The following is a 72,089-nucleotide window of genomic DNA, read 5'->3' as shown; positions in this document are numbered from 1 at the left end:
CCTGAAGAAGACCTATTACAGATAATATTTTCCGAATATGGTGAGCTTTTCACAGATGTGCTGGGGAAGCTGCTGGTGACGTACTCCATGCGGCTCGACCTGGAGATAAGACTGGTGATTCATCTAGGGGACTGCATACTGATGGCGATGAAGGTCAAGGTCAAGGCTGAACTGGATAGAATGCAGGACTTAGGCATAATCATTCCAGTTTCGGAGCTGACCAAATGAGTGTCCTTCATAGTGACCATCAAGAAGAAAGGCGGACAGGAGATCCGGATCTGCATAAACCCGTGAGACTTCAAAGCAGCCCTGAAGAGGCCATATCACCTCATGCGCACCGTAGAAGTTGCCGCACAGATGGCTGGCCCAACAGTATTCTCGGTCCTAGATGTGAAAAACTTGTTCTGACAAGTCACACTCGACTATAACTAGTTACAACTGACCACACTCAATACTGTGTTTGGTCGGTACAGGTTGGTGCGGATGCCATTTGGAATCAATTTGGCCAGTGAAGTATTCCAAAGATCCATGGAGCAAATTTTCACAAGGTACCCTGTGCCATCATAGCTGATGATATACTGGTAGGCGGCTAAACTCAAGAGGAACATGACACCATCTGAAAAAAGGTGCTCGACTGAGCACAGAAGGTAAATGTGAGGCTCAACCCCTAGGAGTGTAGGTTCCTCCTAAACCAAGTGCAGGCTCCACCTAAACCAAGTCAGCTACATAGGCCACATGTTCACCAGCAAAGGGCTGAAGGCAGACTCCTCCAAAACAAGGGCCATTAGCGAAATGCTGCTGGGCAGCCCTGCAAAGATTCCTTGGAATGGTAAACTACCTGAGCAAATTTATCCCCAACCCAAGCGAGCTGACAGCCCATCTGAGGCAGCTGACGCGCAGAGATGTAGAATGTACCTGGCACGAATAGCAGCAGAATGCTTTCGATGCTTTAAAGAGGCACATTTCGTGCCCACCAGTTCTCTCCTACTACGACATACAAAGACTAGTGATGGTCACCTGCGATGTCTCACAGTATGGCCTAGATACATCATGCCTGCAAGATAGAAAACCATTGGCAGATGCTTCAAGATCACTCACTGACACAGATACCAGGTGCGCATAAATTGAAAAAGAACTATTAACAGTTGTTTTTGTCTCCTTTAAGTTCAATCACTATGCCTATGGTAAGTTGATTACCATAGAAACTGACCACCTACCCCAGTGATAATTCTGAACAAATCAATAGATGCAGTGCCAGCAAGACTACAGAGAATGGTGGTCAAACTCCAGAAGTACAACATCACATCTCGGAAATAGGCTTCATGATATGAGCTGCTCAGGGAAGAAACCGATGGTAAAAATTGATCATTCCCAAGAATTTCTTCATGCTTTTCACCATAGCAGGTCTTGAGTACTTGGTTATGGCCTCAACCTTGGATGTCAGCAGAGTCGTGCCTTCCTGAGTAATCCTATGCCCCAAGAAATCAATCATTTCTTGTCTAAAAACACACTTATCCGGGTTGATGGTCAGACCAAACTCTTGAAGATGAATAAAAAGTGTACGTAGATGTTCCAAATGTTCCTCCTTACTTCCACTGGTCACTAAAATGTCGTCGAGGTAAATGAAGACATTGGTCATTCTGTGAGAGATGAGTAAAACTGATATAAAAATATGAAGATGAGGAAACTAATATAGATATATGGGTAAATGAATAAAGCCAGTATGAACAGGATAAGAAATGGATATTAGAATGTAGGAAGCATAGTCAGTCTGAGTAAGATAAGAATCTTCTAGCAAGTTCAGCAAGTTCACTGTGTGAATGAGATAAGGATAGACAATAGATAATAGAATGTAGGAAGTAGAGTTAGTCGGCTGAATAAGATAAGGGTCTTCTAGCCCTAGACAGACCAAGTTCTGCATATGAAATTAGTAAGCCCTAGACAGTATTAGCAAGTTCTGCATATGAAGAGGCTGTAGCCCAGAGTTGGGAAGGTGTAAATTAGAACAAAGACAGGTTTGTGAATAAGGACAATGAGGATAATGACATGATGAGACACCGACAGGATACCCCCTGGTCCTCCAAGTTCACAGAAACAGCACGTAGGCAGGTAGGATTGCCTAATGCCAAACCTATCCAGGAGGCAGAAGAATGTAAAGGGGAGGGTATTCCTATACTGAAATAAACTGTATAAAAGTTGGGTGAGCCCCAGTGTATGTGTGTATTCCCAGGGTAAGGGAAAGCACCCAACTTTGCATTGTTGTATAATAAATGTTCTTTGTTTTCAATTTTTGTCTCGAGCAATTTCTGTGAAGGTACTTCTGTTTCTAACAATTCCACATCCTAAAGCATCCCTCGCCCATTGGAATGATTGAGCAGCATTCTTTAATCTGAAAGGCATTCATAAAAATCCAAACAACTCAAACGGTAATTATTGCTCTTTTTGGAATGTCTTCTGGCTCTACTGTTACTTGGTGATAGCCATGCACCAAGTCTATTTTGGAGAAAACCTTCACTCCATGAAAATTAACCAATAAATCCTGAATATGAGGTATCGCAAAACGATCCGGGATGGAGGTGCTGTTAAGCTGCCTGTAATCTCACCAAGCTCCATTATGTTTCGGAACCATACGTAATGGAGATGCCCAAGAACTGTTGGACCTACGAATTATACCTAGTTCCTCCATCTTGGCAAACTCTTCCCTAGCTAAGCACAGCTTCTCAGGAGGCAAGCAACATGGTTTAGCATCGATAGGAGGGCCCTTGTATAAATGCAATGAGTAAAGAATGAGCATGAAAAAAATCTACACCAAACAAAGGCCGGGATACGATACTGCTGCTATAATAAATGGCCAATGTAGAGACGATTCTCAAACTTGACATTCATCTTCCTGGTGCCAAAGGTCAGAATGTTGGAACTGTTAACTGCTCATAGTTGCGGGTCCAGGGAACGATGGCATGTGTGAAAACCGGTAGGTGGAAATACACTAACTTTTGAACCCGTGTCCATCAGAAATTTTTGCTGGGATAACTGGTCCCATGCATACAGTGGGCTTGCAGGTTTCTTGCCAACCACTGCAGCCCTTATTGGCAGTTGGCCTGGGCATTTCCCACAAACAGACAGGGTGGAAGACACTTGTGAATATTTACTTCCCAATGCAACTAATGGCAGCCATGTAATTAGGGAACGGAGATTTGAGGCATTAGTATCAGGTGAATCTTAAAACAACTTGACATGATCTTTTTAAAATCATGGCATGGAAGCATCAGTAATAAAAATAAACAATTGTATGCTATATTGTACAAATCAATTTACACATGATACAGAATATAAAAGGTTAAATCATTCTCTGACCATCAGTCCCAACTCTCTCCTTGACAAATGATGCAGCCTGTTTGCAATTTGGGAATATATTTGACACTAGTTGAGCCTCTAGTCAGTACTATTATTAATATCACCAATTTCCACCTCTGTAACATTGACCAATGCCTCATATTTCAATTTTCATGCTAATGAAGTTCATTAAATTCTCATCTTTAAAAAAAATTATTTTGCAAACTCACTGTCTACTTTTGTAACCCCCTCTTTCACTACAGTTTACTGGGCACTCTTTAATTCTGCTCTGTTAAATATCACCAAATTCCTTAAACTTCTTTTTAAGTCAGACATTCAAACCAGAAGTTCATGGTAATTTATCCTATCACAGCATTGTGCATCAACTTGGGACATTTCCTTAAGATAAAGGCAGTGGCAGTGGAAATATTAAAGGACTCTCGACAATGTTAAAAACAAGGATACAAAATTGTTCATAAAACTAATGCCATCAAGATAAATATAACATTAAGATAGCTGCCTTCAGGAGAGTGAATCTGAGGAAAACATCCAATGCAGTTGGAGTTCCTGGCTGAACACTAAAGATCTGTGCTGATCAATTTACAGAGATATTCACGGATATCTTCAATATCTCACTCCAGCAGGGCGTGGTACCCACCTGTTTCAAACAGGCGTCAATCATCCTGGTGCCCAAAAAGAATGTAATAATCTGCCTTCACGACTATCGAACAGTAGCACTTATATCAACGGTGATGAAGTGTTTTGAAAGGCTGGTGATGAAGGATATCAGCTCCTGTCTGAGCGGTGACATGGATCCATTCCAGTTAGCCTATCACGGCAACAGGTCTACCTACGGCAGATGCCATCTCACTGGCCCTACACAAAGCCCTGGGACACCTGGACAGCAAAGATCCATACATCAGGATGCTCCTTATCGACCTCAGTTCAGCATTTAACCCCACCATCCCAAGTTTTGGGAGCTAACACCCCACTGTGTAATTGGATCATGGATTTCCTCACCTCCACACCACAGTCAGTGAAGATTGATAAGAACTCCTCCTCCATAATCTCCATCAGTACTGAAGCACCACAGGGCTATGTTCTTAGTCCCCTTCCCTACTCACTTTACACTGACAACTGTGTAGCTCAATATGACAATAACACCATCTACAAATTCGCCGATGATACCACAGTAGTGGGTTGCATAAAGGATGGTGTTATGAGCCCAAAGGACCCCAAAACCCAGCAGCAATAGACATTTACCAAGACAAGTAGTTACTTAAACAAAAGTTGTTTTTAATTAATCCCCTTCTAATTTTAAGCACACATGTATGTAATGTGTGTGTAAATTTAAGAAACGTTCCTTGGTTCATAGTTCAATCTCACTTCTCATTCTTCCAAATTCACTGGTTGCAGGCAATTCTTATACTGTGCACAGAATTTAACATATATAAAGTTCACCATGCTTTGGTGCTCGAAAGGTAAATGTTTACTACTCAGGAAGGTTTTTGTAGGGTTTGCAGAGAGAGATTTGTTGTTCCAGGATTTTCACAACTGAGGTACCACCATTAGTCACCTCAATGTCTTACTGATGAAACTTGCCCCATCAGGATTCTCCAGATGATAACCTCTTTCTTTCAGGCTATCACAGAGTTCCTTTTTGTTCCCCTTATTCCGAGAGAAACGTCAGACAGATTGCAATTCCAGCCATCTGCCACTCTGGAGTTTTCTGTTTCAGTTCCAACAAGCTTCCTGGCTTTCACTGTTCAGCTGCTTTCAGTGTTACACACACTGGCTGAGAGAACTTGTTTCACATCTCTCTCTCTCTCTTCTGAGATACCAACTGCCAGAAAGCCCTTGTGACTGTCTCACTTGCAAAACCTTTGAACTTCTCCAGCAAACGATAGGAGTTAGTCTTCTTGGTCAAACTGTTGTCTTTAGGTAAACAAAAACCCAAGAGTGACCTTTCTGTGCACTCTGTCAAAACCCCTGCAAAGAGCTTTCAACAGCCAGAGTGTCTCCTGCTTGTTGCTTTAATGACATAATTTCAATTAGCACCTACTTGTGAAATGTGCATAGCATTCTCCATAGTTTCTGTAAAATCACTGAATAGGAATTCTTCAGTATTTCATTTAAGATCTGTTTTAAAGTGTATGTATGTATGTAACCTAATTTTTACCAATTTATCTCCCAAATACATCTATCACATATTCTATCACAATGGGGATGAGTCTTCATACAGGATGGCAATTGAAAACTTGGCTGAATGGTGCACCAATAACAACCTTGCACTCAATTTCACCAAAACTAAAGAGCTGGTTGTTGACTTCAGGAAAGGAAAGCCAGAGGTATATAATCTATTGATCATTGGGGCATTAGAGATGGAGAGGGTGAGCACATTAAGGATCTTGGGAGTTACTATCTCAGAGGATCTTTCCTGGACCCACACACCAATGGTATTATGAAGAAAGCACATCAGCGCCTCTATTTTCTCAGGAGTTTGCAGAGGTTTGGTATGGCATCAGACACTCTGGCAAAAAATTGGAAAATTGGTGAAAAGTGTGCTGACTGGCTGCATCACGGTCTGGTATGGAAACACCAATACCCTTGAGTGCAAAGCCCTCCAAATGGTGGTGGATACAGCCCAGGACATCATAGGCAAAACCCTCCTCACTTTTGAGTACATCTATAGGGAACACTGGTGGCAGAGTGTAGCGGCAATGATCAAAGACCCACACCACCCAGCATATGCTCTGTTCTCACTGCTGCCATCAGGATAGAGGTATAGGTGCCACAAGACTCACACCAGCAGGTTCAGGAACAGCTGCTGCCCATCAAGCTTCTCAACACAAACTCAATCAAGGACTAATTTAAGGAATCTTACTTGTGCAATTTATTGATTTTCTTTGCTCTCCCTGTATTGCACAGTCAGTTTATTTGCATTCTTTATCTCTTTACAATTCTGTGTGCAGTTAATTTTTACACTACCAATTAGTGGTAATTCTGCCACACCCTCAGGAAAAAGGAATCTCAGAGTTGTATGTGGTGTATATACTCTGTGATGGAATATTTGGGAATGTTTTTGGGAGATAAATTGGTAAAATTAGAGAAGGTTACATACATGCACACACTTTAAAACAGATCTTATTTGAAATACTGGAGATTTCATATTCACAGAAGTTATGAAGAGTGCAATGGAGATTTCATAAGTGGCTGTTAATTGAAATGAATGAATGGACTATTGTCTTTAAAGGCAGCCACAGCAAGAGACAGATGTCTCCTAATACCTCTTCACAGAAAGGTAATTGAGAGGTTATTGTTTACCTAAAACAACAGTTTGACCAAAAGAAAATCTCCTTTTGTTTGCAGAAGAAGGTCAGGGGTTTTGCAAGTGAGAGAAGGACATGCTGCCTGGCAGTTTGAGTCTCAGAGAGAGAGAGACATACACACAGAAGGACTTGGACTGTGTGTGACATAAAAAGCTGTAACAAGCCAGGAGAAGCTTGTTGGAACTGAAACAGAAGCTCCAGAGCTGCAGATGGCTGGAATTGCAATCTGTCTGATGTTTCTCTTGGAATAAGGGGAACAGAAAGGAACAGGTTATCATCTGGAGAACCTTGATGGGGCAAGTTTCATCAACAAGACATTGAGGTGACTAATGGTGGTACTTCAGTTGTGGAAATCCTGGAACAACACATCTCTCTCTGCAAACCTACAAGAACCTTCCTGAATGGTAACATTTTACCATTCGAGCACCAAAACCTGGTGAACTTTATACATGTTAAATTCTGTGCACAGTATAAGAATTGCCTGCAACCAACGAACTTGGATGAATGAGAAGTGAGATTGATCTGTGAACCAAAGAACTTTTCTTGAATTTATACACACATCACATACATGTGCACTTAGAATTAGAAGGGGGTTAAGTTGGGTTAGTTAAGTTAATAGTGATAAGTTAAAGTTTGATTCTGTTTTCATGTTTAAAGATAATTAAAAACAACTTTTGTTTAAATAGCCATTAGTTGTGGATATCTATTGCTGCTGGGTTTTGGGGTTCTTTGGGCCTGAAACAACTCTGACAATAAATCTGAATTCTAAATGATAGTTGCAAACTATTGTATATGGAACAGCAGACATTTGGGTTGTTGGGGGCAGGAGCCCAGAATTTCCTGAAGTCTGTTATAACAACTCTGTGAAGGGAGATGGCAGTAGCTGTATGTGCTACTTCCCCTTGTAATTTTACACAGTGCAAAAGGAAATTCCAGACTAGATTGTTTCTCTAGCATCAGTGTGTATTGTTGACTGTGCAGTCTGTGAGAGATGAGAAAACTGATCTAAAATTATGAACATGAAGGAAACTAAAATTCATACATTAGTAAATTAATGTAACCAGTACAAACAGGATGAGCTTGGGAATTAGGATGCAGGAAAGCAGAGTCAGCACATTTAAGATAAGAATCTTCTAGTCTTTGTGACAAGATCAATGAGCCCACCATATGAATAAGATAAGGAGCGGTAAGGAACAATAGAGTGTAGGAAGTTGAGGTAGTCTGGATGAGATAAGGGTCTCCTAGCCCTAGACAGAAGTACCAAGTTCTACATATCTAATTAGTTAACCTTACATAGATTTACAAAAGTTATACATATTAAATTAGTTAACCCTAGACAGGATTAGCGAACTCTGCATATCAAGAGACTGCAGCTCCGAGAATCAGGAAGGTGTGAATAAGGACAATAACATGAAGGGACACCGACAGGATACCCCCTGGTCCACCAAGTGCACAGAAACAGCACGTAGGCAGGATTGCCTAATGCCAAACCTCTCCAGCAGGAGGCAGAAGAATGTAAGGGGGGGGTTATTCCTATACTGAGATAAACTGTATAAAAGTTGGGTGAGCCCCAGTGTATGTGTGTATTCCCAGGGTAAGGGGAAGCACCCAACTTTGCATTGTTGTATAATAAATGTTCTTTGTTCTCAATTTTTGTCTCGAGCAATTTCTTTAAAGGTACTTCTATTTCTAACAAGTCCATCACCTTCATAGGAATAAAATGTAGGGTCCGAACATGCTAAGCCAGTGTCCAATCTGGGAGCCATTGCCCAGGGTCCCCACTTGCCTGCACTCAGCTGGGCTGGATCTGGAGGCCATTCTATGGCCCAAATGTGTAGTCCCAGCAGTGACTGGACTAAAGTTGATGGGGGTTCTGTCCTGACAGTCCTGATCAAAAATTTAAAAAAGGAGAAAATACTTGAATCACTCAGGCAGTCAGAGACCAACCATGGAAAAAGAAACAAGTCAAGGGTCTTTCATCAGAACCCACAAAGTGAGAAAATTGTGTGTTTTAAACTTCAGAGAGGTGGAGAGAATAGAAAGAATGTATTTTGGTTAAATAATCCATGGAAAAATGTACTAGGATCAAATATAATGCATGTATCAAAGTCGTAAAATAAATAATTACTTTAAAAATGAACTGTTGGTGACAGAAGAGAAAAAAGCAAAGGGAAAATATTTGAAAGAAATACGTAGAGCCATGTCTGTGGTGCAAATTGAAAAATTACAGCACAGAACAGGCCCTTCAGTCCACGATGTTGTGCCAACTTATAGATATCTATAAAAAACAAACCGACCCTACCTCATAACCCTCTTATTTTTCTTTCATTCGTGTGCCTAACAGTCTCTTAAATACCGCTATTGTACCTATTGTTAAAACAAAATGTTGTTTTATATTTACTATAGTCCATGGACATTTTAGATTTAACCTAATATTTAATTCCTTTTATTTTGTATTTAGTGGAAGCAAAGCTACTGAATGTCTACTTTTGCACAATCCTTCTTTTTGAATATTGAATATAGTTTCCAAAACCCTGATACCACCATAGTTTTTACTAAGTCTCGGTGATGCTTACAAGTGCTCCATGAATCTTTTTCCTAGCCTCTGTTGTTTAATGTGATTGGTTCCAACACTGATATGTGTCAGTATTGCCCAATGGAAAACAGCAGATAGAATCCAATTCAATAATAAATGGCATCAAATGTTTTTTTAAAATCTGGTTCACAGAGAGTATCAACCTCAGAGAAAGATCTTCTGGATGTAATGCAATCAGCACAGAGATAGCCAGGCAATTCAGGGAAGATTAAAAAAAAAAGCAGTGGATATTATCAATTTGCTCGTTAACTGTTGCGATTTGCACTGGTAATGAAGTTATGGCTAGCAGATAAATCTGAGCGGGTGGATGTAGACCTGCAGCAAATAAAATGATTGCAGGAGAAAGGAGCCATATCAAAGGACATAGGGTGGGTAGGACGGGGGTTTTAGTGATGAACTTGACTTTGCCCAATAGTGTGAAATGAACAGTAACAAAGGTTTAGAGTTAGGTTGTTATGTTTTCATGTGAACACTGCAGTCCTGGAATGCCTATAATTTTACACTTGTTTCATTTTGTGTGTCTTTTTCACAGTGAAAATAACTTAGTAATTTCTCTTTACAACATAGCATGACTCATCTTATGAATGAATGAACAGCATTATGATTTATCTCGCACTGCCCTCCCTTGGGGCCTGCAATTAACCCAAACATATAATAGGAGCTTAAATACTATGGTAATAAAAATACAAGATAAACAACTTGTGCATATTAGAAACTCAGGAGACTGCAGACGTTGGAATCTGAAACTGAACACAATCTGCTAGACTCCAGAGGAACTCAGCAGGTCGAGCATCGTCACTGGGAGAAAAAAAATCCTCGATGTTTCAGGCCAGAGCCCTTCATCAAGAGCTGGGAACACAGAAAAAAGAAGCCACTGTAAAGAGGACAGGGTAGGAAGTGCAGGACTAGGGCCCATGTGGGTCCATCAATCCCACCTGCATTTGTTGGTGCAGGTCCTCTTTGCATCTACTTTGCTATATTGGAAATTAGTTTAGTTCAGTTAACTAATGTGGCAGCCCCACCATAACATTCTACGGCAGCTGTATTGCTGTAGAGAGGTTGCAGCATGAATAAAAGCTCTCATGCTGGAGGGAGAACAAATGCTTTTATTAGCTTATAATTAAGGGTAGGGTGTTACAGTAGTCTTCAGAAGGGTTCTGGGTTTAGGCGGAAAACCAAGGTTATTTGTGAGCAGATAGGGGTGGAGCTGGGAGGCGGGGCCAACCTTCAGCACAACACCCTACCAGTGAATCTCAGTTCACTGCATTCACCCCTTCCTGTAGAATTTTTGGGTCTGTGGATGAAGTCAAAGAATATGGGTTCAGAAAAAAAAGATTGAAAAATATACAGTTATTTACAAATTTAGAGATTTAAGTGGTCTGGGGGTCTGGAGATCCTGGTGGAGCTCCTTAGTACTGAGGGGGGGTTTGGACCCCTTGGGTCTTCTGGTCCTTTTGTGAGGGAGGGGAGGTGGCCTGGGTCTCTGGCTCGATGATGGAGGGGGATGCACTTTCCTCCTGAACCGGATCCCCTGAGGCCCTGACTGTGGGTGGCGAGAATGAGCTTCATGGCTCGCAGGGCACCTAAGGCAATGGGCCCTCTGTTCCGATGGGTGCTAGGTCCCTGATGGAGACAGTGTCCTGTCTGTCATCCGGGTACTCCATATAGGCGTTGGCCTGGAGCAGTTTCACCCTTTCCACCAAGGGGTTGGTCCTCACGTGCTTCCTGAGAAGGACTGGACCAGGAGTGGTGAGCCAGTTTGGGAGTCTAGTTCCCGATACTGACCTTCTTTCAAAAGTGAATAGGAGCTCGTGAGGAGTAGCATTGGTCGTGGTACATAGTAGTGACCAGATGGAATGGAGCACCATAGGGAGGACTTTCTGGCAGCAAGAGTCTGGAAGGCCTTTTGACTTCAGGGCCAGTTTGACAGCCTTCCAGACCATGGCATTCAAACTGCTTATTCTCCTGGGGGTTGTAACTAGTAGTCCTGCTGGATGCGATGCCCCTCACCAGCAGGTACTGACGTAGATTGTCACTCATAACGGATGAGCCCCGGTCGCTATGAATATAGCTGGGAAACCCAAACAGGGCAAAAATGGAGTCTAGGTCTGATAAAGTGGACTTGTCTGGACATGGGATGGTGAACGAGAAGCAGAAGTACTCATTAATGATAGAGAGGAAGAAAGTGTTCCTGTTCATGGAGGGGAGAGGTCCCTTAAAATTTACACTGGTTGACAATCAGGTGCACCTTTGCAGAGTGGTAGAAGTGTGGCTTGCTCTCCATGCAGAATTTGCAAGTCCTGGCCATTTCCCTGACGTCCTTCATGGAGTAGGGCAGATTGCATGCCTTTACAAAATGAGTCATGTGGGTGACCCCTGGATGGCAGAGCTCATTATGCATAGACTGTGGTTGGCCAGTGTGTGTAGCTTCCACCGGATAAGGCATCTGGAAGGTCATTAAAGGCTCCTGGCCAATAGGCAATGTCATATTTGTAGGTGAAGAGCTCGATCCTCCGCCTAGCAATCTTGTCAATTTTAATTTTTCCACTCTTGACATTATTGAACATGAATGTGACCGAGTGCTGATCAGTGAGGAGAGTAAATCTTCAACCAACCAGGTAGAATCTCCAGTGCCTTATAGCTTTTACAATGGCTTGAGCCTCCTTTTTCACTGATGGGTTCCAGAACACGTGGCCTTGTAATGTCCATGACAAAAATGCAACCAGCCTGCCCACCTGGTTTGAGGGTAGCGGCCAGATCTATGCCCAAAGCATCGCTTTCCATTTGGAAAGGTATATTCTCGTCCACTGTGTGCATGGTGGCTTTCACAATGTGGTTCCAGAGGTAGCTAAAAGTAATTTGGGCTTCAGCTGAGAGGGGGAAATTAGTGGATTTTAAGAGAGGGCAAACCTTATCAGCGTATTGTGGGATCCACTGGGCGTAATATGAGAAAAAACCCAGGCATCTCCTCAAAGCCTTTGTGGTCCTGGGGATGGGGAGCTCTAACAGGGGGAACATCCTATATGAATTGGGGCCAATTATGCCATTCTCCACCACGCAGACAAGGATAACCAGACATTTAGCCCTGAACAACACTTGTCAATTATAAGTGAGATTCAGGGCTTTCATCGCGTGGAGAAAGCTCTGGAGGTTGATGCCATGGTCTTCCAAGGTGTGGCCACAGATAGTGATATTATCGAGGTAGGGGAAGGTAAGCCTTCAACTCATACTCATCCACTATTCTGTCCATCTGCCTCTGGAATATAGAAAACCCATTAGTGATGCCGAAAGGGACCCTCCGGAATTGATAGAGACGGCCGTTAGCCTCAAATGCCATAAATGGACAGTCCTTGGAACAGATTGGCAGCTGGTGATAGGCAGCTTTCAGGTTGACAGTCAAATAGACCCGATGCTGCACAATATCATTCACCATGTCCGAAATTCGATGGAGGGGGTATGTGCCCAGGAGTGTGTACCGATCAATAGTATGACTATAGTCAATTACTAGCCTGGACTTACTTTCCCCTTTTACCACTACCACTTGCACTCTCCAGAGGCTGGTGCTAGATTTGATTATACCTTCATCGAGCAGACGTTGTGTCTCAGACTTAATAAAATCTTGATCTGCTGTACTGTACCTCCTGCTCTTGTTAGCAATGGGTTTGCAGTCTGAAGACAGGTTCTGGAAGAGAGGAGGAGGGGTCGATATTCAGTGTGGAGAGGCTGCATATGGGTTCTGATTTTAGGGGCCCTGCATTCCGAACCATTATGGGGTGAGGAGACCAGAATATTCCAAGGTCGTGCTTTTAAGGTGACATTGGAAGTCCAGACCCAACAACACTGGAGCACACAATTCATCAAGTATATACAAGTGAAATTTACAGAATTCCCCCCTTCAAACGACAGATGTACTATGCAATGTTGTTGAACATGCATAGAATGTGAATGAGACACAAGAAATATGTGGTAATTAGAAGGATACATCATCAGATTGTACTTTTGCACAGTCCGTGAGTCTATGAAGCTTTCAGTAGAGCCTGTGTTGATTAGACATTTCATTGAATGTCCTTTTACTTTCACAATCGCTATGGAGTTGCTGAGCTGGTGAGGTCTGTCCTGATTTAGGACCTTTGAGGCTAGGTCCCCAGAGACTCCATGCTCCTCACTCGAGTAGCCCCCACCGTCCTGGGCTGCCCTGCATTGGTAAGATGGCGTCAACCTCGTGGGGCGGCAAGAGGGACCCTCTCCTTCCTGCTCCAACGATGATGGCATTGTGTTTGAATTCAGGTCGTGCAAGATGGTTGCTGAGCCTTTTTGTGCTATTTGCTTACTGCCACCAAGAGGGTTCAGATGAAATCGGGGCAGAGAGCTTGGGGCTGGAATTGGATCCTGGAGCGGTGCAGGCCGCAGATTTCCCCAGGCTTCCCCCTCGCATGGCAAACCCCCACCCAATGCCCTTTCTTGCCACAGCTAGAACACACAAGGTCCTAACTCTAAACCTTTGTTATTGTTCATTTCACACTATTGGGCAAAGTCATTAAAATTGAACACACACCATAAGTCAGCACACAGTGATCACTTTCTTTTTTTAATAAATGAAGCTACACTTGAATCAATTGAATAAAAACATAAAATATATTTTAAAAACTCACATATTCTGCACATACTTTTCAATGGAGTTAAGTTATTGCTTTGTTTTATGACAGTGTCCAATTGTGTATCACATTGGTTTAACTATATTATATTGCACAATCAATTTTCTAGTTTGAAAAATTTAAGATATTCTAACCACCATATTGGGAGTAAGAAAAAAAAGGTCCTTGGATGTTGTTTTCCAGTGGAAATGTACAGAGGTTAAACTCCTCTGGAGGTTAGTTTGTAATTCAACTCTCTCCCTCAAAATCCTTGGATTGGAGGTTGTTTAAGTTAAAAGAGCAGATAGAAGCTTGCAGAGACTCCACTATTATTTATATCAATATCCTACCCCTCAATGCTGCCCAGAATGGAAGATAAAGGGGAGAGTAGAATCAGTTTCAGCAAAAAGGTATGACAAATAGTTGCACATTTGCTTTACCATTCTCCCATCTTCCCTATTATCAGATAGAGAAATTGAATATGAACATTTAAACCCTGTAGACTGACACTGGAAGAAGGATTGCATTTGAGTCCAGTAATTTACCTCATTACAAATATAGCATCAGGGTAGAGCAGGGCCAACATAATCTCTGCTGACTCTCGGCCCAGAGAACCTCTGCAGAATATTTCCAGTCGTCCCTAATGCCCAGAAGGAACTGCCACTTTTAAAGCTCCACATTGTTGTCTTGAGGTAAGAACTTCTTTGCTGCCGTTCAGACAAAATTACTCCCAAAATTGCATTTCTGAGATTGTACCTGTTCTAGCAACTGAGTTTTACACTTAAAAGATATTAGACTTTTAATCATTTGCACGCAAACAGGAAAATCGACATTTGCTGGGGGTTCAGTTCAGTGCACAAAAGTGCTGGGGAAACTCAGATCATGCAGTATCCATTTGCAGATGTGCATAGTCTGAGCTATTTTTAATTATGGTGTACATCCTGATGTGCTACATCGGTGTGGGGAAACATTGCTCCATGCAATGGTCAGTGATGGACAGGTTTAGATGAGGTAGACTCAGTTTCCTCCATATTACCCAATAACATTCCTGAATTGTTTTGAAAAACGTATTAGATTGACAGAATCATAAGTTATTTTCTGAGGTACATTTTCAATTAAAGCTGTACCATATTAGCATAGCCCAAGCCATAACACTTAAAGATCAAGTGAGTTCATTCCAACAATTTGTAAAAACACAATGCGGGAGAAGCTCAGGACGTCAGTGTCCTTTATATAGCGAAGAAAAAAGAAACTGTTTGACCTGCTGAGCTTGTCGAGCATTGTGTTTTTACATTAACCATGGTGTCTGCAGACTTTCATGTTCTACTCATTCCAACAATTTGGATGGGATTATCAACCTCACTTACGTTAATCATAAATAAAGGTTATATGTCAGTGAATGCCACAATTTCATGAACTTCATATATACATCAGTTTCTCATGTCCTTCAGTAATGACTATTTACATTGCATCCTCTTTTCCACAAATATCCAGATGACTTCCAGTGTTTCCCATGATCAAGGACTCAGCCCAGGAGAGGAAGAGGCTAAGGCTGTTCTTTCAGCCATGCTTAACAAGAAACAGTGGATGATTTAGAACAACTGTACCAAAGGGATTACAGAATGGTACCATATTTTGCACAAAATACAAATGATTCATGCACAGATATGCCTGATTATTATAATTGTATACTCAGTCCCCATTGTTCTTGGAAATTTGATAAATAGGCATCTTCATCAGTTTTTAAAGAATCATCTGGAAAAGTTTTTGAACATACAGAAGACAAAAGATCATTCTGTGGTTCGAAGGATTGTGACAGAGAACCACTGTTCTCTGAATCCCTTCTAACACATACTGCAGATAACGAAAGCCTAGGCGAACTGAGGTCCCAGTCTAATATCGTTAAATCTGGCTCCTCCATCACATTATAATGTATTTCATTCTGTACATTGGTATCTAATAAAATAGAACAATGGTCAACATAATCTCTTGGAGGTTTTCCAGCTGGTGGCAGTGGTTGAAACTGTGACTTGTGGTTATTCTGTTCTTGTTCCAGTGGAACTTTGGGCAAATAAACTCTCCCATGCTGAGCATCATGGGATCCAACAATAGCCCAGTCAGCATCACTCCCTGAGGTCCTGGTGTTTAGGTCATTGGTAGGGGATTGTTGCAGATAACTTGATTGCTGTGGATCTTCGGCCTTCGCATTTGATAGATGGTGTGGTTGTTCATATTTTGGGTCCAGACATGTATCAATTGTGAGGAGCCCATACTCCACACGGCGCTGTGCCTCCTCACTGATCAGAGGCCTCGATGGCAGTTGTGACTTGTACCCGGATCGTGGCGGTTCGCTGTGATTCCCGTTTGGCAGTTGTATGCTTTGCAGCTGCTGAGGGCAGCTGATGCTCTCTGTTGCAAGGTCTCCAGATTGAATTGCTTTCAACATTTCCTTTTCATTTGATGGGCCTCTTTGTTTGGATTGATCAGCTGTGGTCAGGCCATTTTCTTTGTCACATACATGACTTTCTTCTGATGGACTTCGTACAGTTTGACACTTGTATACATATTTTTCATTATCTGGTTCCAAAGGAATGACTTTCCATTCATTAGCACACTCATTGCTAACCTGGGATCTTAAGGGGATCTTGCATTCATCAGCATGTATACAACATTGCAATGGTGGTTTGCCACCCGGATTTTCCAGAACCATAACATTGACCGTCAAGGATTCAGGTGAAAAAAACAGGAATGTCTTCTTTGACGAGCAATCCTGTGGCAGCTGAAATAAACAAGTTAAGCTTTAAATGAGGTATTTAATGTTCAGTCATAACACAAACACATGTTCAGCAGCCACAATTTATACACTAATTAATATATTGCACAATTTTTTTCATGACGATTATGGCTCATTGATGGCATGAAAGTTTTATATGTTCTGTGGTAATTAAAATACCCGCTGCAAAATTCCTTCAAAGTTCTTTTTGTAAAAATGTTTCTAAGTTCACACTAATACGCAATTCTTAAACCTCAATAAAAGAAACACATCTTCATTTCAAAACAATAATAAGAATTGTAGTCTTTGGTGCCCTTGCATACAATCTTGGTTCACCTCGTCATCAGATCATTAATTAAAGTACCAGCTTTCTGTGGGATTAGACATTCATGGGAAACTGGGCATTTTGCACTCAAGCATTTGGAGAAATTAGTCTAAAGTTCTAATGAGAAAACGCTAAAGCAACGATTTTTAGATAAATTCAAGAAATTTTCTGTCTGAACCAATAATAGTTCTAAAATTAACAAAAGGTTAAAATATTGTTTTATATTTCTTTGATGGCCGCTGTGTTCTGATGAAGGAATTTTGATCTGATATATCAATTCTGCTTTTCTTTCTACAAATGTTGTCTGAGTTACTGAGGGCATTTTCTGTTTTTATTTCTGATTTCCAGCAGTTACAGCTATTTTTTCATTTTCAATGACTGTGGCAGATTCAAACTGGGCACACGCCCTCACTTATTTTGATAAAGGGAGAATGATTTTGAGGAACTAGGATAACCATAAATTCATTTTTTTTACAATGATGAGTATTTTAAGTGTATTTCATTACTATTATTATAATTCTTTTGTGAAAAATCTTGCAGCTTTTGAATGCTTATAAATGTTTTTTGACCGCTCAAGGGGATCATCTCAATTTTAACTGTTCATATAAAAAAAAATGGTGGCACTGCCAGAACTGCTGTAGCAGCAGGGCCGCTGCGGATTAAGATCTGCAGGGAGAGGGGGTACGGAGATGCAGTGTTCCTGCCGGTCCAGCCTCCTAGTCAACTGCCATTGGTTCCACCCGGGGTTTGAACAGCCTGCTGAGGGAGCGATGGTGGTTCTATTTGAAATCCTGCGGTCATAGGTCTGTGCCCAAGATGGTGGCATCTATTAATCGGCAGCAGCCACGAGGAGCTGCAGACTCCAGGGAAGCGGAGGACTGGAGCAGGCACTAGAGGACAGGAAGAGGGAGAAGTGGAGGAGGCATCCCACGAGAATGGTGACCATGGCGGGAGACCTGCGAGGGGGCTCTGTGGCCGACAGGCTGCTGCCGACTCGAGGTGAGGAAACCCACAGAAGCTGTGGGCTGCTAGAGACTGCGGTTGGGAGGCTCGTGCCAGGCTGCAGACTGCTGGAGACTGGCTTGAACTGGCTGGAGGGGTAGCAGGTATCGGAACTGGGATGCAAGGAGGTCCTGAGGGTGCTGGAGGGTCCATGACTGCGTTGGAGGTTCAGATCTGATGCTTGGGTTGCCAGTGATTTTGACTAGAAGTGCTGGAGGTGAATTTACTGAAACTTGGTAACTCTGCGGGGGCTCTCTTTTGCTTCTCTCTCTCTGACTGCAAGTCTGAAGGTAAATCTGATTGTAAGACTGTAAGACTGTAGGCAATTCTTGCCAGTTGTAATGGATTATATTATTATAGTTATGGACAAATAGGTCTTTAAAAGAGATAGATTGTGGGGGGGGGGGTTCGTGTAGGTCACTTCACAAACTGAGTAACAATTCACAAAAGACATCTAATTTAAAATGCAAGAGCTTTGCTGAAGCTAGACATCGAGGCTGTGCTTGGCTTTGCAAAAGACAACGGAACTGCTTTGGAAGAGCAAGTGCAAATGGAAATGTCTGAGCTCAAGTGCTGATAAGATCTTTCAAAGATTGGATTTGGACCCCAAGCAGAGAGAGGAAAAAACAAATAGGATTCTCTGAGAGAGAGGGACAGGGAGAGAAGTCAGTTCTACAGCAGCAGTTGAGGCTGTAACATGGCAAGTTCGCAGGCGTTGAAAAACTTGATTTGATGATGAGTTCTGAGTTCAGCCTGTTCAAAACACTTGTAGTCCTTACAAGAGGAAATGGCTGGCTAGAGTGTTTCTCCTGAAATAAAGGAAACAAGAGGAACTCTGTGGTGACCTGAAAGAAGAAGTTATCATTGGAAAGCACCTAATGGGGCGAGTTTCTTCGGCCAGACACTGAATTGACTGATTGGAGGAAATCAGTTTGTGTGTGTCCAACAAGAAACAAATATCTCTTTGAAACCAACAAGAACCTTCCTGAGCAGTAACCATTTAACTTTAAACACCAGAGCCTGGTGAAAATTCATAAATGTTAAATTCTGTGCACAGTATGAGAATTGCCTGATACTGGGGAACTTGGAAAGTGAGAAGTGAGATTAGACTGTGAATCAAAGAACTTTCCTGAACATATACTCATTATATACACATGCACTTAGAATTGGAAGGAGATTAAGTTAGGTAAGTTAAGATAATAGTAATAAGTTCATGTTTGATCCTGTTTATATGTTTAAAGAAAATGAAAAGCAACTATTTGTCTTGATGAATTTCTATTGCTGCTGGGTTTTGGAGACCTCTGGGCACATAACAAAGTGGCAAATCAGTCTGCCTTGCAACAGGCAAAAAGAGATTTCATGTAATATGACACTGTTTTATTACTTCGATAATAAATTTAATCTTGAATCTTGAATATTTTCACTCTTCTTCCCTTTGCCTAAAATTTGTGCTGTAGTTTCTACCATTTCCCTTTAAATTCCCATTGTCTCTCTCCTTCCACACAACACCCTCTTCCTTATAACAATTTGTTGTATTTTTAGGCAGGAATACCAGATTTCATTCAGTTGTTGAGATAATTCCCATGCTCTCCGTCCAAAAAAGCGTGACGTGGCGTGTGGAAGAGTTAAATTACAGTTTCTGAGTGTAGACATTGACTACTATTCATCTGTTTTAAACTTCAGAAACCGATATAAAGACCAAAATCATATATTCTGTTATACCTGTCCTTTATGCCTCTTATCTATCTTCCTCAGTTGGAGGAGAGGATGGTTAAAGTAGCAGCTCATGTTAGTTGGATTAACACATTGGTTAATTCGAACATGACCCAACACTACCATTACACTCCATGCTCTGATTAAATGTGATCTAACTCTTGTTATTTTTTCATAGAATTCAATGTAATCTCGACATCTAGATGAAGGCACAAATTCAATTCTCTACATGGCTGCCAAGGAATTTAAATTCAATTATTTCAGTGCAACTAACACTAATATCCTTTTAGGACAGGAATATGATAACCTGATCTGGTTTGGTCTAACTGTGCTTTAAAACCTATAGGAGTATGGCTGATTCTTAAATCCTCCCAGAAATGAGCAAGCAAATCATTCAGTCAAAATGCATTAGTGTTTTCCCTCAACATCTTTATTCTGTTTGGGAGAGCCAGCTTCCTGCTGCTGCTTCTGCATTCCTGGCCTTTTTCGTGTGAGTGACTAATATCCAAAATCTAACACTTCATTTCAACCAGTGAATTTTAAATCAATTTTTTTATAGACAATAGGTGCTGGAGTAAGCCATTTGGCCCATTTGCCAGCATTGCCATTCATTTAGATCATGGCTGATTTTCCACTATCAGTACCCTGTCCCTGTTTTCTCTCCATAACCCTCAATTCCACTGTCCTCAAGAACCTTATCTGACTCCCTCTTGAAATTATCCAGTGAACCCGCCTCTACCACTTTCTGCGGCAAAGCATTCCACTGACCAGCAACTCTCTGGATAATTTTTTTTCTCATCTCTGTCCTAAAGGGCCTTCCCTGTATTCTTGAACTATGGCCTCTAGTCTTAGTCTCCCCACAACATCGGGAACATGCATTCAGTTTCTATCGTGTCCAATCCCTTAATAATCTTGTAGACCTAAATCATATCTCCCCTCATCCTTCTAAATTCGAACGTATACAACCCCATTTTATCCAATCTTTTAGCATTCGTCAATCCCACCATCCCGGGAACTAATCTTGTGAATCTACACTTCACACCCTCAGTAGCAAGAATCTGTAGCTTTTGCACATGACCTTGTCCAGAAATTTTATTCTCAAATAAAAATACATTAGATGATGGGCACTGTGTTTATTTGGACCATTGGCTGTGCTGTTAACAACAACGAGCAGTTTAAAATAGGCATCCTTTCTGTAAGGTTCATGACAACAGTAGCATCACAAGAGTCCAGTGTAATTAAATTAACCTGTCAGCAGCTCCTTACCAGATTTGTCGGTTGTTTCTGATCATTGACATTCACATATTTGTACATGAAACAGCACATCAAAGTGAACAAAAATATTAAAATGAAAATTGGCAGAACACATCCAAGAAGAATCATTTTAACCAGTTGTTTTGTTGGATCTGTCAAATGAAGAAAAATGAAAGCGTCATGAAAATGTATAACGAAATTCACAATGAACCACAAATGCTCAGTGGGTCATGCAGGTGAAAGGAACAGATTATATCCAAAGGTTGAGCTTGTATCAGAACCAGGACAAAACAAAAGAAATAAAATCACAGAAAGGAGAAAATGAGAGGTGGGAAAGGAAAAGGATGGTGTAAAATTAAATAGACCAAGAAACAAGTAATTTATCAATTGAAAGTTTAATTGGGAAGAGCTTGTACATTATCTGAGATGGCTGAGCTGAACATTTGAGTCTGAAATATACTGAGATAGAAAATGAGGTGCTGTTCCTCCTCTTGCATCGAATTTCACTAGAACAATGGGACAGGTAACAGGAAAAGAGGACATAGCAGAAGTGAAATGGAGAATTGAAGTTTCAGGTGAGAATAAAATAACAGAGATGACTGGAAACTTAGAGCAGTGCACATGAACTGATTGCACAAAACAGTTGTTTGACCTGTTTCTGGTGCTTCAGTGTGGAGAATAACTGCCGAATATAGACTTAAAAATCCTATCAGGTTATATTTCCTTCCGTATATAACTGAAAATTTGATTTTATCTGGACTGAAACATAATAATGGCCACATATGGAGCAAAGAATTGTGAAACAATGCATACTCTAAGCAGAATAATTTTAACTGAGCTATTCAAATCACAAGAACAGAAATTTAGAGGAGAAGTAGAAAAAAACTATGAAGAGTTACAGGGTTTTTTAAGACATAAAAACAATGAACAATTAATTTGTTCAAATCACATTCGGAATATGGTGAGTTTTATACACAATAAAACACTGCAGCACAATACGGGCTCTTCTGTCCACAAAGTTGTGCTGATCTATATAAACCCATACCGCCATGATGATATACTGGAATGCTACCAAGAATATGAGTTAAAGGGGTTGGTGATTGAATAGATTAAACCAAGAAGCTTTTCACTCGAGCAAAAGATTAAAAAGGAGAAATCTGACATGGTGGTAACAAAGAAGGAAAGACTCAGTACTATGAGCAAAATTAGAAAAGAATGTACCTGTGAATTATAGTAAAGACCCTTAAAATAAAATAAATATATTAAAAAGAAACAAGGAAAGAGGCAAAATTAGATAGTTAGAAGAGCTAATAGGTGGCCCAATAAGAGACACAATGATCTATTTTGGTTTCTGCACAATGATTTCCATTATCACTGGAATTTAACATAAATGAATTGAGGAGAGCACCAAGGGCAGTGTATCTAAGTTTGCTGTGATACTAAATTGAGTGGAAAATCAAATTGTGCAAAAAACACAGAGAATCTGCAGAGATTTGAGACAACAGACTGGCAGATGAAGTACAACATTGGTAAATGTTGGAAGGAAAAATGGTAAGTTGGACTATTATTTAAATGATAAAAAATTGCAGCGTATGGTTGTGTAGTGAGACCTGGGAGTTCTTATACAATCGCAAAAGTTGTTTTGCAGGTGTAGCAAGTAATCAATGCAGCAAATGGAATGATATCCTTCAGTGCTGGAGGAATTGAAGTTAAGAGCAGGTAGGTTCTGATACAACTATAGAGAGTACTGATGAGACTGCACCTGGAGTACTGTGCGCAGCTCTGGTCTCGTTCCTTGAGAAAAGATCAACTGGCTCTGGAGGAGGTGAGAAGGTTCACCAGGTTGATTCCAGTGATGAGGAGATAGAAATTGAGCAGCTGGTGACAATACTCATTGGGGTTTAGAAGTGAGACGAGAGAGCGTATAGAAACAGGGAGGTTGTTTCCATTGGCAGTTGATATAGAACTAAGTAGCAGCCTTATGAGTAGATTTATGGCAGAACTGCTTCTCCCAGAGAGTACAGAATCTGTGGAACTTTCTGCCCAAAGAAGCAGTAGAGGCTGCCTTATTAATCATATGTAATTCACAGATAGATAAATATTTGAATATTAGGACAGTTAAGGTTTATGGAGTACAGCCGGACATGTGGAGCTGAGTAAAGGCCAGATTAGCCATGATTTCACTGCATGGTGGAGCAGACTCGATGTGCCAGATGGCCTCCTCCTGCTCCTATTTCTTCTGCCCATCTGATCTTAAATTTATATGACATAATAAACAATCTTGAGCAAGTTGATTTGAAGAGTGCCTCAACAGAATGGTACTGTATCCTTACCTTCTGGTATTGTTGTACACTGAATTGCAGAAGGGTCACTTTTTCTAAAAGAGGAACGTTCCACTGACCAGGCAGTTACACAATACGTGGTGTCATATTCCACTGTGTCCACTTTTATAATTTCTTCATTTTTGACGAAAGTACACTGAAAGAAACATCAAATGTACAGTAATTTTTAAGCAAAAAAAGTAACTATTTCTTGCACATATTTATTTCAGATTTGCCAATAAAATAACATTTTTCTTTAAATCAAGCCCTTTTCTTGCATCTTCATTCAATGATATTAAAATGCACTGAAGCTCTGTGAATGTTGGACTGTTATTGTTAACACTTTTGAGTAGGAATAGAATAATATCTGCAAGTCGCAATTGAGACATTTTCATTGATCTCACAAAGTTATTTATATTTTATATATAATTTCTATTCAATATTCAGATCCACTGAAAAAAATGCCATTACAACAATACAAAATAAAAACAATCTCTTACCGACTTATTGGTGTTTTTGTTGATAACAAGCACTTCAAATTTTAGGTCCTGGAAAATTTTAGTGAGTGAAATAGATTGAGCATGATGGTTGTCCTGCCATTTTTTAGGAGCTGTCAATTTGATTGTGATGGAACTAACCCCAAGTTCCAGTTTTATGTTTGGTGAAGTGAAGTTTGCTGGAATGTAAACAAATATTAAATTGAAATGTATAACAGTTCAATTTGTAAATGGGTAAGATATGACTAAAGCAAAACTCCAAACATCATGTTAATTTCATTACTGATGTTGGATGAATGAAAATGCATGGTTAATGGTCGGTGTGGGTCAATATCCCAAAGAGCATGTCTTCATAACGTATGACTTAATCAAACATAAATTAATTCAGAAGAAGTAAATGTTTCAAGTCATGGCTGATCTTTGCTGAGTCAACAAAACTGTTTTGAAAATTAGGAATGTTACCTTGCCAAAGACACAAGTTTTATGTAAAAGCAGTAATGATGAACTTTCTTTTGTTAGTGCCTTGATTATCTTAAAACCCTTTAAAACCCAAAAGCCAAATTGGGTTAGAGATCTCTCCTTTATTGTTTGCACAAAATGGGCAATATAGAATAACAGGCTGTGCTCAACTTTGATTCCACTGGAACCACATTTCTCACCAAGTGTACAAATGTATGTGAACTTTCTCCATGATCACTCTCAACACAGCCACTACTCAAGGACTCAGTCCCCTACTCTACATTCGCTACACCAATAATTGTTCAGAAAAATACCATAGCAAGTCCAACTTGAGATTTGCTATGCCACACAGTAATGTGCTGTGTATTAAATAACGGTGAGACGGAATACAGGAAAGAGAGTGAAAGTCTAGTGGCACAGTGCAAGATAACAATCGCTCTGTCAACATCAATAAGATGAAAGAGATGATCATTGATTTCAGGCGAGGGGGCAGAGTCCACATCCTATCCACATGACTGATGCTGAAGTTGAAAGAATAAACAGCTTCTTATCTCCAATCACCTGACCTGGCACAAGCACATTGGTGCAACAGTCAAGAAAACACACTAACGCCTTAACTTTTTTTAGAAGTGTTACGAGTCCAGAGGATCCCAAAACCCAGCAGCAATAGATATTCACCAAGACAAATGGTTACTTAAACAAAAGTTACTTTCAATTATCTTTAAACATTATAACAGAATCACACTTTAACTTATCACTATTAATTTAACTAATCTAACTTAACCCCCTTCTAATTCTAAGCGCGCGAGTATGTAATATGTGTGTAAATTCAGAAAAGTTCTTTGATTCGCAGTCCAATCTCACTTTTCATTTCTCCAAGTTTACTGGTTGCAGGCAATTCTTATACTGTGCACAGAATTTAACATTTATAAAGTTTACCAGGCTTTGGTACTTGAAAGTTAAATGGTTACCGCTCAGGAAAGTTCTTGTTGGTTGTCAGAGAGAGATTTGTTGATCACTGGACACCCACAACTGATTCTGTTTAATCAGCCACTTCAGTGTCTTGCCGAAGCAACTTGCCCCATTAGGGTTTTCCAGATGATAATCTCTTTCTTTCAGGTCACCACAGAGTTCCTTTTTGTTTTTCTTATTTCAAGTGAAACATTATACAGTCAGTCCTCCCTCTTTTATTGTCCACAAGGGCTTTGACCAGGCTGAACTAAGAACTCACAACCCATCTTCCAAATGGGGTTTGTCCTGTTCCAGTCCCAGCTGTTGCTGTTGACTAAAAAAATGCAGAACTAATCTCTTGCTCTCTCAGAGAAAAAAACTGTTTGACTCTCTCTGCTTGCAAACCACATGACTCACTTAGAACAGCAAGCAGCACTCCCAGACAGCCTGCGGCTCAGAACTACTCTTTCAATCTCTTTCATCAGTTGCTCTTCAAAACAACAATCCATTAGTGAAGCCTCTTGGGCACTCCCCAAAGTTTTTGCAAAGGTTCCCTGTGTGGTGTGCTGTCGGTCAGAAGCAAACACACAAAACCAAAAGACTGTACAACATGTCGATGTAAAACTCCACAGAGGCAGATGTGAGAGTGTGCTGCTGTCTGCTGTGAACTCTGAGAGTGACTTCGAAGGGCCGGCTCGGGCTTATATCCTGGAGGGTAACTGACACCTGACCAGGTGTTGTCTTGTTCCCATGCTCTTCTGCAGGTACAGGGGTTTCCCCCTGCAGTAGGCCAGTGGTGTACCACCACACCATGTCTGGCTTGAACAGAGCTCCAGTATATTAAATGAGATCTGTTTTGAAGTGTTTGTATGTGACCTAGACAGAAAAACCTGCCCCAATTTATCTCCCAAAAACATCTCTATATACAATACAAACACAACATAATCTGTCACAGATTGACTGTTCCCAGTCAATTATGATAATCCTGAATCTAGAGATATTACTAAATTTAAGTTTATTTGTTACAGAATACCTAGTGCAGTGAGAAGGGTTCTTCTGCAAATCAACTAACAGTTATCTCTAACATTCATACATGTAAAGAATATAATTTACTAGTTTACAGAGTTTACAATGAACAGGAAAACCATTTAGCTTCAAGCAAGGATGCATGAGACCACTATTACTATTAAAGGGTTCATTCAGGAGTCTGATGACTGTAGGGAAGAAAGTGCCTCTAAGCCTGTTGGTTCATGCTTTCATACATTTAAACTTATCCATGCTGGGAGGAGGGGAAAAAAATTGTCACTCAACAATTTCAACAGCCTATTTGTGGGCTCATCACAGCAAGTTATGTGATCTACTCTTGTCATGATCAGAAGAAGCTGTAGAATGTAAGGATGACAGCTCAGGATATAACAGAAACGTCCCTCCCTTCTATGGACTCCATCTACATCTTCTACTGCATAGGAAAAGCAGCAAACATCCTGAAAAACCCACCACCAGACCCCCAGACACAAATCTTCTCCCTCCTTCTCACTGTACTAGGCATTTTGTGAGAATTAAATTTACTACTTTCTCTACATGCAGGCTCAGCATAATTGGCTGAGGATAATGTTACATCCTTTGAAGTTAAAAGCAATTTATCATGAACTCATGATATCCATATGTTTGCCTTTAATTCATTCATTCTCAGACACCAACACTATGCATAATATGCACGTATAAAGCTTAAGGTGAATAAACATTCAATCTATTTTGTTGATGTTGAAAATGCCAATTCAGGAAAACGCCCGGCATTTTCAGGATAGCTTGAAAGCAACATGGGCATTTTCTGCATCACAAGAATTTATATGTTTATCATTTGCTTTTACTGAATCAAGCTTAAAGAAAAACCTTTAATGTTTTTCATAATTAAATAGAATGGATTTTTCAAGATTTAACCTCTATCATTCTGGGCACAAGATAGTAATTCAGTCTGGAGAACATGGAAGGTGTTCCCTCATAAGGCAAGTATAACGCCACTGAATTTAAAGGAAACCATGCATTTGACATGCCTGAGCTTAATATTTCTGCAGTTACTTGATTAAATCATAAAGAAATATCTTTGCTACCGGTCACACATTCATTGCCTTTTATCGGGTTGCAACCAGATCCTCAGTGGAATGTGCAAAAACCTCCATCAGTAATCAAGTATTGGTGTCTTACCCAAGGGACCAGCTCTTAAATCAATATGAATAACATCATTAAAATTGGCTTGGAACCTACAAGAAAAAGTAACTTGAAATATGGTGTCGACTCTTAAAGAAAAAAAAAATCAAAATTTACGTAAACACTTTTAAATATAAACAAACATACAGTAGAACTGTTCACGTACAATCCGCGACTCACATTCAGCTGGGGAAACGTGAAATGTAGCACTTACTTTCCATTTCTGGATTGAATCTTGCACTTTTAGACCAATTTGAAAATCCTGCTTCTGAAGCAGTCCTTACTCTGGCATAGTAATGCTCTTTGTATTCATCTGTTTCATTTGAGAGGTCGCACTGCTGTTGTGTAATATCTTGGCATTCACTTTTGATCTTCCAATCTCTTTCCCCATACCTGATTTAAATATTGCATAATTAATACAGTATAAGTTTTGCCAGTTAAAATACATAAAACAATTGCCTTTACTTGCTCAAGGTTGGACAGGGACTAATGCAAATGGTAAGTGATGACAATGTACTTACAGTTGTCATCGTATGTCAGGAGTATCCTAGAGGGTGGTGAGTAGATACTGGGAGAGTCAGGATCAGAACACAATGGAAGACCAGCGCAAAAAGCAAGAAAGCATTAAAAAGTCACACTTCAGAAAAGATTCATTTACAACAATTTTTTAACAGTACAGGGCAATGAAGATTAAAACTATCTTGGAAAGAAAACAAGACAGTTGACAAGTTCACTTTTAAGTAGTCAGCTACATGGTGTCTTGCTGAAAATGTAAGATGCAAAATTAGTCAATGGAATCACTCTGTTTCCAGACCGCACAGCAGGCAATGGGTATGGGTTCCTTTGATTTAGGAACTAAAGGGTTTGCCCTGTTCTCTGCATTCACTGTTTCAAATACATGCTTGGGAAGAAAGGAACAAAAATTCTTAACCTTAAGGGTTTTTCCTTTGAGTGGTTTATATTGTAATCAAGAAATAAAACCATAACATCATGAATTGGTACAGGAAACAAAAGAGGTTTTTTTTTGTAAAGTTTATTCAGTAGATAAGGAATATTTGAAATTTAAATGTGAATGGGATGGATAAGTTTTTTTAAATATTTTTTCTTTAATTTAAGGTGAAAGGAGTGGTAATTCTGGTGTATATTATTTTGTTATATGGCGAGCTCTCCACTGGCCACCGTGACAGAGGTGCACCAAAGAAGAGGTACAAGGACTGCCTAAAGAAATCTCTTGGTGCCTGCCACATTGACCACCGCCAGTGGGCTGATATCGCCTCAAACCGTGCATCTTGGCGCCTCACAGTTCGGCGGGCAGCAACCTCCTTTGAAGAAGACCGCAGAGCCCACCTCACTGACAAAAGACAAAGGAGGAAAAACCCAACACCCAACCCCAACCAACCAATTTTCCCCTGCAACCGTTGCAACCGTGTCTGCCTGTCCCGCATCGGACTTGTCAGCCACAATCGAGCACGTGGACTTTTACCCCCTCCATAAATCTTCGTCTACGAAGCCAAGCCAAAGAAAAAAAAGAGTTATAGAATGAAGGGAATAATGGTGAAAGTTATAAATTGAATTGTACAATTCTTAATGAGGCTTGAATTTTGTTTGTGGTTTATGCTCCATTTGTTGAAGATATAGATTTCGTTGTAGATGTGTTTTTATTATTTGGATATCTGAATTTTAACGTAATGATTGGGGATATTTAAATGGGGAGCTTTTATTGGATAATTATTCAAGAGTAAAAGGGAAAAATGGTGGAAGAGTACTAAAATTGAATTGTACAATGTTTAATGAGGTTTGAATTTTGATTTAAGATGGTGGTTTATGTGACTAATATGATGATAGATGTGAAGTTAGTTGATATTTGGTGAAGGTTTATCTCTATAGAGAAAGTTTTTTTTTCATCTTTTTTTTCTCATGCTACAATTTTTTTTAAAGAATTGATTATTGTTTAAGAATTTTTGATAGGCAATGTTACTAACTTTACTAATTTTTTATATTAAGTTTGAGTTAAATATATGTTTCATCTTAACTCTGTTTGTTAAATATATGCATTTAAGTTTGATTTAAATATGTTTTTTAAGTCTGATATCTTAGTATTAATTAATTTTCTTTTTGTTAGTATTTTAATCGGTTATGTTTTTGTTTTTTTTGTAAGTGGGTATTTTTCTCACATATATTATTAACTTTATTAATTCTTCACTCTTTATTTTGGGGGGAAAGGGGGGGTTGGACTAATTTGAGTTGGGTTATTAATGTGTAATAATTATTGGGGAGGCTATAGTTTATTTAGATTACTGATACTGTATTGTAATTTTATTATTTTGTTCTTAATTTTTTTAATGTAATTCTATATGTTATTCATGTTATAAAATCTTAAATAAAGTTTTAAAAAAAAAGGAAACAAAAGAGGAAATTATGGCAATTGCACACACTGATCATTGTAATTTTGCACAAATATATAAGTTGCCTATCACTAATTATTCTTCAAGTCCTCAAATACAAATTTCAGGATGAATATAAAACAGAAAATGCTGGAAACATTCAGCAATGTTCTCTCCCTACAGCTGCTGCCTGGCCTGCTGAGTATTGCCAGTATTTTCTGTTTTAACTTCAGAGTTCCAGCTGAAGTAGTTTTTTTCCTTCAATTCTGAATCTGAATTCAAACTAATTATAAAATCTTGATTTGCCCAGTAAAGTGTTTGATCTCTCATTGAAGGATAAAACTACTCTCAGAAACAGATATATCTGGGGGGCGTGGCAAGATGGCGTAAGGATCAGACGTGCCTTCCAGTCCTCTCCTGACTCTATCTTATTGTTTTGTCTAGAAATGCCCGTTAAAATTCTTTAAAAGTTTAGATAATTTCAGTGCTGTTAATTTAACTTATGATGGTACAATTGGTGGAAAAGAGCAAAAAAAAACGACAACAGATCATCAAAAAACTACATTTTCCAAAAGTTCAAGTTTTGGAGCCTATCTACAGGAAAGACACCGGGACTCAGCGTGAAATGGATCCCAGGAGAGAGGTACAGTGTCCGGATGTTACATCGGTAGAGCCCCCTAAAGAGGGCGCCAAACAGCCTTTAGAACAAAGAGTTACTCAAAGGCATTTGTCATCTGTAGAGGTGGGGCTGCAAACTGCATCTCTTGAGATACAAGAACCTTGATGTACTGGGAGAATTTAATACATTATGGACTCTGGGGAAAACCCCGGCCAGCGTCAGTTTGTTAAATATATGCATTTAAGTTTGATTTAAATATGTTTTTTAAGTCTGATATCTTAGTATTAATTACTTTTTTTTGTTAGTATTTTAATCAGTTATGTTTTTGTTTTTTTTTTTGTAAGTGGGTTTTTTTTCTCACATATATTATTAACTTTATTAATTCTTCACTCTTTATTTTGGGGGGTTGGACTAATTTGAGTTGGGTTATTAATGTGTAATAATTATTGGGGAGGGTATAGTTTATTTAGATTACTGATATTGATTTGTAATTTTATTATTTTATTCTTAATTTTTTTTTAATGTAATCCTATATGTTATTCATGTTATAAAATCTTAAATAAAGTTTAAAAAAAACAGATATATCTGGGTCTGTTAGCAGTGGGGCCAATGTCACGAGGGAGGGTGCTGCTTTGATACTCAAATCTAAATTGTTGGGATCTTTATTATGTACAAGGTGACATAATTGAGTTCGAGTTCCTAGTGCTGTGCTACACAGGTTCATATTCAGCTGCTCTCTGTTTAATAAGGGAACTGACAAAGCCCAGGACCAGAGCAGGAGATAACACTAAAGCTGGCATCCATTGTTAACACGATCATTAACAATTTCACACACAACAGAGAGAGGGAATAAGGAGGGTTAGTCGCCTGTGACTGGTGGCGTTCAGCAGGGACTAGTGTTGGGGCCACTTCTTTTTATGTTGTGTTTAAATTATTTGGATAATGAAATAGATGGCTTTGTGCCTAAATTTGTGGATGACTCCAAAATAGGCGGTAGAGCTGATGGTGCTGAAGACATGGAAAGGCTGCAGAGAGACTTGGATAGGTTAGGACAATGGGCAGAGAGATGGCAGATGAAATGCAATGTTGGGAAGTTTACAGTTATACACTTTGGTACAAGAAATAGACAGGCAGACTATTATTTAGATGGGGCGAAAATTCAAAATTCTGAGGTGTAAAGGGACTTGGGAGTCCTCATGCAGGAGACCCTAAAGGTTAACCTGCAGGACGAGTCAGTGGTGAAGAAAGCAAATACAATGTTGCCATTCATTTTTTGAGGAATAGCATACAAGAGCAGGGAACGAGCTTTCAGCAGAAATTGCAAATACAGCCTCGATTTTAACATTTAAGAAGAATTTGGATGGGGGAGGTATGGAAGGCTATGTACTGGGTGCAGGTCAATGAGACCAGGCAAAGAAAAATGGTTCAGCACAGACTAGAAGGGCCAAAGGGGCCTGTTTCTGTGCTGAAAGGTTTTATGATTCTCTGGAGACAATGAAAGGAACAGTCTATGCAGCGCTACATAACGATAATCTGATGACTTCAATACACTCCTCTTTAATATTATTGGACTAATCGTTAGAATTTCCGAATGTTTTTTTACCTGAGACTTAATTGGAAATGTTGGAATGATCAGAAGGTTAGGGAGCATTTGATCAGAGAGAGAGAGAGAAGGTTAATGTTTCAGGTTAATGACCTATTACACTGGACAACGATGATTTTGCTTCCTAAACACTTTTGGGTTTATTTTATGGATTTTGGGCTGTTGATCATAAAAAAAACCCTTCACATTTTCCTAGCAGTACGCTCTTTTTAGATATAACCCATTTTTGTCAATCATCCAGCTTGAAGCAGACAAAACTATGAAATACAACATGTCAATGAAAATTCATTTTCTGGATTCGCACTTGGGCTTTCCCTGCTGATCTTGGTGCAGTCAGTGACGAACGTGGTGACCATGGAAAATTGGCATCAGGGTGACTGGAATCCATCAATGCTGGCTGCCTATTGTTGGACATTGACACGAGAGGCTTCAAATGTTGAGTACAAATGAAAATCAGTGGCAAAACATTTTTTGGAGAGATTAACTAATACAATCACTCTGCATCATTATGCAATTAAACATGCTAAACTCAAAAAAAGTTCTTCTAATGTTTGTCCAACTTCCTGTGCAACACAGCAAACCTGAAATTATCTCTGTGTTCTGCTTGAAGTTGTCTATCATGACCCCTAATTTTATTTTAGGAAGCAAACCTTTTGAAAACATTTGTTGTCCCGTGTTACTATAACTAAAAATTTAGAAAACAAGTATGTTTTAAGTTGCAGAGGAAGGGAAATGGTGGACAAGAAAGGAAATCTTTGTGAAAGAGTGGACACCAAGAAAAAAATGGATGTTACAGAGTGGTTTTGACTAAAGCCGCTTTCAGGTGGAATAGCTGGGAGAATGTGGCTCCGGAGCCAGTTGCAGGTGTGTGCGAAGCGACATTCAGGTGCCAACGCTGAAGGCGCTGTTCTGGCACCTGAAAGGTCCACAGCGGGGAGAGGCGCCATGGAGCAAACGCCGGCCCCTGTCAACTGTGGCCATAGTCTCGCCCAATTTCAGGTGCTCGGAAGTGGAGAATACACCTATCCGAGGAGGGTTGGGTAAGTACTCCTCGGGTCAGGGTTCTCTGCTTTCAGGCGGCCTCCCAACTGATGCATTCGGGTATTTTAGGCGGCTTTACGTTGGGGTATTCTGGCCACCTGAAAGTGGCTTAAGAGGATGAAATAAATATACTCATGGCCGCTGATTTCTCTGGAGGTCAGAGCACTACAATTGCTGGAATATCTGAAATCAAAGAGAATGCTGTAAAGCCAAACAAGTCAGGTTACATCTGTGGAGAGAGAAAAAACTGAGCTCTGTCAAACCTGACAAAGGATTGAAATGAAAAAAATCGCAGTTACTGGAAATCAGAAACAAACACAGAAACAAAACATAAGCTCTAAATAGAATGAGAATGAGACGAGAAATTACACTTTATACTCCACACTGAACAGTTTCCCTGATCCTCTCCTGACAGGCAGCTCCCAGTGTAGAACATTGCGCAAATTTTGTGACAAGAAATGCACGTTCCTTGGTGCAGGAATTTTACTCCCCTTGGAATTCCCTGAAAAATAAACAAAGAGCAGCGATGTTAGAATGCATGTTGCAGTCAGATAATAATGTGCAGATAAAATTGCATAAGGATGACCAAAACAAAAAAATGACTTGACTTCTTGTTTTTCAGACTAGAGGCCCATGATTAATGGTATGACACAGGGTTCGATGCTGGGCCCATTGCTGTATGTCATCTGTATCAATGAATTTGATCAAAACATAGATGGATGATTAGAACATTTATGGATGATACTAATGTGTCTGGTATTGTGGATGCTGAAGATGGTTCCCAAAGATTGCAGCAGGTTCTTGATCAGTTATGCAGAGGAATGGTTGAAGGAATTTAATACAGATCAATGTGAGGAGTTGCATTTTGAGAAGTCTAACATGGACACGCACAGTGAATGGCAGGGATTTGAGGTATGTTGTAGGGCAGAGAGATCAAAGAATACTTGTATGCAGTACCTTGAAAGTGGAGTCATGTGGTTGGCATTAGACAGAGTACTGAGTGTAGGAGTTGGGAGGTATGTTGCAGTTGTCTAAGATGCAGGTGAGGTCCAATTTGGAGTATTGTGTTCAGTCTTGGTCACTGTGCTGCAAGAAAGATGTTATCAAAAAAAAAAAAAAGCTGGAGAGAGTGCAGAAAAGGTTTACGAGGATGTTGCCATGACTTGGGGGCCTGAATTTTAGGGAGAGGTTGAGCTGGTTAGGGCTTTATTCCTTGGAGTGCAGGAGGATGAAGTGTGCAAATAGATCAGGTGAACACAGAGTCTTTTGCACAGTGTTATGGAATCAGTAACCAAAGGACACAGGTGTATTTTATTCCCGTAATGTTTTCCATGCTCTCCTATGAATCGTTGTGTGATAATAAAAGCGACATGATTGCAAGCCCTTGTGTCCAGACTCATCTCTCTGTGAATCCACCGAATCTGATACCTTTCTCAATACAATAAGGATTAAGTTTGAGATCCCAGACTGGTTTGGGAGCTTGCCTTAAGGAATTGCCCTCCATGTTCTACACTTATCTGCCTTTTTCTTGGGAATTCCAAACCCTTCTGCTTGTGGTAGGTACCTTTCAACAACCCACTGCTCTGTCGACTTGACCCAAAACAATACGGTTCTGAAAGGAGATCAGGAGCTGAAAAGAAAACCTAGTGTTATGGGATTGTACCCAAAAGTGCTTGAGAAACTCAGCAGGTCATGCAGCATCAATAGAAAGCACCAAGCAGTCTAGGGATATGGGAGCATAGATCATTAAAGTGGTAAGGAAAGTTGAGAAAGCCATTAATAAGGATACACAATCTTGGGCTTGGCCAATAGATGTTCAAGTTTTTTATTATTATTGTACAATTGGCAAGTACAACTGGATCCTTGGTGCAAAAACATGCAAACACATACAAACAGCACACATATTTACGAGCGATTTATATGCAGTACATATATAAAAATAAATAAATATGGTTAAATAATAATGGAAGTGTGTAGCAGGGGATAATGCTGGACCTCAGATTTATTGACACCTGCTCCACAATCTCCATCAGTACTGGAGCACCACAGGGCTGTGTTCTTAGCCCCCTGCTCTACTCACTTTACACCTACGACTGTGTGGCTCAACATGACAATAGCACCATCTACAACCCACTGCCATGGTAGCGGGTTGTTTAAGGAAAGATGATGAGTCAGCTTACAGAAGGGAGATTGAAAACTTTGCTGAATGGTGGACCAATAATAACCTTGCACACAATGTCACCAAAACTAAGGCACTGATTGTTGACTTCAGGAAGGGAAAGCCAGAGGCATACAATCCAGTGATCACTGGGGGATCAGAGGTGGAGCGGGTGAGCAAATTTAAGTTCTTGGGCATCACTATCTCTGAGGATCTTTCCTCGACCCATCACACTAATGGCATCACGAAGAAACCATGTCAGCTCCTCTAATTCCTTAGAAGTTTACAGACTTTTGGTATGACACCAGAAACCCAGGCAAATTTCTACAAATGTGTGGTGGAAAGTGTGCTGACCAACATTACAGTATGGGAATACCAATATCACTAAAGCCCTCTAAAGGGTAGTGGACATAGCCCAGGACATCAAAGGCAAAACCCTCCCCTTATTGAGAACATTACAGGGAGCACTACATTCGGAGGGCAGCAGCAATTATCAAGGATCCACATTATCCAGCACACGCTCTGTTCTCACTGCTGTGATCAGAAAAGAGGTATAGTTGCCATAAGGTGCCATTTTGAATCCTGTGCTGTCTGTAAGGAATTTGTATGTTCTCCCTGTGTCTGCGTGGGTTTTCCCTGGGGGCTCCAGTTTCCTCCCACTGTTTGAAATATACCGGGGATGTAGGTTAATTGGGTTTAAATTGGGTGGCATGGATTCATGGGCTGAAATGGTCTGTTACCGTGCTGTCTGTCTAAATTTAAATTTTAAATTTAAGACAGGCACCAGCAGGCTCAGAACAGTTGTTACCCCTCTACCATCAGACCCTTCAACAGCAAACTCATTCAGGGGCTTATTTAAGAACTCTTACTTGTGCACTTTATTGATTTTTTACAAATTCTCTCTGCATTGCAGTCATTTTGTTTACATTTGTTACCTGTTTACAGTTCTTTATTTGTTTACATGTATACGTTGTGTACAGTTTTTTTTGCATTACCATTAAGTGGTAATTCTGCCTCACCCGCACAAATGAGAATCTCAGTGTTGTATGGGATGTCATGATGTACTCTGACAATAAATCTGAAATTTGAAACAATGCATACATAACACCCCATATAACCAAAATTCTTTTTCTAAAATAGTGGTTTCTAAAATAGAGAAAATTTTCTAGGGTGTAAGCACCAATGTTTCATAGAGTGATATGACATGGATACAAGTCCTTCAGACCAACTTGTTCATACTGACCAAAATGTTCCAACCACACTAGTCACACTAGGCCCATATCCCACTGAACCCATCCTATCCATGTGTCTGTCTAATTTTTTCTTAAACATCACAATAGTACCTGCCTCAACCACCTCCTCTGGCAGCCTGGTTCCATGCACTCACCACCCTCCGTGTAAAATAAAGTTACTCCTCAGGCTCCTGTTAAACCTCTCCCCCCTCACCCATAATACACATGTTCCAGACAGGCAGTGGGGCCACATTTCCTCCATACACAATTCTCTTTTATTCATTCTGAAAAAAAAGATATAAAAGCATTGCGAGAAGTGCATGTATAGATGATGCCTGTCCAGAAATGCACTTCACACCATTTGATGTCACCTCTGTCAGATGAACGGAGGATCCAGAAGGAAAAATGTTACCTTTTCAGGATACACAGAAAGTCTCCAATATTCTGCTTTATTACTTCTCTGGATAATTGAACTGTGTGGTATGATACAAACCAATTTCCAAGAAAAAAGTCCATAAAAAGAAACTTAAGTGTCCTGAGTATTGGAAGAGCTAAAATTGACTTCAAATTTTCAAAAAGCAAACATGTACATTATATAACATACCATTTAGAAAGCCTATGTTTTCTCTAGATATATTGGTTAAAAATTTTCCATCAAGCATAATTTTCATTTAATTGTGGTTTTGTCTCTCATCAGCAAGGCATACTGTGGTTCTTGTGGCTAAATGAGACATTGAATGCATGTTACTTTTTGAAGGCAGCTGTATCCACACCCTTTTTTTGCTTACAGCTACCTGATGAACTTACAAAACATTGCCTTTGTCTGTTTAATATCCAAAGGACATATATGGGCATAATAGCTGTTTTGTGGTGGAAAAGTTCTACTATTTATTATGTACCATTTTGAATTAATGAAAGTAAAAGAGGAAGATGAAATGGACGTTAATTAATTAATGGGCTTTCCTGCTCCTTTCATAAAGTATGAAAGTCAGAAATATCATCCTAGTGAAGTGTTGCAGATAAAAAGCAGTCATTTTGCAAAAAAAAACAATGTTTGAATGACCAGATAATCTGATCTGGTTATGGTAATTGAAGAGTAATTTTAAATCTCTGGCTGTTGGACATATTCAGAACATGCTGACACAAATTGGAGAATGTGTCAATAACTATGGCAACAAGCAAACAAGCAGTAATAATCAATACACAAAAGAGCTAGTGAATCTTGGCAGGTCTCGCAGCATCCATAGGAGGCCAAGATATAAAACCAGTGCTCAAAATGATATTTATATATCTTGGTCTCCTATGGACATTGTGGGACCCAATGAGTTTCTCCAGCACTTTGGTGTATTAACTACAATCACAGTGCCTGCAGACTTCTTTGCTTCACAAACCTTTTATGAATACTTTGAAATATTCTGTTGTGGGTTCACACAAGGTGAGTGGATATTTGGATGAAATGATGGAGAAACGCGGAACACATGGCAGTGATAACTTTTGAAATTAGCTGGGAATTTTGAAAGGAAAAATAGTACAAGTTAAAAAATGTGTGGAAAGAATTTTAACTTTGTTTCAGCCTTGACAATTCAGTGCTGCTAATGCAGCAGAAGTAGATCAACACCAAATCTGTCTTACCTAATTTACTGGTAGATACTTGCAACAATGTCATGAAATAAGCTGTGTTGTGAATAATTTTACTTCCTATGGAGAATGCAGTTAGTACACTCTGGGACCCTTTCACCTTGCTGATTGAATATATACAGCAAAAAAAAATCAAGACTTGCATTATTATTAGGAAACTTCAAAAGTTTTTACCTGATTGACTTGTTGATAACGCTAACTTTACTATTAAGAGAAAAATATAGCACAGTACAGGCCCTTCAGACCTCGATGTTGTGCCGACTCTTACAGGTACAAACTGCAAATTGACAAGTTTCTATCCCGAATATGTTTTCAATTGTTGGTTGCAGTGTATAATGAGAATTGATGATGATTTGGGATAACACAAATGCTCCCTCAGTGGCAAATAGTCTGGGACAAAAGAATAAAGAGCAATAAGAAACCTATCCCCTAAAAGATTAGTAAGTCTATGGATGACATTAACATTCATTATATAATTATAATGTGAAGAAGGTTATCAGAAGTTACAATATCTAGATGAACTGTAAAAGTGGGCCAAGGAATGGCAGTTGAAATTTAACTGAGACAAGTACTGGATGTTGCATTTTGAAGGATTAAACCAGGCCATGACTTGCATGGTTAAAGTGGAGGATGTTTTCAAGCAAAGAAACCTGGGGTACTATTAGAGAAAAATAAGCACAGTACAGGCCCTTCAGACCTAAGTGGTGACTCAGGGAACATAATTTCATGGAAGTGGTGACTCTGGTTATAATACTTAGTCTCGTTTGTCAGGAGATTGAGTATAGGGGAAGAGACATCTTGTTAGGTTTGTTGAGTATAGGAGAAGGGACATCTTGTACATGATGCTGGTGAGACCACATTTGGAATATTGTGTGTAGTTCTTGTCACTCCAGAATAGGAAATATATTATTAGACTGGAAAGGGTGCAGAAAAAATTTACAAAAAATGTTACAAGACTGGCAAGCTTGAATATTACGGAAAGGCAAGATCAGTGGTTCTCAACTTTTTGCTCTTGGCCCCACTTTAATAAAAAAAAACATATGCCCCATCATTAACAGAAAAAAAGTTATATTGTGGCAGCGCACATCTCTTGTAGCAAACCAGCCCCGCTTGTGTTCCTGCGCTGAGGGGCAGCTGCAGGAAGATGGCGCCGTCAGGGCCTGCTGATTGCCTCACGGCTTAGGCCACAGCTCACGCCCGGGCAATGTGATGATGTCACCACCGTGCGGGGCAGAACTCCCTTTGGCCATAAAGGGGCTGCACAAAATTCAAATAAATAGTTCAACTGAATCTCCACTGTGTTCTGTGGTGTGTTTCTGTCTGTATAGCAGCTGCTACATTGGTGACCTCGCAGAGTCTAGACGCTATCTGGTCTCCAACTATGGATTTGACAGCGATCAGCGCTGTGGCAGTGAAACTCCCCCCCTTTTGGACCCATCGACCTCGCATGTGGTTCGAGCAGGCAGAGGTGCAATTTCACTTCAGACAGATCACCTCTGACTCCACCATGTTTTACCATGTGGTGAGCACCCTTGATGAAGAAACTGTGGCCAGAGTGGATGACCTGATCCACGATCCACCAGAGGAGGGCAAGTATGTTGCCCTCAAAGCCCTCCTCCTCGGCACCTTTGGTCTCTCCCGTTGGCAGCGAGCGGCCAGGCTGATGCACCTCGATGGCCTGAGGGACAGAGCCCCATCTGCTCTAATGGATGAGATGCTTGCACTGGCAGAAGGCCACAAACCCTGTCTGATGTTTGACAAGCATTCCTGGAACAAATGTCGGAAGACATCCAACTCTTACTGGCGGACAAGGATTTCTCGGACCCCTGGAAGGTTGCAGCCGTGCCGATGAGCTGTGGAGAACCAAACGGGAGAATGAGGCCGCCATGAATCAGGTCGCCCACCCTGGGCCCAGCCAACCACAGACCGCCCCCAGGCAGAATCTGGAAGAGCACCAAACCACCTGGTGTTTCTACCACCAACACTGGGGAGCCCAAGCTCACAAGTGCTAACAGCCCTGCTCATACCAGGGAAATGACCAGGCGAGCCGCCGCTGATGGCTGCGATGGCTGGCCACATGAACAGCCTCTTACATGTGGTGGACAAGACCAATGGGCTGCATTTCCTAGTGAATACCGGAGCAGAGTTGAGCGTGCTGCCACCGACCACCCTCAAATCCCACATGAGAACATGAGGTCTGACCCTGCGGGTAGCAAACAGCACCGATATAAAGACCTTCGGTATGTGAAGCATTCAGGTACACCTCGGGCTAAACAAGTACCACTGGAAGTTCCTGCCGGGCACTGTACTGCTGGGAACTGACTTCCTTCGGGCGCACAGCCTGCTGGTAGACTTAAGGGCAAGAGATTCATCCACGCCCGCATCTTCCAGACCCTCCGACTCGAGTTGTCCAGCGCACATGGCCCAGGGATAGCCACTGTCTGTACATTCAAAAACAAGTACTCCCGCATCCTGGACAAGTTCCCCGCCATCTTAAGGCCAAAATTCACCGCCACCATGCCTCAGCACGGCGTCCGCCACTACATTGCCACATAGGGCCCCCCATTCCATGCCAAGGCCAGACAACTGCCGCCGGAGAAGCTGAAGCTCGAGAAAGAGGAGTTCTTCCACCTCCAGGAACTTGTCCGCAGGTCAGACAGCCCCAGGGCCTCTCCCCTGCATATGGTCCCAAAAGCTTCTAGGGATTGGCACCTGTGTGGGGACTACCGCCGGCTCAACAATGCAACCAAACCTGACTGATACCCCATCCCCCATATACAAGACTTCACGGCCAACCTGTTTGGTGCCAGGGTTTTCTCGAAGGTCGGCATAGTGAGGGGCTACCATCAGATCTCCGTACACCTGGATAATATTGGCAAACCCAGCATCATCACCCCATTTGGCCTTTTCGAATTCCTGCGGATGCCTTTTGGTCTGAAGAACACAGCCCAAATGTTCCAGCGGCTCATGGATGCAGTGGATAGAGACCTGGATTTTGTGCTCATTTATCTCATCGCCAGTCAAGATCACAATGAACACAAAACCCATCTCCTCACACTATTCGCCCGGCTGGGGCAGTATTTGGCCTCGCTGTCAACGTGGCCAAATTCCAGTTCGGGAAGGAGTCGTCACAGTTTCGGGCCATACCATCACAGCAGATGGGGCAGCACTATCACAGGACAAGGTCAAGGCTCTACAGCAGTTCCCCAAGCCGGACACCCTCAAGGGCCTGCAGGAGTTCACCGGGATGGTGAATTTCTATCACCCCTTTATCCCAAGGGCCGTCCTCATAATGCGCCCACTGTTCGCCCTATTCTCAGCAAAACAAAAGACTCAAGTGGATGAAGAAGGCCGAAACAGCTTTTGCCCACACCAAATACGCCCTCGCTAGCGCCACCCTACTGGCCCACCCATGGCCCGACACCCACACAGTACTCTCGGTGGATGCTTCTGCCACAGATATCGGGGCCATCCTTGAGCAATCAGTCAACAGACAGTGGCGCCCACTAGAATTTTTCAGCCGGCACCTCCGACCTCCCGAGCTGAAATACATTGCCTTCGACAGGGAGCTCCTGGCCCTGTATCTTTCCATCAGGCACTTCTGCTACTTTCTGGAGGGTAGGCCTTTCACTGCCTTCACAGACCATAACCCACTCATACAGGACCTCTCCATGGCAAAGGTGCCAGCAGTGGCATCTTTCCTACATCTTGGAGTTCACCACCGACATCCGACACTGGGCTGGTAAGGACAATGTCGTTGCTGATGCACTCTCCAGACCCACCATCCACAACTTATCCCCTGGCCTGACCTACACCCAATTAGCTCAGGCCCAGAGAGGGGATGAAGAGATGCAGGCCCTCCGAACCACCATCACCAGTCTGCGCCTCAAGGACCTGAAGCTACCAGGCAGCCGTGCGACATCTCAACCGGCTCACTGTGCCCAGTAGTCTCCCCGCAATGGAGGCAAGAGGCATTCCGAATGGTCCATGACCTGGCCCACCCCTCCTTCAAGACATCAGTACGCATTGTGGCAGAATGTTTCGTCTGGCATGGATTAAAAATCAAGTGGCCCAGATGGCAAGGAATTGTACACACTGCTAAGCCTCTATAGTCCAGCGCCATGTCAGAGCCCCCCCATACAACATTTCGACCCACCAGCCAGAAGGTTTGACCATATCCTGCCAGTGGGCCCCCTGCCAGTGTCCAGGATTACCTACTACCTCCTAACTGTGGTTGAACAGACGACAAGGTGGCCGGAAGCTATCCCCATCAGAGACACTTCCACCGAGTCCTGCACCAGAGCCCTCTCACTAACTGGGTCGCCTGGTTTGGCGTCTCAGCTCATATGACCAGCGACAGGGGTGCACAGTTCACCTTCGCCCTCTGGGTACAACTGGCAAACCGCCTTGGAATCAAGCTCCACCCCACTATGGCTTATCATCCCCAGGCCAACAGACTCGTGGAGTGCTTCCATCGGCACCTCAAGGCGGCTTTCATGGCATGGCTCAAAGGACCCAATTAGACAGATGAACAGCTGTGGGTCTTGCATGGCATTCGAATGGCCCCGAAAGAGGATCTCCAAGTTTCGTGTGTGGAACTCATCTATGGTTCACCGTTGTTGCTGCCAGGAGAGTTCTTTGGGACAGGCTCAGAATCCAGAGGTGAGAACCCAACCCTCCTTGCAGACCTTGGCAACAGGCTCGCCTCACTGGCACCCCCACCACCAATCTACCACGGCAAACACCCAGCAAATGTTCCCAAGGAGCTGGCTTCATCGGATTTTGTTTTCATCTGATGTGGCCTGCATCCAACCCCCCTGCAGCACCTGTACGAGAGCCCGTAAAAGGTCCTACGCCGGTTGGGAAAAACTTTTACCTTGGACATTGGGAGCAGGGAGGAATTATTCACGATCAACTGACTGAAACTGGTGCATGTGGATTTAGACCAACCCATGAGGACAGCCTAACCTAAGCAAAGGGGTCGGCCGCTCAAGCGGCAAGATGCGTAAGCCAGTCCTGGGGGTGGGGGGGGGGGGTTGTGTGGCGGTGCACATCTCTTGTAGCGAACCAGCCCGCTTGTATTGCCATGCTGGCAGGAAAGCTTCAGAAAGATGGCGCCATTGGGGCCTGCTGATTGCCTCCTGGCTTAGGCCATAGCTTGCACAACTAGGCCACGTGATGACATCATTGCCGCACGGGGCGGAACTCCCATTGGCCTTAAAGGACCGCGCGCGAAAGTCAAATAAACAGTTCAACTGAAATCTCCACTCTGTCCTGTGGTGTGTTTCTATGTGTGTAGCAGCCACTACAATATATTCAAAAGAAGTTTTAATTGAATTATTTACTGCAAATGTATTTCAAAGTAATTACAGTCGGGAATACACTGGAATACATATTTCATATTCAGCTACTGCTTCAATATGTCAACCATCTAAAATATACATTCAACAAATGTTGTCACTTCAGTGGGAACCTTGCCCCGACACTGGCTGCAGGTTCTTTTGATTCGACCTTAACTCTCCAAGTTTTGTAATTTTCGGTCGGTTTCTCTTAGCTTGCAGCAAGTCACAAACAGCACTGAAGTGACATTCTACTAAATAAGATGATGGAAAATGTAAAAATAGTCCAGCATGTTTGGACTTTCATCCTTCATTAATTTTAAACATCCTGTTTTTTTACCTATCATAGCAGGTGCACCATCTGCAGCACAAAATACAATGTTTCCTTTTGGTATAATTTTTGTAGATATCAACTGCAGTCGTGGTTGTTTCAAATGATTCACAAAACAACATCTCTTCTTGAAACACTTCCTGATTAATATATCTCACGTATGCCAAAAACAGAGCCTCACTGTCCCGTACAGAAGATTCATCCAGTTGTATTGAGGACTTTTGTGATTTCAACTTCTCAATAAGCTGTTTTTCAACATCCTGACCCATGTCATCTATCTTGCTGCAGAGTGTACTACTACTCAATGGCATTGCTCAGACATCGTTGTCATCCTTTTGCAGAACTGTTTTGGGAAACAATGATATTGTGGGTTTAATCAGTTCCTTCCCAATTGTATGATTCTTCCCATGTTTTGCTATCAGTAGAGAAATTTCATAGGGTATGATTTAGGGCAGCGAATAAATGAAGTGATTTTTCATCTCTTTTCAAACTTCTCGTTCAGTGATTGAAAATATTCCAATTTCAAATTGACATTGTTAGGATGTTTTACCCTCAAATGAGCTTCAAGACGCCATGCTTTCATTGAGTCATTTGTCAAATCTGTTGGCATAATAGGCAAAAAGCTGCACGTTCATTGTGTACAGCAGGTATAAACTCAAACCTCAAGAACTCCACTGAATATTGACGAACCTTTAGGTTACTTGGTCTGCTCATTTTGAATATACAACAGCGCGAGCTTCCTAAAACAGATTAATACAACAGCACAAGCTCCCTGAAGCAGTTTAATCAGTATTTTATTATGTCTTAGAAATGAAAAATATAATAAAAGTAATGATCGAATCAAAGGAAGAATACTGGCCCTAAAAACCATGAATAAAAACACAAGTGCGATTTCTGACATTTTTTCTCACTGAGAGTATATCCAAACTTCTGTCGCATTGTGCCTTTCTTTCTGGCGTCCTTTTTTCCCCCTGATTTTGGCGTCCCCCCCGTCCCTCCATCAATACGCTAGTGCACAAAGATACATACAGATAAAGGTCTCACTCACTACTGAACTGAAAAAGTAAAGGGGTAAGGACGGAGACATGATTGTTGAGATAATTTGGAATCCACATCAACAATGAGATCATTTGGAATGTTTGATAATAAGACCAGTAAGAAAAAACATAATGATAACGTTAACCAAGGATAACAACAGTTAAAATAAGAGAAACAACAAAGAGCAAAAGCACGTTATGAAAATAAAAACAAAGTAATTTTACTTGTAAGTTATCACGATTGTGTTGAACTGACAGTGTTAACCATCTTTTTAATTATTTCCCAAAATATTCCCACACGCCACTAAAATATTCTTAACCCCCACGCCCCATCAAAATATTCCCATGCCCCACCTTGAGAATCTATGTGCTAGATAGACTGGGTCTCTTCTGTCTGGACTGTAGGAGAGGGAAACCTTGTAGAGGCTTATAGGGTAAAGAGTCCTAGTCTTTTTTGCAGGGCACTGTTTTCACATGGAGGTGACCTGCCAGAGGAAGTGGAGGAGGTGGATACAACTGCAACCTTAAGACATTTAGACAGGTACGTGGATAAGAAAGACTGAGTATGACATGGGCCAAACACAAGGAAATGGGACAGATTTTTGTAGAAAACATGGGTGGCAAGGACACATTGGGCCAAAGGGCTTGTTTCCATGCTGTAAAACTCTATGACTTTAAAGTTGGATTTGATTTTATCCTTTTTTAAAAATATATTTTATTTTTAATATTTTCCACAAATATATAGAGAAAATTGTTTTCTTTACCAAAAACAGAACAAAACACTACCCACCCCCCCCCCCCCCCCCGACTTTCACTATATAAATCCACACACATTTATATTGATCGTCAAGAATTCTATGGGGAAGTCAGCTGCATTCATACTTTAGCAGCACTCATTATTATCCTTTTTATTATAATGTTTATTATTACAGTTGGGGCCCTATATAATTCAAATATCTTAATCTTAATAAATATGCCATATTTGTAATTTTTTCATAGGTATGGAAATATACATCTCAGCAGTCCATCATGCAATATGTCAAGGGGAGTCAGACTTCCAAGTGATTGCAATGCATTTTTTAGCCACTGCTAAGGCTATTTTAACAAATGAAATTTGGAATTTGGTCAGTTTATTACTTATTTCAATAACATTAAAAGATAAATTTCTGGATCACCTGTGAAGGTCACCCCTGTTATTCTTGTTAATATTTCAGTAACATCCAGCCAGAAACATCTCACCTTCACAGACAACCATGTAGCATGTTAAAACGTTCCTATTTTTTATCCCACACATAAAACACATTTCGATATTTCAAATTTTGATTTATGCAACTTCTGTGGTGGTGTAGAAAATTATACTACGCTAATCCATATCTTGTATTTATAATTGATGTCATGCTGTCCAAACTCCAATTAGATCGACATCTTTCCATTATTGCAACACCTAAATCCAACTCCCATCCCTATCTCTCGATCTCTGTAAACCTGGTTTCACACTTTCATTCTGGAGAGCATAGTACATCTTAGCTATAAATTTAGTTGTATTCCCCTGCCAAATCATTCATTCCATTTCACTAATTTCAAGTGGGGCTAAATTCAGCCCCCATTTTTCTCTTAGGAATGATCTTAGTTGGAGGAAACAAAAGAAAGTCTCGTTAGTCACTCCATATTTATTTCTTAATTGTTCAAAAGACATAAGAGATTCCTCCACATAAAAATCATCAATATATTTTATTCCTTTATCATACCATGAATTTTTGTTACCCAGATTCACAGGCAGCAACATCTTTTTACATAATGGTGTCTTAATGATGTACCTGCTTTTGTCCAATACACTCATTAATTTCTTGCCATATACTAATCATGTGTATTCATATAGCGTTATCTATGTTTTTTTTGTTATTAACTTAACATTCCATTTATAAATAAAGACCTTCACTGTTTCTTCTTCCATTGAATTCAATCCCATTCAAATCCAAGAAAGTTGACTGTCATATTCAAAAAAGGATGATAAAAATCTTGCTTGAGTAGATAAATGATATTTCTTAAAGTCCAGAAGTCTAAGTCCTCCCAACCTATAGTATCATGTTACCTTTTCCAATGAAATTCTCGACACTTCGTTATTCTATAGGAATTGCGCTATATAATTAATCAGTAATTTAAATAAATTTTTAGGCAATACAATAGACAACAATAGAGAAAAGATACTGTAATCTTGGCATCGCCTTCATTTTAATACAATTTTTTCTTCCCACTAGAGCAGTGGACCCCAACCTTTTACTTTCCACTCACATACCACTTTAAGTATTCCCTATGCCATGTTCTGTGATTAATAAGGGATTGCTTAAGGTTGTATGTGGGTGGAAAGAAAACATTTGAAAACCACTGTTTTAATCATCCCTAATTGACTCATTATGTGCACGGTTTCATAACTCCAAAGGAAATGGGCCAATGACAATTTTTCTCAAGCAAAATATTTCAGTAACAATTGGGTCTAGAGCAGTGATTCTCAACCTTCCCTTCCTACTCACAGACCACCTTAAGCAATCCCTTACTAATCACAGAACACTTATGGGAAAGGGAATACTTAAAGTGGTATGTGAGTGGAAAGTAAAAGGTTGGGAAGAACTACACTAGAGTAGTTGGTAGGTCTTTCCCTTTCTGTAAGTCTTTCTAAGTTTTTTCTGAAAGAGTGTAATTAAATGTATATAAATTCTGTAAGTTGTTATCTTTCATTATTCCTAAATATTTGATTCCATCAATCTTGCATTTAAATCTATTACTTTTTTGGTATCTTTCATAATCAAAAATTTTCAATGGCATGATCTCACTCTTGCCCATATTTATTTTATAACTTAATATTCTTCCATATTTTTCTAATGTAGTTTGTAATTTTATCAAGGATTCAGTCAGGTCAGACATGAAAAATATCACATTATCAGCAAATAAACTAATTTGATGTTCTTTCAGTCCAACTTTGAAGCCCAATGTCCGGGTCTCTTCTCATAATCTCCGCTAGTGGTTCAATAGCTAGGATAAAGGTTTTTTTCCTTATTGCAGACATGCTGCTTGGTGAAACGATGACATTGCATGCAGATTACATAACATATGTCTTGGATCACATGGCTAATTATCCTTTGAAATAAGTTCACAAAATATTGCAGGTAATCATTGGATACAGGTTCATCAACATTCCTCTTGTACCTCCTGGGGATTTATGTCAAACTGCATACCTCACTGAGACAGATAATTATTAGTCTAAAAGGAATTACAGACCCACCCTTCCACATTACAAAGTCATATAGAAGAGAAGGAGGTCCTTCGGCCCATCACATCCATGCTGATTCTGCAGCATGAATCCTATTTTCCAGATCTTCGATCATAACCTCTTAGAATCATAGAATCATAGATCTTTACAGCACAGAAACAGGCCCCTTCGGCCCTTCTAGTCTGTGCCAAATCATTTTTTTTCTGCCTAGTCCCACTGATATGAACCCAGTCCTTATCCCTCCACGCCCCTCCCATCCATGTACCTTTCCAAATTCTTCTTAAATGTTAAAATTGAGCCTACTTCAGCTGGAAGCTCATCCCACTCTCCCACCACTCTGTGTGTACCCTCTCATGTTTCCCTTAAACCTTTCCTCTTTCACCCTTAACCCATGTCTTCTGATTTGTATCTCACCTACCCTCAGTGGAGAAAGCCTACCCTACATTTACTCTATCTATCCCCCTCAAAATTTTAAACACCTGTATCAAATCTCCCTTCATTTTTCTACACTCCAGGGATTCAAGAAACATTTTTAACTGTTGCGAGAGCCTCTGCCTTCAACACCTACCCAATCAATGTATTCTAGATTCCAGTCATTCTCTCATTGACCGAATATATATCTTTACATTGAGTTATTACAGGGTACAGTGTAGGGAATTAATTTAAACTGTAAGTTTGGGCATGAAAATTAAATATAAGGAAGTTACTGTGCTAGATCTTCCCATTACTGGCCAGGTGTACAGAATTACACAGATGCAACGCATCAATGAAAAATAGGCAGTTTTGGAAGAATGCGGGGTTAGAATTGAGCAGAAGTAATAGAGTTAGTATGATTATCAACACATTTAGATGAAGGAACTAAAATTTAGGGAAGTCTCTCTTAGAGGTGATGTTCATTTGAATTTCTAATTTGAGCCATACATAGGTGGTCATTGTGCCCGGGTTTAACAACAAGATTGATTTAGATAGATTTATTTATTATTGTTATATGTACAGCTACAATACACATAACAGGATACACTGTAAAGCTTTCCTCTGCATGCAATTGAAAGGCTACCAAAGAATTGCCACGCTCCAACACCATCTTTCAAAAGAAGAAGAAAAAGGAAAGAAAGAAAATTTGTTTCAATGTAATGAGACTTTACATCAAATTAAAAGTAATTAAGGTTGAATGTGGTGATTGATGGAAGGATTAACAGACATAGAAAAAATGTCCTTGGCTAGAAATGAAAGGAAAAACCAAATGAAAAATACAATGCCTTTGGTGAACTCAGGATGCCTGTAATTACTTCAATGCCAACAAACAAACTTGAATTTACAAAACTCTTTCATAACATTTCATTGTTCTTGTCCCCTCATCTGATTAAGATGGTGTCAATGTTATCATGGAGGGAAAGAATTGCAGATAATGCATTCGTTCACATTCAATTTTATAATGCAATCATAATAATGTTTTGTTAGGTTAGGTTAACTATTGTTGATACATCAGTGGTTGTATATGAATGGTCAAAATTTGGCCCCAAAATATTTCATCGAGATTGAGAGTACATAGGGGATATAGCCAGTATAATGTAGACAGGGAACAATGTGCAGCTGGTGAACCAGGGAGGGCGAAGGATAATGGACTGAGGCAGTTGATTGACAGGTAGCAGACAAAGGGAGAGAGAGTGTGGCAGAGAAAAAAGGGATCAGTTGGAATATGATGGAGCAGAGATAAGTAGAGACAAAGGATGCCAGTATGAAACCTGATAAGGAGAAGGTGACAATCATCAAAATCAGTATATGCTATATTCTGTGATGGCTTCATACATAGTGCCTCTATCATTATTCAGTGATCCTCTCTGCTGCTCTTATACTCTGTGGATTGACCTCTGATCAAATGCTCTACAGCAACTGTACCACACTGTGGTGCAGCCGGCCAGGTTGCTCTCAATAGAACTCCTGTGGTAAGTTGACAGAATGGTGGCCAGAAGCCTTTGCCTGCCTCAGCCTTCTAAGGAATTGTAGTTTCTGTTGCTCCTTCCTGACCAGTGAGGAAATGTTATGTGAGGAAATGACCAGTGAGGAAATGCTATTTTTTTTAATGGACTCCCAGGAACTTGGTGCTCTTCATTCTCTCCACTACTGAGCTACTAACATGCGGTGGAAGATGGCCATTTCTGGTTCTCCTTAAGTCCACAATCATCTATCTCCTTTATCCTGTGCACTTTGAGACTCAGGTTTTGACCATTTCATGATATTTTCCACCTCTTCTCTGTACTGCAATTTGTCATCTGTCGTGTCATCTGCAAACCTGATGACTCTGAGCTGGAACTAGCATTGCAGTTATGGGTCAGCAGTGAGAAGAGGACTGAAATGGTTGTCTTCTGGGAGGTCTCTGACACTGTCGCGGATGGAGCGAAGGTTCTCAACGAAACAATCTCCCAATCTGCGCCCAGTCTTCTCTACATCAGAGAGATGATCGCACCAGTTACAGAGACCTCCCAGTTGCCAACCATTTCAGTTCTATGTCACACTCCCATACTCACATGTCTGTTCATGGTCATGTACTATCTCACCAAGTCCACCCACAAATTGGAGGAACAACACTTGAATTTCCATCTGGGCACTCTCCATCCAGAAGGCATTATCAGAGACTTTTCTGTTTTCTGCTAACCTATTCTCCTCTCCCCTCTCCCTCCTTCCCTTCCCCTTTCCAGTTCTCTTCCCTCCATTCACCTAGCCATCCTTCCTCCCTTAATCACTGCTGTCCCCTCCCTCCCTTCTCCACCTATTACCTCCTGCCTTTGTGACCGACACCTGCCAGCAGTTTGTCATACCTTGATGAAAGATTCAAGCCCGAAATGTCTGTCCTTGAGAGTCTACGAGAACATCCAGGATGAGACCACTTACACCGCAGCCATAAAGGTACTGAAAGAACTGTATGATCAACCGGTGAACAGAGTTCATGCCCGGCTCGTGCTTGCGTCGAGGAAGCAACAGCTTGGCGAGTCCAGCAGGGCATATTTACAAGTATTAAAGGCGTTGGGCAAGGACTGTAATTGTGTGGACAAAACTGCTGCCGAGATCACTAGCGACCTCGTCCGGGATGCCTATGTGGCCGGGCTCCGATCGAACGAAGTGAGGCTGCGCTTGCTCGAGCAAGGGGTAGAAAAACTACAGGACGTGGCCCGGATTGCAATCACAATGGAGGATGCAGCCTTAAAGTCCAACGAGTTCTCTAGGGACTGGACCCCACGTTCTGATGTGAGTAGAGTGCCCTTCTACCCTACCACCCCCCGAGATATATCAGAGACTTTTCTGTTTTCTGCTAACCTGTTCTCCTCTCCCCTGTCCCTCCTTCCCTTCCCCTTTCCAGTTCTCCTCCCTCCATTCACCTAGCCATCCTTCCTCCCATAATCACTGCTGTCCCCTCCCTCCCTTCTCCACCTATTACCTCCTGCCTTTGTGACCGACACCTGCCGGCAGTTTGTCATACCTTGATGAAAGATTCAAGCCCAAAATGTCAGTTAAGTATTTTTATCTTTGCTACACGAAGGACACTGTTTGATCTGCTGCGTTTCTCCAGCATTGTGTGTTTTTACTTCAACTACAGTGTCCACAGATTTTCGTGTTTTATTTCTTACAATTGAAGTAAATGCTTTACTCTCAGCAATCCAGTCAGTACCTGGACAGTTGTCAGCAGAATCTGATTATTTTCCAAACTTCAGGAAGATTGACTTGTGACAAATACATTGATAGCTATTTGCAAGTTCAAAGGTCTCTTTGCTACGTGTGTTAAAGTGGACCTTTGGTTGTTTGAAAACAAACACGAATACAGCTACACAAACAGATTTTAATCACCTTGCAAAGCATGAGGACTCCTTTACAGCAAGAAGCACTTCCACGAGCAACTTGTCTCACTGTCTAGACTGTCTGTTTGTGGCTTACAAATCATATCTTTTATACCTTCTGACCCTATTTCTTTAGAACATTCAAACAGACTGCTCCATTTAAGTACATGTTCCATAGAATTATTAGTCTTTTACGACTTTACCAAATAAAGAGGTTATTTATCAGCTCCAGTTGGACTGCAGACATCTTCTGCTTTCCAGTCAGTATTTTAAAACTTACATTCTTATGTGGCAACTCTGAGATGTTTATCCTAACAATTCATCCCACTTCATTGTGGATTACTGTGTGAGCTTTTACAGACTCAAGGCCCTTTTACAGAGTGAAAAAATGTTAAAGGTAGAGATTCTCTGCTCTTACATCACAGAACTTGCCATCATAAATGCTCTGAGAGCAGCTCCAAGGCGCTGACTCCAATCCTTCTTCAACCTAGTGCACACATCATAAATGTACTGCTGCTGTAAGCAGCTGGCTAGGGGCGGGCTGATAATGTTGCAATGATGCCATCAGCCCACAACCCAGGAGCCCCCACCAATGTTCCCATGGAAATGTCTTCTTCCCGTTCCCCTCCATCCCTCATTCCTTCACCAAGGCTGCCGAGTCGGAGGAGCAGGAGGGTAGCAAAGAACCGGAGAGAACCAGAGGCCCAGCGGGGGCAAGGAGAGTCAGAGCCCGCCAAGCCACCGGGGTCAGAGGGCAAAGGGACCTGGGTGCTGAGTTCCACGGTCCGGGAAGAAGGAGAACAGATGCTGAGGAGTGGAGATGGAGAAGCAAAGCCAGAGAGTCCGATGGATGCAAGATGGGAGCGAAGAGCTGGAGGAGTAACGCTGGGCAGAAGAGGTGGAAGAATCATTAATGGTCAATGGCCATCATCGTAACGCACAATCCCCGACGCAGCTGGAACCACTTGGCGCATATGCTAGACCTTGTACTGTCACTCACATAGATGTGCTTGTGTATTGGCTACTGCTGTAGGAGTGTCTGCCCAGCTGGTTCCACTGGCTAGACTAAGGTAGTATTGAGTATGTTAATAAAAGCCAAATATTATTCCATATACTTGTCCGAACTCTTACTGATGGCATATGAGACTTCATGACGATGGCACCACTCGCCCCACCTCCATATGCTCTGGACGATGCTACAAGGCGCTGCTCTTCATAAAAGTGGCAGCCTTTTAGGGCTGCTCCATAAAAAGGTCAGCTCAAATTTTTCTCTGCGGTTGGAGCCAGCCTTGGGACAAAAGCCCGGCATTAAAAACACCTTTAGAAAGAGAAACAAAGGTAATGTTCAGGCCCAACACCCTTCATGAAAAGTCTTCTTGAACGTGGATTTGTCCTAAAGTCCATTTTTTGTATAGCACAGACACATTGGATTGAATCAGCTTTTTCTATGCTTTGAGTTAGTGTAGCATATTAATAAAGGATTTTGTTTTCCACTTACAGTACTGTACTTATATTGTAAGTGGAGATCTGGGCACCTTGTGCAAAATGATGTAACTAAGAAGTGGGCATGTTGGCAGGTGTATAGAATCATTTCTTTCTCATCTTTCTGAGCAATGAATCCAATGAAGTTGCAACGTAGGTAAGTAATTTCCTCCCAACAGGTCCTCCACCTAAGTTTCTCTAACAAAACTGATAACAGTTGTGTAAGAGTCGAAAGTCTGAGATTAAAATCACAGGGGGTTGCAAGCCTGACATCCTTGTAGTCAGTAACAGTTTAGTTCACTTTTCCATCTCATTATCTTTAGCTTGTTCTTCTACATTTTTTACAATTTTTACATTTCTACTGAAAGGCTTCTTTTAAATTCCATGCCTTGCTTCATGGTGGCTATGTGTGCTTAGTAAACTAGTTTCATTCCATTCTTTAATGATGCATCATAAGGACATCATAAATGCAAAAGCTAAACAATGTATTGATAATTTGTTAAGCATGAAAAAGCTATTTAAGTTAAACAAGTGAAACATCAACTACGATGGAAATAGAAAAAAAGTGGAAAATACTGCATTAACATTTTGATGTGTTTCCAGTATTCATTGATTTTTATTCTTTGGCTTGGCTTCGCGGACGAAGATTTATGGATATTTAAAAAGTCCACGTCAGCTGCAGGCTCGTTTGTGGCTGACAAGTCCGATGCGAGACAGGCAGACACGATTGCAGCGGTTGCAGGGGAAAATTGGTTGGTTGGGGTTGGGTGTTGGGTTTTTCCTCCTTTGCCTTTTGTCAGTGAGGTGGGCTCTGCGGTCTTCTTCAAAGGAGGTTGCTGCCCGCCAAACTGTGAGGCGCCAAGATGCACGGTTTGAGGCGTTATCAGCCCACTGGTGGTGGTCAATGTGGCAGGCACCAAGAGATTTCTTTAGGCAGTCCTTGTACCTTTTCTTTGGTGCACCTCTGTCACGGTGGCCAGTGGAGAGCTCGCCATATAACACGATCTTGGGAAGGCGATGGTCCTCCATTCTGGAGACGTGACCCATCCAGCGCAGCTGGATCTTCAGCAGCGTGGACTCGATGCTGTCGACCTCTGCCATCTCGAGTACTTCGACGTTAGGGATGTAAGCGCTCCAATGGATGTTGAGGATGGAGCGGAGACAACGCTGGTGGAAGCGTTCTAGGAGCCGTAGGTGGTGCCGGTAGAGGACCCATGATTCAGAGCCGAACAGGAGTGTGGGTATGACAACGGCTCTGTATACGCTTATCTTTGTGAGGTTTTTCAGTTGGTTGTTTTTCCAGACTCTTTTGTGTAGTCTTCCAAAGGCGCTATTTGCCTTGGCGAGTCTGTTGTCTATCTCATTGTCGATCCTTGCATCTGATGAAATGGTGCAGCCGAGATAGGTAAACTGGTTGACCGTTTTGAGTTTTGTGTGCCCGATGGAGATGTGGGGGGGCTGGTAGTCATGGTGGGGAGCTGGCTGATGGAGGACCTCAGTTTTCTTCAGGCTGACTTCCAGGCCAAACATTTTGGCAGTTTCCGCAAAGCAGGACGTCAAGCGCTGAAGAGCTGGCTCTGAATGGGCAACTAAAGCGGCATCGTCTGCAAAGAGTACATTTTATTACATTTATCAGAAACACCATTCATGAGATCAGATATGTTATGGTGCTTCATAGTAAAGCATGGGCACTGCCGCTGTATAGGAAAATAGCAGTTAGTTCGTGCACAAGGCTTCAAGTCGCTGAGACAATGATCAAGTAAATACAATGATAATCTGAAATTTAAAATAAGAATACTCAGCAGCTATGGGGGGGGGGGGGGAAGAGAGAGAGAATGGGGTAATTGACCTTTCATCCCTTCTGTAATATTATGTCTTTCTCTATTAATAATCATCTCCATTTTAATTTTGTTTTTCAAAAGATAAATATGGCCAAGGACTTGATATCTAAATATCATATTTTAACTGGGTGCCACGGTTGGCCTAGCAGTTAGCACAACGCCATTACAGAGCCAGCGATCAGACCCGGACCTGGGTTCGGATCCTGCACTGTCTGCAAGGAATTTATATATTCTCCTTTTGTCTGTGTGGGGCCTAAATGGCCTGTTACAAGTGTTGTATGTGTCTAAATTTAAATTTAAAATCATCTGAATAGTACTAAAAGATTCTTCCATATTCACAAAAGCTGCAGACAAGGATCCATTACATAACATTCAAACAAAACCATTGTTCTAATTTGACTTGACTATTCCAATGGCACCCTCCATTTTACGCCTTTTTTACACTTCAACCCATTTGAATTTCTGCAGCCTGTGCCATTATTCACATGTCCAGTTCACCCTCATTCACAATATAGAAAACAGAACAGGAATAGGCTAAACAGAACCTCAAATCTGCCACATCAGTTAATCTACCTTTTGCTTCAACTCTAACATATCCTTGAGTCCAAAAACTTGTCTCAATCTTGATTAAACTTAATACATGATCCATAGATTTTTTTTGAGTAGCAAATTCCTGAGATTTACAAACCTGATAAAAGAAGTTTCTCATTCTCAAGAGTCTTAAGGCTGTCATATATTCCCTGGTCCTCTCACCATGGTAGGCATGTTCACAGCATCTATCCTGCCATTAACTCAGAATTTTCCATGATAAAACCTTCTAATCTAGACTATAGGCAGTACAGGCCATGCTGCTAATTTTTCCCTTACAAAGACACCTACATTCCCAGGAATAAATGGAGCAAATCTTTGGTGATTCACACCAAGTGTATCCTTCCGTAAATCCACATTTCTAGAGAGTACCACAGGGATAGTGCCATTAAGGTTCTGCACAATTACAGCAAGACTTCTGCTTTCTTGTCCGTCCCTCCCCTTAAAATAAAAAGTGACATCCTCCCAGACTCACTAATTACTTGCTGGTCCAACTCTTCATCATTTGAATTATACTCTGCTTTTTTAAAATTCTTTCTTCTCACATAGATAACCTCACATTTACCCTCTTCATACTTCAATTGTCATTCTTTGCCCAGTTATTTAACCCGTCAGCATTGTTTTGCACATACTTTGCCTCAGTTTTAGAATTTATTTTGCAACCTTCATATGGAAACTTGGATATGTAACATACCATATGCTTTCAACATAAGGGTAAGATGCCCAGCTTCATCAGAGGTAATATGGAATGAATCCATGGAATATTTAAAATTTCAATTTTAAATTTAGACATACAGCACAGCAACAGTCCTTTCCGGCCAACAAATCTGTCCCACCCATTTACACCCAACTGACCTACAGCCCCCGTATGTTTTTTTGGGAGGAAAAGTAGACCTCGACTTCCTCAGAAGTTGGTGGAGGTTTGGTATGACAACAGAAACCTGGCAAAATTCTACAGATGTGTGGTGGAAAGTGCGTTGACTGGCTGCCTCACGGTCTGGTATGGAGACAGCACCATCTGAGCATAAAGCCCTTCAAAAGGTAATGGACACCGCCCAGGACATCACAGGCAACAACCTTTCTGCTATTGAGAACAACTACAGGGAATGTTGCTGACAGAAAGCAGCAACAATCATGAAGGATCCATACCATCCAGCACCCGCTCTGTTCTCGCTGCAGCCATCAGGAAAGAGGTACAGGTGCCACAAGACTCCCACCACCAGATTCAGGAACAGTTGATATCCCTCCACCATCAGACTCCTCAACAACAAACTCAATCAGGAATTCATTTAAGGATTCTTACTTTTGCACTTTATTGATTTTTTAAAATTCTCTCTGTATTGACAGTTTGTTTACATTTCATTATCTGTTTGCAGTTCTTTTATTTGTTTACATGTATCCATTCTGGACAGTGTTTTTACACTACCAATAAAGCATGACAATGAGGTTAGCAATCATTCTCCTCTTGTTTCTGACACAAAAACCTTCAAATTCATCTATGTAATGTTCAGCTACATCATAATGTGCAGAAATGTTTTCACCACAGATTTTAAGATATTTTATACCATGACGCTTCTTAAATATTTGCAGCCAACCATGTGAATATTCCCTGTCACCCTCAAGGTTCAGTTCTTCATGGAATTTTTGAGCTTCTTTCATTACAAGCAGACCAGTCAGTGGCAAATGTTCACTTCTTTGTTTTTGCAGTCACTCAATAAGCCCTCAGTCAATATCTGCGTTTTTTGCCCTATGCAAAGTTTTCCTTTTATTCATCAGTCTGTGGTCGTCACTCTCACTGTAAAACTTCCACAACTGTTCTTTCTGTTTCCTCAAATCAGATATGGTGGACAATCCCATGCCATAATCTTTCATTAGATGATGCACAGATAAACCGCTATCAAGCTTCCGCAATAACTCCACCTTCTGTGCCATCAATAATGTAAGATGTTTCCTTTTCTGCATCTCACTACTACCCAAAGGGGACTCTGCAGCTCTCTTGGCCATGTTATTAGGCTTCACAGAGGCTTCCAACAGGTAGTGTCGACTGGGAGGGTGGGTGGCGATGATGCTCAAAAGGGAGAGGCTCTTATTAAGTAACGATTGCATTAATCAGAGACAGCGCCCAACAAGGAGTTGCTCTTATAAAGTGATAATCGCAATAATTAGTGCCAAATTCCATCTTTGATGAGCAGATGTCATCTACCGAAAAAAGTGCCGGTTTTTGGAGGTTGGTGGTTTTTGGAATTCTGGATAAAAGTTTAGGCACCTGTATGTGATACCATGTATGTACTCTGACAATAAATCCAAAATCTGAAATCTGATTTCCTGGAGGAAACCCAGGCAGACACGGGGAGAATGTGCAAACTCCTTACAGAGAGTACCAGATTCGAACCTGATTGCTGATGATGTAACAGCATTGCAGTAACCCCTATGCTAACCATTCCACACTTGGATGAAGATTTCTTGGATAAGGAATGACTGAGATTTACAACTATGGGATAAGAAACATTCTCAATCTATGAGCCTTTATCTTGTGCATTGGGAATAGTTTTAATACAAAATATTAGCTGGTAGCAGGCCCACAGGCTGACACAGCAAACAGTCGTCAAACTTGATGATCAGGCAGACAGCACGCAGGATGAGATGCCTGTTCCCATAGGCTGCAGGAATAATGGTTGAATCGGCCAATTACAGCCAGCGGATCGCATGAGATCCAATCTGAGCCCGCGCATCTGGGACAACCAATCAGCAGCCAGCCTCACTCAAGCCACGCCCCCGGTGGAGGCATGACCGGCTGCCTATAAAAAAAGACAGAACTGTAGCCCAATAAAGTCAATGTCGATTATACTCTCTTAGTGTGCGAGTCTCCTTTCTACCTCGAGCTATAACCCAAGCTATAATTGTATCGACCCCACTAGAAGCTAACACTTTATTGATGAAGAACATCACCATCACCTTCAGTACATCATTGTAGCCACTAGTTGTTTAGTGAGAGAAAATCAGGATCTCAGATTCTGTATAAATATATGGTTGAACAAGCAATAACGATGACTGCTCTCATGTACACTTTGCATCATGAACTACCTAAAACAGGGATTTCTAGACACTGGAGAGATACCAAATTGCAGTCTTTGCAGAACCCACCATACTGGCAGGATATCCAAACCAATATTATTCTCCTCTCCCACACCAGTATCCCAAGTACTGTGGTCCTGATAACACTCAGTTGACTCCAATGGGCAAAGCACATTCTTTGTCAGGTTCTCAAGGCAGATATTTTTGTCCAAGATCTGTCACTGTCAAGTGGAGAGAGGAAACAATTCAAGGAGATCTGAAAACAACAGAAGGAGCACTCAAGGTGGAATTAAGAGGCTAAAGTCCATCTGTCAGGAGTACATAAAAGCCCAGCATAAAATATCAGAGGGACACCATCTTGCAAATCACCCATTTTCCCATCCTGTCACTTATTTTTTGTTCTGCCTAGGACAGTCTGCAGGCTTCATAATGGCCTCATAAGCCTAAAGGGTTTTGCCAAAGAGCCAGGAAACAAGTCATCCTCCGACTTGTGAATCCACCAACAAAGAAAGGAAGAATATTCTTAACAGGTAAAGTTAGTAAAGGTAAAAGTAAAGGTTAGAGTCTGACAATTGTACCCCATACAAAAAGTGGCACGAAAGATAAAACAGCCATAAAAGTGGAAAAAATAGTGATGAACCTACAAGGTTCTGTTGATCAATCTGAGATATGAAGAAGGTGGGAGTTGTTGGTTAAGGATTATGAACAGAATGCACACAGCTTAAACAATAAGTTCAAATACGAGCCTAAATAATTAAATATTATGCTATTTTAACTATTTCAAAGTACATAGAATAAAAAACATTATAGCACAGTTCAGGGCTTTTTGCCCATGAAGTTGTGCTGACCTATATATACCCACTGAAAAAAAAGAAACCCTCCCTACCTAATAACCCTCTATTTTTTTCATCCATGTGTCTGTCTAAGAGTCTCTTAAACACCCCTAACATTCCAGCCTCCACCTAGCAATGCATTCCGGGCACCCACAGCTCTCTGTGTAAAAATCTTATTTCAAAATAGGCATGTGTAGTAAATAAATGTCTTGAGCCACAAGATTTTTCTAAGAACGAAAAAAAACAGAAAAAGCGAAGTAGTAATATTTATAAAAAGAATTACAGAAACTGATTAAAGCATTCCACAAAAACTGAGTGGAAGCATCAAAGGAGCAAACCTCTGGCAGGAGTTTTGAGCTGAACTATTTACAGCAACAATGTGGAAATCAATTGTGAAGCTGGGGAAAACAGTGATCGAAGCAAGAGATTTTAACTTTCACATGGACTGAGGAAACAGTCATAAATAAATGAGTTTGATATTTTGTGCTACACAATGTTTATGTGCACTGTCTGGGGGACTTTGAGCTAAAATATGGTTTCGGATCCATTTTTGCACAGGGCATGGAGTTTCAAAAAGTGGTTTTGAAGAGTCAATGCATACGGGCACTAATGTTGATTTCTTCTGAATGCAGATGCCAGGAGTGATCCAATCCCACTGATAGGTCTAGTCATAACCAAGCCAGACCAGAAAGAACAACCTCCTTCTCTGAGGTTAGTTGTGACCCAGGTGAACATCTAATAATCCAATGGCTGTATATATATCACTACTGATTTAATTCCAGATTTATTTAATGGCTTGCATTTACTTACATCTCCTTATCATGTCTCTAGATCAATATAAAAAAACTATTCAAAACCAAATACTTAATAACCTCTGACCTATTTATCTTTCACAGATGCTGCCTGACCTGCTCAATGCTTCCATCATTTTCTGTTCTGACCAGATTTGCAGCATGTTTTGTTTAAATTTTAATTCTCTGGATCAATTGTCCAGAAACCTCATTGCTAATCCAGTACCACAAATGATATATTAATGAATCTACCTCTGAATCATTTTTCCTCAATTCTCTCATCACACAATAACCCCAGACTCCAATCCTCATAGGCCTCCCACCATACCCTGGCTTTTTTTTCCATTGTCATCCCTGTAAGACCTCTGCCTGTCCAACATCCTCTGTTAGCTCTGTGATGACAAATAAATGAAGGAAAAATACTTGCAGACGATACTAAGATAGGTGGAATAGTGGATAATGAAGAAGGTTTTCAAGGATTGAAGAGGGATTTGGGCTGCTTAGAAAAGTGGGTTGAAAAATGGCAGATGGAATTTAATGCTGATAAGTGTGAGATGCTTCATTTTGGTAAGAAGAATCAGAACAGGACATACGTGGTAAATGGGAGAGCATTGATGAATACAGAAGAGCAGAAAGATTTAGGAGTAACGGTACATCGTTCCCTGAAGGTAGAAACTCACGTGAATAGGGTGGTGAAGAAGGCTTTTAGTATGCTGGCCTTTATCAATCATTGCATGGAATATAGGAGTTAGGAGGTGATGTTGAGATTGTATAAGACGTTGGTGTGGCCTAATTTGGAGTTCTGTGTGCAGTTCTGGTTGCCTAATTATAGGAAGGATATAAACAGAGTGGAGAGAGTGCAGAGAAGGTTTACCAGAATGTTACCTGGGTTTAAGCATCTAGAGTATAGGGAGAGATTGGACAGATTAGGTCTTTATTCTTTGGAGCGTAGAAGGTTGAGAGGGGATTTGATAGAAGTATTTAAGATTATGAAAGGGATAGACAGAGTGGATGTGGATAGACTATTTCCGTTAAGAGGAGGAAAGATTAAAACAAGAGGACATGAGTTAAGAATTAAGGGGCAGAGGTTTAGAGGTAACATGAGGGGGAACTTCTTTACTCAGAGAGTGGTAGCCGTGTGGAATGAGCTTCCGGGAGAAATAGTGGCAGCGGAGTCAATTGTATTATTTAAGAAAATGTTGGACAGGTATATGGATGAGAAGAAGATGGAGGGTTATGGGCATTGTGCAGGGAGGTGGGACTAGAAAGGGGTGTTTGGTTCGGTGCGGACTAGAAGGGCCTAATGGCCTGTTTCTGTGCTGTAAATTGTTATGTTTATGTTTTCATTTGCAGGGCCCATTCTATCTCATCGGGTTCTTTAGAGGTCAAGGGAGTGTTGGGGGGGGGGGTGTGTTGGTGGTGGTGGGTTTATGGATTCTCAGAAATTGAATTTTACAATCCAAATGGTGTCAGTTTAATGTGCCTTTTATTGTGAGGTGAATAACTTCTCCACCAACACTTCTTTGGATATATTAGGGCAGTTTTCTGGAAGGTTGGCCTCCAATTTGCAGACAATAAATGGCATTCACCATTTCACACACTTGTCCATAAGCTTATTCATCTTATTATGATCTAAGACTGCTGATATGTCCTATTCTGTAAGACTTATCCATATGACAGAAAAGGACATGCAAGCAATCTTAAAGCATATTAAATACCTAGTGCCAGATCATGTATAGTGGGACACTGTAGGAAGATAAGAAAGTAATTACTGGGGTCTTGGTAGAGATGTTTACACCATCTTTAGCTCTGGGTGAGGTACCGGTAGACTGGAGGGTGGCTAATGTTGTGCCTTTATTTAAGAAGGGCTGAAATGTCAAGTCAGGGAACTATCAGCAAGTGAGCCTAACCTCAGTGTTGGGAAAATCATTGAAGGGATTTCAGGAGTACAAAATCCATCAGCATTTAAGCAAGGACTGAATCCAGATAGCCAGTAAGGCATTGTATGTGGAAAACTATGTCCCACAAATTTGTTTGAGATTTTGAAGAGTTGACAAAGAGAACTGATGTGGGGTGGATGGTGGAACTTGTCAACATTAATTTTAGCAAGGGCTTTGACAAGGTCTTACATGATAGGCCAGTTCTGATGGGATCCAGAGTGAGCTAGCCAAATGGATTCAAAATGGCTTGATGGTAGGAGTTAGAGGGTGGTATGGAGGGCTGTTTTTCAGATTGGAAGCTCATGACTTGGTGTGCTACAAGGATCTGTGCCTGGTCCACTATTATCAGGTCTATATAAATGATTTGGATGACAATCTAATTTACATGGTTAGTAGATTTGTGGATGAAACCAAAATTGTTGGGGCAGTGCAGTGGATAGGTTTTGATCTGAATCAACTGTCGAAGTTGGCAGATAGAATTTAACGTGGACAAATGTATTTTGGTAAGTTAAACTCGGGCCGGACTTGCACAGTAAATGGTAAGGCAGTCACGACCTGAACTGTCCCAAAGGCACTTGCTGCCAGGTAAGTAATCCAAAAATGTCCACAGGGATCTGAAATAATGTTGCCCCACTGAAGTGGATGGGCAGAGAGAAATCCAGCAAACAGTAGATGCTGGAAATCTGGTGGGGGGTGGGGGGCGGTGTGGGAAGCCTGACTTCAGCCACACACCAACAAAACACTGCTTGGCTGCGCATTGCCAGCATCTTCCCTTTCCCCCCAGATTTCCAGTTTCTGCCGCTTGGCTCACTTCCAATGTATTGAGCAAACTGCTCTACACTTTCCCCACGATTATGTTAAAAAAGTCATGATAATACAGAATCATTAGGAGTAGGTCCATTAGTCCACGTTGGGAAGCAACGCCAGCAAAGAAAGTCTTAAACTCAAACCATGAGAGTGGGTGGGGGAGAGAGAGAACTTTCAGTCTTACCTGATTCAGCCAGAAGGACAAGTAAGACCACGGGGAAAAGCCCCTTTGGCCACATGGTGGTACATGTGCGCGAATGCGCCGGAGCATCAGCTGGATTGCGAAGCCACACACCTCGCCCGAGCTCGCTCGCCTTCTCCGACACAAACTGTTGAAGAGGCGAGGAAAATGAAACTGAGCAGAGACCTTGGCTCCACTGGAAGGAGCGAGGTGGAACCGCGGTACATTCACGTACTTGCGGAATGTGTCATCCTGATCGACAGGGCGTGTGGACTTCGGGGCGTCAGGAATGTGTGGTTTCACATTGAAAGATTAAATGACCGGCAAAATAACATTAACATGGGCAAGACAGGGAGGTGATGTCTGCAGCCACCTTCTAGCTCCCCAGACCACTGTCTCCCTCGGCACATTCACACTTTCAAAGTCCTGGAAAGGAAAGAGGTTGGAAATCTGAAACGAAACTAGGAAATGTTGCAGAAGAAAATCATTTAGTCCAGCAGCATCTGTGGGTCTGTGATCTGTCAGAACTGGGAGGTTTTCAGTTAGAGGTAAGGCTGGGAGGGAGAGATTCTCTGTGATAGACAAATTGGCTTAATGGGAACAGTTAGCAATTTGTGCTGATAATTATTCTTCCCACCCTGTCACCGACAGATTACAGATAATTTGTTCATCCATTCCTTATGTCAGTAATTTGGATAAGGGAACAAAATTCTATAAACCCATGACGATGTGACACTGGATGACAGTGTGGGTTGCAAGGAAAATGCAGAGAGGTTGCAGGGATGACATGGACAGGCCAGGTAAATGACGTGATGGATAGAATATGATGGGAAAAGTTATCCAGCTTGATTTAAAAAAATGTAAACTGGATTATTTTAGCAATGGAGAGAAATTCCTTTGCAGCAAAGGATTACAGGGGCAGAATGCAATGAGAAAGAGTGTTGGGTTGAATTGCAGGTTGATTTGAGTACAAATGTAAAGGGCCACTGTGAAATTGCACTTGGAAAGTTCTTGTCTTCCTTTCAAAGGAAGAATGAGCTTAAGTTGGAGTGAGGGCAACAAAAGTTCACCAGATTGGTTCCATCACGGAGGAAGGATGGTGGAAGGGGAATGATGGGACTGTCTGATGATGATGATAAAGCTGACCGGACCTATGTTCTTTAGGGAAAGGAGTCATTATTTTATTGAAATAAGAAAACTCTCACAAGGCTTGAGTGTACAGATGTAGGGATAATGTTTCCCTGGATTGGGATGTCTGTAGAAGGAGGTGAAATCTCAAAACGCTTGATTAGTCATTCAAAAAAGTAAGTGAATGGAAAATGTTACGAGCCCAAAGGACCCCAAGACCCAGCAGTAATAGATATTCACCACAACATATGGTAACTTAAACAAAAGTTGTTTTTAATTATCTTTGAACATGAAAACAGAATCAAACTTGAATTTATCACTATTAACTAACCCAATTTAACTCCCTTCTAATTCTAAGCACACGTGTGTGTAATGTGTGTGTAAACTTAACAAAAGTTTTTTGGTTCACAGTTCAATCTCACTTCTCATTCTTCCAAGTTCAATTCTTATACTGTGCACAGGATTTAACATGTATAAAGTTCACCAGGCTTTGGTGGTCAAAAGGTAAATGTTTATCACTCAGGAAGGTTCTTGTAGGTTTGCAAAGAGAGATGTGCAGTTCCAGGATTTCCACAACTGAGGTACCCCCATTAGTCACCTCACTGTCTTGCTGATGAAACTTGCCCCATCAGGGTTCTCCAGATGATAAACTCTTTCTTTCAGGCTAGCACAGATTTCCTTTCTGTTCCCCTTATTCCAAGAGAAACATTAGACAGATAGCACTTTCAGCCATCTGCCACTCTGAAGCTTCTGTTTCAGTTCCAACAAACTTCTCCTGGCTTGTTACAGCTTTCTGTGTCACACAAAGTACAAACCTCCCTTCTGTCTCGCTCTCTTTCTCTGAGACTCAAACTGCCAGCAGCATGTCCTTCTCTCTTTCAAACCCCTGACCTTCTCCAGCAAACAATAGGAGTTAGGCTTCTGCTCTATCTGTTGTTTTAGGTCAACAATAACCTCTCAATGGCCTCTGAGTGAGCACTTTGCAGAGAGGTAAAAAGTTTTGCAAAAAGGGCCAAAACAGACAACCTGGCTCTTCCAAGACAATAATCCATTCATTTCATGACATCATTTCAATTAGCACCTACTTGTGAAATGTGCAAAACATTTCTCACAGTTCCTCTTGAAAGTACTGTGGATATGAATTCTCCAATATTTCTGTTGTAAAGTGTGTGATTGTAACCCTCTCTAATTTTACCAATTTATCTCCCAAAAACAAATATTCCATCACAAAATGTCTTCATCAATAGAGCAGTTACTCCTGATAATTCATAACCCAGGGGCTATGGAAGTTCAGTCTTGAGTAAAGTCAAGATATAGCTTACTAGATTCTTGAATTAATTAAGAAATCACAGGATTGAGATTGGCATTGAAGCAATGATCTCAGCAAGTGGCAAAGCAGGTACAAATGGTGAATGGTTTGCTCAGCCTCTATTTCTTTTATTCTGATTATGTTCATTCATATGGACAGAGTTTATTGTGAGATACACAAGACATAGGCAGCTTTTGGAAACATCACAGATAATATGACACCCAAAGGGTGGTTTCATTAATATGGGAATTCTCCTCCTGCCAAAATCATATAATCATGTAACCATATACAGCACAGAACAGGCCAGTTTGGCCCTACTGGTCCATGCCGGAACAAATCCCCACCCTCCTAGTCCCACTGGCCAGCACCTGGTTCACACCCCTCTAATCCTCTCCCCTCCATGTAATTATCCAGTCTTTTCTTAAATGTAAATAACGTTCCTGCTTCAACCACCTCCGCCGGAAGCTTATTCCACATCCCAACCACCCTTTGGGTGAAGAAATTTCCCCTCATGTTCCCCTTATAATTTTCCCCCTTCAATCTCAAACCATGAACTCTGGTTTGAATATCCCCCACTCTTAATTGAAAAAAGCCTATCCATGTTGACTCTCTGTCCCTTTTAAAATCTTGAACACCTCCAAAAAAATCCCCCCTCAATCTTCTATGCTCCAGAGAAAAAAGCCCCAGGCTGCTCAACCTTTCTCTGTAACTCAAACCCTGACATCCTGTCAACATTCTCGTGAACCTTCTCTGCACTCTCTCTATTTTGTTTATATCCTTCCTATAATTTGGTGACCAAAACTGCACAGAGTACTCCAAATTTGGCCTCACCAATGCTTTGTACAATTTCATCATAACATCCCAACTCTTGAATTCAAGACTCCGATTTATGAATCAGATTGGCATTTTGTGTCACTTCACAAAAAAATAATATTTTTCAACCAAACTATTACTGGAAAGATGCATTTTGGACCTTGCTCCAGTGTGAATCAAGAATTAGACCATAATGGATAAGGGATAAATTCTAATAGTTGTGAGATGTGAGTATTAACATATGAAAAAATGGAACGAGGATCACAACAGGCATTTAATGGATCTCCACTGATTGCATTCTGCTGTCAGTTTACTTCAATAATTTTGATGCCCAGCCAGCACAATAACGCTCCTCATTGGTGGGAGAGGAGGTAAGGAGCCACAGATGTAAACATATTAGACACAAATAATCTGAGATGTGTTGGCAAACAGGATTCCAATATTGGTAAGAGACAGAGGCTAAGGGAGGAGGGGTATTTATCTGAAAGATTATCTGTAACAAGTGGTCTTCTCGCAGGGATCAGTGCTGGGGTTGTTGTTTGTAATATATATTAATGTATTGAATGAGAATATGGATGATATAATTAGTAAGTTTACCAATGGCACAAAAATGGTAGAGTTAGAGAGAGCAAAGAAGTTATCTAATGATAACTAGTAACTAGAGTGGTAGCAATCCAAACACAGGTCAAATTCTGATAGGATGTATAGGGTAAATGGCAGTGACCTTATGAATGTTGATATACAGAGCAATCTTGAGAGAGTCAACATAAATGGATAGGGTAGTGAAAAAAAGCATGTGGTATGCTTGCTTCAGAAGTTGAGGCACTAACTGTAAAAGCCAGGGCATCCTGTTGCAGCTGTACAAAACATTGTTTAGACTGCAATTAAATCATTGTGTATAGTTCTGGTTACCAATGACAGGAAGGGTGCAGCAGCAATAAAGCAAGTGCAGAAGTGAATGGAATGGAGAGATTGGATAGCATAAGATTATTCTCACTGGATTGTAGGAGGCTGAGGGTGATCTTACAGAGATTTATAACATTAAGGAAGCATAGATAGATACATAGTCAAAATCTTTTTCTCAGAGCAGGGGAATTTTTCTTTTTCAATATTTTTATTGAATTTTATATAATAGTGTATACATAAAGGAATGATGCTTAAAACTAATACTAACTGTATTAGAGCAGACAAGCAAAATATGTCAAAGACATATTTTTCTTATGCAACAGTATTATTCACAGAATAATAAATTAAAAAAAGAGAAAAAAGAAAAAAAAAACAATATAACTAATCTAAACCCCAAACCATTCCTAAGTTGCATGGCAATATAGAAAAAAACTGCAAAATCACAAGAATCACAAAGAACCTGTTTGCGTTAGTGATTGAACCTTTAGCACAGTTGATAAGACAAAATACACTTACAAGGTATGAAAGTTTTAGATGAGGAGTATAAAATTAATTTGTTTGCTGATGACGTATTGGTGTATTTAACAAACCCAGCTCAGTCACTTTTGCACTTGAAGGAATGCTTAATACAATAGGGATGTCTTTCTGGATATAAAGTTAATTGGGAAAAAAGTGAAATATTACCAGTAAGTGAAGGAGATTATGCAGTTTATAAGAATGTCCCGCATCGGATTTGTCAGCCACAAACTAGCCTGCAGCTGACGTGGACATTACCCAAGACTTTGGGTAATACCTCCATAAATCTTCGTCCGCGAAGCCAAGCCAAAGAAAAAAAAAAGAAAGAAGAATATTATTAATTTGAAATGGACTGATCGAATTAAATATTTGGGTATAATGTTGAATGTTAATTATCAATCTTTATATAAAGTAAATTATGTTCCATTAATGAAAAAAATTAAAACTGATTTGATTAAATGGAAAGATTTACCTATTAATTTAATGGGTAGGATAAATACAATTAAGATGAATATTTTTCCACATATACAATATTTGTTTCAATCTATTCCGCATTTACTTGATAATATTTTTTTTCGAGACTTGAATAAAACGGTTAGGGAGTTTTTATGGGGAGGTAAATTTTCGAGAGTGGCTTTGAATCAATTAACTTGGAAATATGAGTTAGGGGGATTATGTTTACCACATTTTCAAAATTATTATGAGGCAGCCCAACTTAAATTTATTAGATCATTGATGGATTTGGTACGGCCTCCTAGTTGGGCCAAAATTGAGATGGCAAATATTTCTGAATTTGAAATACATCAATTTTTGTTTAGATGGAATATAAATCTGTTACAACAATATAATGTGCCTATACTAAAACATTTAATGAAGTTATGGATAAAGAAAAATAAAATGATAGGTTCTATGGGTAAATTATTGGCTTTGACTCCGTTGTATAATAAAAGACCCCAACATGAAAGACCCCAACAATGAAGACGCTGTTTACATCCGGTACCGCACGGATGGCAGTCTCTTCAATCTGAGGCGCCTGCAAGCTCACACCAAGACACAAGAGAAACTTGTCCGTGAACTACTCTTTGCAGATGATGCCGCTTTAGTTGCCCATTCAGAGCCAGCTCTTCAGCGCTTGACGTCCTGCTTTGCGGAAACTGCCAAAATGTTTGGCCTGGAAGTCAGCCTGAAGAAAACTGAGGTCCTCCATCAGCCAGCTCCCCACCATGACTACCAGCCCCCCCACATCTCCATCGGGCACACAAAACTCAAAACGGTCAACCAGTTTACCTATCTCGGCTGCACCATTTCATCAGATGCAAGGATCGACAATGAGATAGACAACAGACTCGCCAAGGCAAATAGCGCCTTTGGAAGACTACACAAAAGAGTCTGGAAAAACAACCAACTGAAAAACCTCACAAAGATAAGCGTATACAGAGCCGTTGTCATACCCACACTCCTGTTCGGCTCCGAATCATGGGTCCTCTACCGGCACCACCTACGGCTCCTAGAACGCTTCCACCAGCGTTGTCTCCGCTCCATCCTCAACATCCATTGGAGCGCTCACACCCCTAACGTCGAGGTACTCGAGATGGCAGAGGTCGACAGCATCGAGTCCACGCTGCTGAAGATCCAGCTGCGCTGGATGGGTCACGTCTCCAGAATGGAGGACCATCGCCTTCCCAAGATCGTATTATATGGCGAGCTCTCCACTGGCCACCGTGACAGAGGTGCACCAAAGAAAAGGTACAAGGACTGCCTAAAGAAATCTCTTGGTGCCTGCCACATTGACCACCGCCAGTGGGCTGATAACGCCTCAAACCGTGCATCTTGGCGCCTCACAGTTTGGCGGGCAGCAGCCTCCTTTGAAGAAGACCGCAGAGCCCACCTCACTGACAAAAGGCAAAGGAGGAAAAACCCAACACCCAACCCCAACCAACCAATTTTCCATTGCAACCGCTGCAATCGTGTCTGCCTGTCCCGCATCGGACTGGTCAGCCACAAACGAGCCTGCAGCTGACGTGGACTTTTTACCCCCTCCATAAATCTTCGTCCGCGAAGCCAAGCCAAAGAAGATAATAATCAACTTATTTCTTTTTCAATACATAATTGAAGTTTATTGCATTGGAGATTTAAAGGTGTGAAAAATTTGGGAGATTGTTTTAAAGAGGGTAAATTTTTATTTTTTAATCAAATGAGAGAAAGTTTTGGTATTGATAAGAACTCTTTGCTTCTCTATTATCAAATTCGATCTTTGGTAAAATGTATGTTTGGTAGAGATATGATTTTACCTGAAATGACTGAATTTGAGACTTTTCTTATGAAGGTACCAGAGAAGGGTTATATTTCATCTATGTATCAAATATTACAGGATGGTATGGATAAAAAGGGTTGGGATATATCTAAAAGTAAATGGGAAGCGGATACTGGTTTTATTTTTTCTGAAAATGATTGGTTAGATATCTGTTATGATAGTGTAACTAGATTGATAAATGCACATTATGCAATGGTTAACTATAATTTTTTACATCAATTATACTTAACACTTGAAAAATTTAAAAAGTATGGTTTTAATGAATCGATTTGTGTTTTAGATGTGGTGATACGGTTGGAACTTTTTTTTTCATGCTGTTTGGTCATCTTTTTGGAAGAAAATTCAATAATTTTTAGAATACCTGTATAAGATTAAAATACTTTTAGATCTGACAGTATTTTTATTGGGTAGTTTGCAACCTCTGAAAGGCTTGGGATTAGATAAGTTTCAACTTGCTTTTGTATATTTAGCTTTATCTGTAGTGAAAAAATGTATTGCTAGTACGTGGAAAGATACAAATATGATTGATATTAATAGATGACATAATGAAATGAGATATTGTTTAATAATGGAAAAAATTATGTATGTTTCATGTGATAATTATAATTTTTAAATTAATAAGTGGTTGTTATATTCAGAATATTTACATTTCAATTTACATTGATTAGATCAATATGTATATTTAATTTTTCTTTAATATTTTTTCTTTTTTCTTTATGGCTCTCCTTAGCTGAAGGGGGGGGTTCTTTTCTTTTCTTTTTTTTTCTACATATAAAAAATAACATTCATGTTTATGGTTAATTGTTGTATATGTCATATATTATTTGTTTTTTGAATGAATAAATAAAGTTTGAAAAAAAGAGGCTATGAAAATAATTCAAAAAAATCCTCAAGGATGAGGTTATGAAATACCTTGAGGTGCATAACATGATAGGTCTAAGCCAGCATAGTTCCATGAAGGGAAGATTCTACCTGACCAACCTAATGGAATTTTTTGTGGAAATCTCAAGTAGGATGGATAAGGGAGAGGCTGTGGATGTTGCGTATTTGAATTTTCAAAAGACCTTTGATAAGGTGATGCATAAGAGGCTTCTTGATAAGATGGGAGCCCATGGAATTACAGGAAAGATATTAGATTGGATGGAGCATTGACTGATAGGCAGGAAGCAAAGGGTGGGAAGAAAGGGATTCTGTTCTGGTTGGTTGCTGGTTACTAGTGGTGTTCCACAGGGGTCGGTGTGGGGCCACTTCTTTTTACAATGTATATTGATGATTTAGATTATGGATTGAATGGTTTTGTAGTTTGCAGATGACACCAAGATGGGTGATGGAGTAGGAAATGTTGGATTGGCAGTAAAGAAAGCGAATGCTATGTTGGCATTCATTTCAAGAGGAATAGTGTACAAGACTAAAGAGGTGTTGATAATGTTCTGTGGGGCACTGGTGAGACCTAGTTTGGAGAACTGTGTGCAGTTTGGGCTGCTTATCTTAGAAGGGATGTACCGATGTTGGAGAAAGTTCAGAGAAGATTTATCAGGATGATTCCTGGAATGCAAGGGCTATTATATGAGGAATGTTTAGCGGTTCTTGGACTGTATTCATTGGAGTACAGAAGAATGAGAGGGGATCTTAAGGAAACATTTTGATGCTTAAAGGATTGGACAGAGTAGATGTGAGTAAGATATTT

At 40.8% G+C, this 72,089-nt stretch overlaps 1 protein-coding gene across 1 annotated transcript; it reads right to left on the bottom strand.

Moving 5' to 3' along the window:
* Positions 1–13,869: 13,869 nt before the first annotated feature.
* Positions 13,870–63,603, bottom strand: LOC138737727 (interleukin-20 receptor subunit alpha-like). Its single transcript, XM_069888328.1, has 7 exons — positions 63,420–63,603; positions 33,412–33,544; positions 27,610–27,788; positions 23,781–23,956; positions 23,293–23,437; positions 20,972–21,111; positions 13,870–16,671 (listed from the first exon to the last, which is right to left on the bottom strand). The coding sequence occupies exons 1-7, from the start codon at positions 63,472–63,474 to the stop codon at positions 15,571–15,573; spliced, it is 1,929 nt and encodes a 642-aa protein (XP_069744429.1). The 5' UTR covers positions 63,475–63,603; the 3' UTR covers positions 13,870–15,570.
* Between the last annotated feature and the right edge of the window lie 8,486 nt (positions 63,604–72,089).

The sequence above is a fragment of the Narcine bancroftii genome, chromosome 6, assembly GCF_036971445.1.
Source record: "Narcine bancroftii isolate sNarBan1 chromosome 6, sNarBan1.hap1, whole genome shotgun sequence".
Taxonomy (NCBI): Eukaryota; Metazoa; Chordata; class Chondrichthyes; order Torpediniformes; family Narcinidae; genus Narcine; species Narcine bancroftii.
This window is presented reverse-complemented; position numbering and strand designations above follow the sequence as displayed.

Excerpts from the sequence above, each read along its gene's own strand:
- LOC138737727 (XM_069888328.1), bottom strand. The coding sequence starts at position 63,474 with ATGTGGCCAAAGGGGCTTTTCCCCGTGGTCTTACTTGTCCTTCTGGCT. Across the intron at positions 27,789-33,411 it reads TTCAGTGTGGAGTATAAAGT|GTATGGGGAAAGAGATTGGA; the intron begins GTAATTTCTCGT and ends TATTTAAATCAG. Across the intron at positions 23,438-23,780 it reads ACAAAAACACCAATAAGTCG|TGTACTTTCGTCAAAAATGA; the intron begins GTAAGAGATTGT and ends TGTTTCTTTCAG.